Source organism: Mesoplodon bidens (genome assembly GCF_964165515.1).
Source record: "Mesoplodon bidens genome assembly, chromosome: X".
NCBI lineage: Eukaryota > Metazoa > Chordata > Mammalia > Artiodactyla > Ziphiidae > Mesoplodon > Mesoplodon bidens.
Window position 1 is genome coordinate 16,129,114 of NC_138163.1, and position 72,089 is coordinate 16,201,202.

Here is a 72,089-nt window from a genome sequence, read left to right on the forward strand (position 1 = left end):
CTAAGGGGAGGAGAAATATGGGACTATAGCTGGAGGGCGATTTGGTATTAAGAGAGTGTATATTTAAGAGGGTAGATTCTAGAATGCATCTAGCCAATATAAATGACTGAATGAAACTGACGACATAAAAATCCTAAGGGATAATTGCAGAAGAAAAAATATTGAGAAAGCAAGTGGGGTATTCAGAGCACTAGTAGATGGAATCGGTAGCAAATGTGGAAATCTTGGCTTTCCATGAGAATGAGTAATATTTATAGATTCTACAGTGGAGAAGGAAACGATTATGGTATGATTACAAATGCAGGTAAGATGGTCGATTTGGTGGGGAAGATATAAAAGAATTTTCTCTTGACTCTTCAGTTTTCTCAGTGAAGGATGAGATAAGGGCATAAAATAACAAGAGTGAGGGTAGGGTTTTGAGAAATTGAGGGGAAGATAAAGTATTGGATATTCATTTTGTATAATGGAAATGGGTGTATAATATGGAAGGATTGATCATTTAAGATATGTGGTCAAGAATTTAAGGTGTGATCAGTTAGCTTTGCCTTGTAAATTTCTACAGCAACATCCATCACTCGTATATAGGAACAAAGCATGTAGATAGCTAAATTTAACAAGGGTTGTGGTTTTGCCAGGGAAATACTAGGGTGGGAAAGTGAGTAGGGAGATGAAGGTTGATGAAAGTAAGTGATACTCATGATAAATTGGTAAGCAATGAGGAAATGCGAAAAGAGAAATGTGGCTGATGCTGAAAAGTAGTAGAATTCACAGATTGGAGTTCAAAATTGAAGAATTTTTAGAGTTGGGTGTGTGTAGGTGTGTATACCTGCACGTGAGGGAGGTATTTTGCTAGGAAGGATAATCAGTTGTAGCCCAAGAGATGTATGTTATAAAATCAGGATTTCAGATTTGCTGTAATTTTTGAGAATGTCAATGTCTAGTGCATGAGCATTAGAGTGAGTGGCTTAAGTATGATGGAAGAAAAATACCATTGGAATTGAGGGCATGAAAGGTTTGCAAAGCCAAAAGTGCTGGATGAATATCCACATAGATGACAGATGTTGAAGTTGCCAAGATGGTGGCAGTACTAAAAGTGGAGAAGAAGACTCAGGACAGTGTCTAATGAATGAAGGTAAAGAAATAGATGGCGTAGCACATGATATTATCTAATAGCAAGAACTACAAATGAGCTCTGAATTTTGAAAGAGAAAGGAGCAGAAATGGTTTGAAAGTGACAGTGAGTCGACTCCTTGGGGTATGTGAGGAAAACTAACGTTTGCTCAAGAGGACTGCAGGGGAAGTGATTTCCTCAAGGCACAGCCATATTCCAGTCATAAAACAGAGATTAAGGGAACACGGAGAGAACAACTTGAAGCTACTGGGGAGTTTCTTAATGATAGACTATGAGTTACAGAGGGCAGGAAAGAAGCGCTCATGAAGTTGCGGAGAGGGTTGGGTCCAATTCCGTCAAGTGCAGAGCAATACGTGAATGAGGGTCTAGTTAATGATGGATAATCTGCAGGGTGGTGACTTAAGTAAAAGTGATAAGACAAGATGGACCTTGTGACTGCACGGCAGATTGGGAGGTGAGTAAAGCCCTCCAGACTACAGATTGCTTAATCTAGGCTGACCTAGAACTAAGAAGAATCCAGAAACACCACTGAAACCTGTTTCCTCTAAATATCATGTATCCTGTATGATGATCCAGCATTGAAAAGATAGACTAGTAAGGACATCTAAGAGGGTAGGCTTGAAAGGAAACTAGTGTGTTTGCTCAAGAGTATGAGTGTGTATGAAAAATATCAACAGCAAATTCTAATGTCAGAGGGTTGGTACTATAGGCTTATGGAGCCATGCACTATTCTTGGACAACACAAGGTGCCTGCACAGATGTGGCCCAGATGCAAGCACCAGCACTTACTGGGCACCTGCAAAGCCAAAGCTGGGGAAGATGGAAGGCCAAGTGGAAGTGGTATTTTCCCAAGACAGGAATGTATTTACTTAGGCTTCCTAAATGGCAGGTGGACAAAAAATGGAAGAAAGTAAATTAAGCTTCTTTTTGCCTAACATCTCTCCTCAGGAGGAAGTACTTGGAGTTGTATTTCCTACGTAAATTCCACTGCTAAAACTCCAGGGAGCTCATCAGTGGGCAGATGTTCCCACCTAAGTATGGTTACCAGCAAACATTTATTCAAAATCATGGCTGCATCTGGCTCACATTAGAAGGGTTCTCTTTGTCATTGTCTTTTAAAAGAACAATTCCCCATGCTTATAAATCCAGACTCAGAACATCAATTCAACCAACCTCAGGAGCCCTGTGGCTACACCTTCCTGCTGGGAATCAGCATGGTCCCCAGACAATCAATTTCAGGAGTATTACCAAAGTGTTTTCATTTTCAGTGTTTATCCACTGGAATGTCTACGAGTGAAGAATAGACAGGGCAATACAATCCTAAGATTCAATTTCTTTCATCAAATACAAACTGTGTATATGAGCATCAAGGCAAGAGGATGGAGGACTTTAACTGAAATTCCAATAGATATCTAAGTGCAAATCCTGGAACCATCCCATGCTAGCATTGTGAGTTAGGATAGGTACTTAACCACTCTGAGCCTGTTTTCTGATCTCTAAAAAAAAATAGAAGGATAATATCTCATACAGCTGTTGCAAAGATCAACTCAAATAATTCATGTACAGAATATAGCACAACAACCTACAGAATGGGAGAAAATATTTGTAAATCGTGTATCTGATAAGGGATTTTTATTCAGAATATATAAAGAACTCTTACATGCCTGTGATAAGAAGGTAAATAACCCAACTTTTAAAATGGGCAGAAGATCTAAATAGACATTTCTGCATGGAAGATATACAAATGGCCAGCAAGCACATTAGAGACGCTTGACATCATTATTCATCAGGAAAACACAAATGAAAACCACAGAATGATACCCTTTCATACCCATGCGGATGGCTAGAATCCAAAAGTCAGATAATCATAACTGTTGGTGGGGATTTAGAGAAATCAGAACCAACATACACTGTTAGTGAGAATGTAAAATGGTATACCTGCTTTGGAAAAGTTTGGTAGTTTCTCAGAGGGTGAAACAGTGCTACTGTATGACCCACTTGTAGGTATATTCCCAAGATAAATGCAAATATATGTCCATACAAAAACTTGTACATAAATATTCATAGCAGCAATATTCATAATACCCAAAGATGGAAACAACCCAAATGCCCATCAACTGACCACTGGACAAACAAAATGTGGCAAATCCATACAACAGAATACTATTCAGACATCAAAAAGAATGAAGAACTAATATATGCTACAATATGGCTGAACCTTAAAAACATTATGCTAAGTGAAAGAAGTCAGTCACAAAAGACCACATATTATGTGATTCTATTCATATGAAATGCTCAGAACAGGCAAATCTATAGATACAAAATAGATCAATAATTGCTTAAGGCTGAGGCAGAAGTTGTTGGGAGCATAGGGGATTCACAGCTGCAAGATACGAGGGTTTCTTTTTGAGGTGTTGAAAACGTTCTATAATAGACTGGAGGGAACTTCAAGACGTCGGAAGAGTAAGACGTGGAGATCACCTTCCTCCCCACAGAAGCATCAGAAATATATCTACACGTGGAACTGCTCCTATAGAACACCCACTGAACGATGGCAGAAGACCTCAGACCTCCCAAAAGGCAAGAAACTCCCCACGTAGCTGGGTAGGGCCAAAGAAAAAAAGAAAAAGCAGAGACAAAAGAATAGGAACGGGACCTGCACCAGTGGGAGGGAGCCTGAAGGAGGAAAGGTTTCCACACACTAGAAGCCCCTTCACTGGCGGAGACTACAGGTGGCAGACGGGGGCAGCTTCGGAGCCACGGAGGAGAGCGCAGCAACAGGGGTGCGGAGGTCAAAACGGAGAGATTCCCGCACGGAGGATCGGTGCCAACCAGTACTCACCAGCCCGAGAGGCTTGTCTGCTTACATGCCGGGACGGGTGGGGGCTGGGAGCTGAGGCTTGGGCTTCGGTCTGAGCGCAGGGAGAGGACTGGCAGTGTGAACACAGCCTGAAGGGGTTAGTACGCCACGTCTAGCCAGGAGGGAGTCCAGGAAAAGTCTGGAGCTGCCGCAAAGGCAAGAGACTTTTTCTTCCCTCTGTGTTTCCTGGTGCACGAGCAGAGGGTATTCAGAGCGCCGCCTAAAGGAGCTCCAGAGACGGGCGCGAGGCGTGGCTAGGAATGCAGACACCAGAGATGGGCATGAGATGCTAAGGCTGCTGCTGCCGCCACCAAGAAGCCTGTGTGCGAGCACAGGTCACTATCCACACCTCCCTTCAGGGAGCCTGTGCAGCCCGCCACTGCCAGTGTCCCGTGATCCAGGGACGACTTCCCCGGGAGAACGCACGGCGTGCCTCGGGCTGGTGCAACGTCACGCCGGCCTCTGTCACTGCAGGCTCACCCTCCCTCCGTACCCCTCTCTCCCCCCGGCCTGTGTGAGCCAGAGCCCCCAAAGCAGCGGCTCTTATAACCCCGTCCTGTCTGAGCGAAGAACAGACGCTCTCAGGAGACCTACATGCAGAGGCGGGGTCAAATCCAAAGCTGAACCCGGGAGCTGTGCGAAAAAAGAAGAGAAAGGGAAATCTCGCCCAGCAGCCTTAGGAGCAGCGGATTAAATCTCCACAATCAACTTGATGTACCCTGCATCGGTGGAACACCTGAATAGACAACGAATCATCCCAAATGGAGGAGGTGGACTTTGGGAGCAACGCTATTTATATATTTTTTCCCTTTTTCTCTTTTTGTGAGTGTGTATGCGTATGCTTCTGTTTGTGATTTTGTCTGTATAGTTCGGCACTTACCGTTTGTCCTAGGGTTCTGTCTGTCCGTTTTTTTTTTTTTTTAGTATAGTTTTCAGTGCTTGTTATCATTGGTGAATTTGTTTCTTCGTCTGGTTTTTCTCTTCTTTCTCGTTTTTTTATTACTTAAAAAATTTTAATAATAAATTTTTGTTCTTTATTTTAATAACTTTTTAATTATTTAATTTAATTTAATTTTACATGTTTCTCTCTTTCTCTCTTTCTTTCTTTCTTTCTTTCTTTCTTTCTTTCTTTCTTTCTCCCTTTTACTCTGAGCCGTGTGCGTGACAGACTCTTGGTGTTCCAGCCAAGCGTCAGGGCTGTTCCTCTGATGTGGCAGAGGCAAGTTCAGGGTATTGGTCCACCACAGACCTCCCAGCTCCACGTAATATCAAACGGTGAAAATCTCCCAGAGATCTCCATCTCAACACCAAGACCCAGCTCCACTAAATGACCAGCAAGCTACGGTACTGGATGCCTTATGCCAAACAACTACCAAGAAAGGAACACAACTCCACCCATTAGCAGAGAGGCTGCCTAAAATCATAGTAAGGTCACAGACACCCCAAAACACACCACCAGACTTGGACCTGCCTACCAAAAAGAAAAGCTCCAGCCTCATTGACCAGAACACAGGCACTAGTCCCCTCCACCAGGAAGCCTAAACAACACACTGAACCAACCTTAGCCACTGGGGACAGACACCAAAAACAACGGGAACTACAAACTTGCAGCCTGTGAAAAGGAGACCCCAAACACAGTAAGATAAGCAAAATGAAAAGACAGAAAACCACACAGCAGATGAAGGAGCAAGGTAAAAACCCAGCAGACCTAACAAATGAAGAGGAAATAGGCAGTCTACCTGAAAAAGAATTCAGAATAATGATAGTAAAGATGATCCAAAATCTTGCAAATAGAATGGAGAAAATACAAGAAAAGTTTCACAAGGACCTAGGAGAACTAAAGAGCAAACAAACAATCATGAACAACACAATAAATGAAATTACGCATTCTCTAGAAGGGATCAATAGCAGAATAAATGAGGCAGAAGAACGGATAAGTGACCTGGAAGATAAAATAGTGGGAATAACTAGTGGAGAGCAGAATAAAGAAAAAAGAATGAAAAGAATTGAGGACAGTCTCAGAGACCTCTGGGACACGATTAAACGTACCAACATTCAAATTATAGGGGTTCCCAAAGAAAAAGAGAAAAAGAAAGGGACTGAGAAAATATTTGAAGAGATTATAGTTGAAAACTTCCCTAATATGGGAAAGGGAATAGTTAATCAAGTCCAGGAAGCACAGAGAGTCCCATACAGGATAAATCCAAGGAGAAACACGCCAAGACACATAGTAGTCAAACTATCAAAAAGTAAATACAAAGAAAAAATATTAAAAGCAGCAAGGGAAAAACAACAAATAACATAGAAAGGAATCCCCATAAGGTTAACAGCTGATCTTTGAGCAGAAATTCTGCAAACCAGAAGGGAGGGGCAGGACATATTTAACGTGATGAAAGGGAAAAACCTACAACCAAGATTACTCTACCCAGCAAGGATCTCATTCAGATTTGACAGAGAAATTAAAACCTTTACAGACAAGCAAAAGCTAAGAGAATTCAGCAGAACCAAACCAGCTTTACAGCAAATGCTAAACCAACTTCTCCAGGCAGGAAACACAAGAGAAGGAAAAGACTTACAATAACAAATGCAAAACAATTAAGAAAATGGTAATAGGAGCATACATATCAATAATTACCTTAAATGTAAATGGATTAAATGCTCCCACCAAAAGACACAGACTGGCTGAATGGATACAAAAACAAGACCCGTATATATGCTGTCAACAAGAGACCCACTTCAGACCTAGGGAAACATACAGACTGAAAGTGAGGGGGTGGGAAAAGATATTCCATGCAAATGAAAATCAAATGAAAGCTGGAGTAGCAATTCTCATATCAGACAAAATAGACTTTAAAATAATGACTTACAAGGGACAAAGCAGGACACTACATAATGATCAAGGGATCGATCCAAGAAGAAGATATAACACTTGTAAATATTTATGCACCCAACATAGGAGCACCTCAATACATAAGACAAATACTAACAGCCATAAAAGGGGAAATCGACAGTAACACAATCATAGTAGGCGACTTTAACACCCCACTTTCAACAATGGACAGATCATCCAAAATGAAAAATAATAAGGAAACACAAGCTTTAAATGATACATTAAACAAGATGGACTTAATTGATATTTATAGGACGTTCCATCCAAAAACGTCCAGAGATAAACCCATGTACACATGGTCACCTTATCTTGATAAAGGAGGCTAGAGTATACAATGGAGGAAAGACAGCCTCTTCAATAAGTGGTGCTGGGAAAACTGGACAGCTACATGGAAAAGAATGAAATTAGAACACTCCCTAATGCCATACACAAAAATAAACTCAAAATGGATTAAAGACCTTAATGTAAGGCCAGACACACTAAAACTCTTAGAGGAAATAAAAGAAGAACACTCTTTTGAGATAAATCACAGTAAGATCTTGTTTGACCCACCTCCTAAAGAAATGGAAACAAAACTAAAAATAAAAAAATGGGACCGAGTGAAACTTAAAAGCTTTTGCACAGCAAAGGAAACCATAAACAAGATGAAAAGACAACCCTCAGAATGGGAGAAAATATTTGCAAACGAAGCAACTGACAAAGGATTAGTCTCCAAAATTTACAAGCAGCTCATGCAGCTCAATATCAAAAACACAAACCACCCAATCCAAAAATGGGCAGAAGACCTAAATAGACATTTTTCCAAAGAAGATACAAAGATTGCCAAGAAACACATGAAAGAATGCTCAACGTCGTTAATCATTAGAGAAATGCAAGTCAAAACTACAATGCGGTATCATCTCACACCGGTCAGAATGGCCATCATCAAAAAATCTACAAACAATAAATGGACAACCTGGAAGAAATGGACAAATTCTTAGAGAAGGTGTGGAGAAAAGGGAACCCTCATACACTGTTTGTGGGAATGTAAATTGATACATTCACTAAGGCGAACAGTATGGAGGTTCCCTAAAAAACTAAAAATAGAACGACCATATGACCCAGCAATCCCACTATGGGGCATATATCCTGAGAAAACCATAATTCAAAAAGAGTCATGTACCACAATGTTCATTGCAGCTCTATTTACAATAGCCAGGACTTGGAAGGAACCTAAGTGTCCATCAACAGATGAATGGATAAAGAAGATGTGGCACATGTATACAATGGACTATTACTCAGCCATAAAAAGGAACGAAACTGAGTTATTTGTAGTGAGGTGGATGGACCCAGAGTCTGTCATACAGAGTGAAGTAAGTCAGAAAGAGAAAAACAAATACCGTATGCTAACACATATATATGGAATCTTTAAAAAAAAAATGGTCATGAGGAACCTAGGGGCAAGACGGGAAAAAAGACGCAGACCTGGGCTTCCCTGGTGGCATACTGGTTGAGAATCAGCCTGCCGATGCAGGGGACACGGGTTCGTGCCCCGGTCTGGGAGGATCCCACATGCCGCGGAGCGGCTGGGCCCGTGAGCCATGGCCACTGAGCCTGCACGTCCGGAACCTGTGCTCCACAACGGGAGAGGCCACAACAGTGAGAGGCCCGCGTACCGAAAAAAAAAAGAAAGTCGCAGACTTACTAGAGAATGGACTTGAGGACACGGGGAGGGGGAAGGGTAAGCTGGGACAAAGTGAGAGAGTGGCATGGACATATATACACTACGAAATGTAAAACAGATAGCTAGTGGGAAGCAGCCACATAGCACAGGGAGACCAGCTCAGTGCTTTTTGACCACCTAGAGGGGTGGGATTGGGAGGGTGGGAGGGAGGGAGATGCAAGAGGGAGGGGATATGGGTATATACGTATATGTATAGCTGATTCAATTTGTTATAGAGCAGAAACTAATACACCATTGTAAAGCAATCATACTCCAGTAAAGATGTTAAAAAAAAAAGTGTGTTTGTTTAAAATAAATAAATAAATAACTTTCCTAACTGCTTAGGAAAGATATTTCTCCTTCCTATGAAATGAAAAATGATCTATAAGGGCACTTAGTATTGACTATAAATTCCAGTTCTGTCAGTGATGGTATCTGGCGCATGAGGGGCACCCAAGTTAGGGAGCTTTTGGTTAATTTCCCTGGGCCATATAGAGCAAAGTGTTCTCTCAAATACTCTCTGGAAATTCGGAGCCTCAAATATGTTTGCCACCTTCCCCCAAGTCATCACATTTATTAATATCCTTGTGTTATATTTCTAGAAGCAGGAGCTTCTAGCAGATCTTTTCCCTTTGTGAAAGGATGTATTTCTGTGTGAGGTGGATCTAGGCCACCTTAGTCTGTCCTCTAATGTTCACCTCAGTAGCACTCTACCTTGTTGATAATATCTTTGAGGCCAACTTCCTGTAATGTTTTTCTTTTTCTATTCTTTTTTTTACCTTAGGAGCACTGTATAATAAAAACTCCATTAAAGATGCAAAACCAAAGTGAGCCATGAAGCAAGACACGATGGGGCCTATCAGCATTCCTAAGCGTGTTCAAGGCGAAAGCATTTCAGAGTGAGTTAAACAACAGTCATTATAGCTATCTTTGTTGACCTCTGAATCTATATGCCAGTCACTGTGTTTGACATACATTAATTCTCATAAAACTTCTGTCATGTTGACATTATTATCTCCCTTTTACAAATGGGGAAAGAGGTTCACATAAATTAAATGACTTTCTCAGGGCAACAGCTAGTAAGTTTCAGGGCTGGATTTGTATCCAAAATAAAGTGGGCTTTGTTTGGTTTTTTGACTCTATTTTCTTCTTAGTAGTACTGCATACATTTATTATTTATATGTATTAAAAAGGATAAAATAAGTTTGGACTCCTCTCTCACACAACATGAAGTTCTGTATGATCTAAAGATAAAAATGTTGAAGTAAAATATATATATTATGGAAAACGTATGCATAATCTAGGAGTCAAGAAAAATTTCTGTGCAAGCTGGAAATCCTAGACACTCTAGAGAAATGACTGACATATTTGAGTGCTTAAAACTTAAAATGTAATCATATGGCAAACGTAAAGGCAAATAAAACCAGAAGACAAATAATACAGGAACATATATTTGTAAGACACATGACAGATAAAGGGTTCAATATCCAACATATAAAAAATTTCCCACACATTAATAAGAAAAGACAAACACCCTAATTGAAAGTGGTTAAAAAGGGTAAAAAGGGCTGTTCAAGGAGGCAGAAAACCCCCTTGCCAATAAACAAGTGAAATTACTCAACTTTACTAGCAATCAGGCGTATTGAAATTAAATTAACAAGGAAATATCACTTTAAGACCATTAAACATGTTATCACACATTGCTGGAGTTTTGTGGAGGTTAATATGTTATCTCATACATTTGCCGAGGGAAATGTGCAGTATATTAAAGCCATTTGGAAGTCAATCTGGCAACCCCTATTAAAATTAAGAATTTACATAAACTTTAACTTAGCAATTCCATTTCCGGGGCCTCCTTCCATTGAAGATAAAAGCACGGGTATATAACAGTGAATATGAACAAGATAAAATTTACGTATATATTGAGATTAATTGCAACGTTTTTTCTAGTAGCCAAAAAACTGGAATCAACTTGAATGTCCTCAATAGAGGAATGGTTTAATAAGTTGTCTTTCACTCAAACCATTGCATTTTACATAACTAGTTTAAAAAGTGTGTTAAGTCTATACCAGACGATGTGGAAAACATTTCTCTGAAATGTTTCTAAGTGAGAAAAACTACGTGCAGTAAAGAGTAAAATAGTGCCCCTATATGTTTTTATGCATACATATGTATGTTACCTTATTTATGAACATAGACAAAGATATGCAAAGATTCACACCAGGCTTTTAACACTGCTTATCCAGTGGAGGAGTGGCTAATGAAGTGTAAAAATCCTATAGATGTACAGGCTTTCTCAATATTTATGTATATGTATGAATATATATATATATAATTCTCAACATTTATATATAATTGCTTTATGTAAATGCACATGTAAATTACATATGTGTAAAGCCATGTACAAAGAGATAGTTGCTGAAAGTGTGCATATCATAGAGAGTGTTTTGAGTTTTTAGTGTTTAGGGTTCTTTTTTTTTTAACTTTCTTTCTTGTACTTTGAGTTTTTTCAAAATAAAAATTTTACATGATTTTAAGTTTAACATTTTCTAAAGCCAACATTATAGAGCAGGTTAAGGAAATGACCCAGTATCTACAGAATGATTTGATTGTTCAGTCCTCCAGCAGTTCATCAAACTACATTGAGCAGCAACCGTGACATTGTGTCAGGTGTGTTAAAGTGGTTGGGATTACAGAGATGAATGAAATATGCTCCTTCTTGTTGTATATTACAACAAGACAAACATATAAATGAACCATTCTAATACAATATGGCTATTGCTTTAATATAAGAATTTGTAGGACCATAGGGGCAATGAACTCTGCAGGCATTGGTGGTAGAGAGGCTTCAGAGGGAAAGAACCATTTGAGCTTAGCCTTAAAGACTGAGGATGCTTTCATCACTCACCAGCCTTAGGTGGGGAAGGGAAAGCAATCCCTTCAAAGAGGAAGGAATCAACATCTAGTCCTATTTCATTCATCAAGAATGTGGAGGAGGAAGTAAACAGTTTATTATTTATAGTCTCAAATGATGGTAATGTGTGGAAGATGGGCAAATGGAACAAGAGACTTTGGAAGAGTCCTGATCAGGAACTAATAAAATGAGAACCTGCTTTGAAACATGCAAGCAGGTTTTTCTGAGGGAAGAAGAACTCTAAGCTGCGTTTAATGAAAGGAAGCAACTGTCAAAGCAATCTGACTAAGTTCAGTACATTAGGTTTGCAGTTGGGGAAGAAATATGGGTTGCTGTTCATTTAGGACCTGTGGAAGAGGTTGGAGAAAAGGGGATAGGTATTCAAGCAATGATTCATTAGGTAGAAAGAAGAGAATGTTAGAAATCAGACACTACTGCCACTTACTGAATAAATTCATCATAAGCCATATACAGACACATTATAAAGTATCTAAAGGTACCAGAATGCTTGACCATTGAGGTAAGGTGCCCCAAAATACTGTGTCTTCAAGGAAAACACAAGGGTTCAGTACTCATGGGTTAGCAGCAGTTAACATAAGACACACTAGCTTTTGGGGAGTGGGGGAGAAAGAAGCAAGGATTATGCATGTATGTATTTATATCATAGATGATAACAACAGAAGCCATTTAATCAAATGCTTATTATTGGCCTAATATAATGTCAGGTGTTTTACATAAATTACCTCATTTAATCCCAGCATGGCTCTAAGATCTAGATACATGTTACTATCATTCCCTTTTTACAGATGAGGAAACTAAGTCTTACAGGAGTTAAACAACGTACTCAAGGTCAAATAGCTTTTAGGTGGTGAAGCTGTAAATTGAGATCGGACTTTAAATCCTATGCTCCCAACTGCTCAACTAGACACTAAGTTATATTCCCCCTGCTAAACCCTAGTCCCAGCCATCATCATATCACACCTGTATTGTCCCAACAGCCTGTCACCCCTCTGGTCCTACACAGTTCACAACATCCAGTGAACTTTCTAAAACATACATCAGACGACATCACTTTCCTTTATCAAACCATCCAGTGGCCCTCCACTGCACATAAGATAAAATCCAAGTTCTTACCCTGCAGGTCCCTATGTGACCACTTCTCTGCCAGCCTCTCCAGTCTCGGTCATCAATCTCCGCTCTGCCCCTCTCTGACTGCACTCCAGTCACTCACCCTTCTGCTCTTCCTCAACACACTGTTCTCGTTCTGGCCTCACGGCATTGCTACTTGCTAGTCTACCTAAAATGCTCTTCTTCAAAGTCTTCACACAGCTGACTCGACCTCATTATTCAGATCTTGATTCAAATATCAGTTGTTTAGAGAAGGTTCCCCACACCAGCAACAAGAACGACCCCATTGCTCATGAAAACAGAAGTTACTTGAGGACAGGAACTATTGATTTCATGTTCTTCACTCTAATTCCAGAACCAAGAGTAATATCTGACACCTACTAGGCACTCAGGACATATTTGTTTCCTGAAATACTGGTATCTTTTTAAAGTGTCATACTCATATGCCTATGAGTATATCTACATATATATATATTTATGGATACGTGAGCTTGTTGTCACCTCACAGAAGTGGAATGTACATCCCTCACCCAAAATTTGGTTTGAATGTCAAGACTAATGATGCCACACATATACCAAGAAGGTATGAAAAGGATTATTACTCACATAATGAGTTATGCATCAAAAATGCAGTTAGACCAAAAAAAGAAAAAAGAAAAAACTGGTAACTGTGAAGTGTTGGGTAATTAGATGGTTGTGATTCTTTCATTCTATAGATATAGGAATAGATATAGAAATAATCGAAACATCAAGTTCTACACCTTAAGTATATACAATTTTTATTTATCCATTATACCTCAATAAAACTGAAAAAATGGGATCAGTCTCAGTGACAACTTACCCATGGTGTTTGTCTGATAACTAAAACATTGCGTGGTTTATTTAATTTAATATGGACTTGTTTATGTAAGCCATTATGGCACCTGCAGCATGAGACCAATAAGAAAGGTGAACGTTCCATTGAATATCTAGTACTATCAAGAGCTAGTACTATATATTCTGAGAAGTGAAATGAGTGCCTTAGTCTCTCTATCAATGTGCAGAACTTCAAAGAAGGTAAAGAGTGCTATGGTGAGACATTGTATTGTGGCTTTAATATGTGCAGAAGATGTGTGACCTTGATTTATATTTTGGGTATCCTTGAGGCAAGAGATTCTATGAGTTCTTTACCCCAAATGAGGCAACCTTGGAGAAGGAATTGTTTTCATTGGCCAGAACAGATGGTCAGACCGCTGGCAGTGGCCCAAAGATCTATAAAAATGTGAAGATGAGGCCAATTGTTGGCTAAGACATGGCCAAGTGCTCAGATAACTGGCTAAAGTTTGGCCAACTGAGCTGATCCTGTGTCCTGTCCTTTATCAGGAACATTCTGATTAAGAGATGAAAAGCAGCAAGAGTCAAGCAAGCTCCATTAAGTGTGACAGTGGCAATGCCATTGGTTAAGTGAATGAACCCCCTTTGGTATTCACTGTGTTGAGCCTAAGGGGCTCCCCAGGTATCCAAGTATTCTAAGAGATGACCTCCTCTAGCACTGTGGCATCCGGCAAGGGACACAGCACAGGGGACGTTACCCTCTCCTGAAAGTAGGGTATGCAGAGAGCCCAGGTTCAGCTCCATCCTGTAGCAAGGAGGCCTCACTAGCTCTGCTGGGCTTGCAGGGTGCTGTTTCCATGATCAAAGGCCTAACGGGCAGCTGTATACTGAGGGTCACAGGTTCAGGACCTGAGATAGTCTATATTTCCAGGAAAGTCCAGTATGCACCCACCAATTGCTACACTAATGGCATACAGCATTGGGCCAAGGAAGGTAGTTCCTTGTATCAGAAGCCCATGCAACTAACGGCCATCACTGATGGTAGAGGGACTCCAAGATATATGAGAGAAGGTTGCTCAAGCTCCCACAGTGAAGGAATCCCGGGGAGCCGTAACAGGAATGCCTGTTCTATGGCCATTCAGGCAGATTCTAGTATCTTTTTACAGGGGGTCTCATTCAAGTTGGGTCTCTTTGCAAGTTACAGAACAAAAAAAAAGCTTTGTAAATGAGGAGTGTTGCCTCCAGAATCTAAACATGTCGAAAACATGTTGCGCTTGTTTTAACAATGTGGGACCTAAGAAGACTAAAACTGTTTCTTGACACTGTCAGGACTGGAGCAGCCCTCAACTTACTAAATAATTTTCAGGAGCTTAACTGAAGTGGTGGGGCCCTGTACTATGTGTCTCATGTGAATCTCCTCAAAGGAGGATGTCATTAGTGTGATGTCATAACTGTGTACCCGAAAAAAGTTAGAGCTGGTTAAAATATTGCCTGTGAAGACTATGTGAGATGGCAGGCGTGGAGACTGAGCCCATTGAGTACCCAGGTGAAGGTGTATTGTGTCCCTTTAAAGGTGAAGGTTAACTGCAGCTGAGAGGTTGTTGAACTAGGCACTGAATAGAACATGCTAGCCAAATACTTTGCTCTAACTGCAAAGTATTTACCAGTTACTTATTTATTATTGGGTGGAATCAGTCATTTCTATAGGTGGGGCCATGACGCCAAGGGTACGAATTCACACTGAGGCACCGGTCCTGTTTTGCCGGGTTTAAGAACAAGTAAAACTTGGCTGTTAAATGCAGCAGAAGTGGGGATAACCACACCTTCTCTAACTAGGTCTTATATAATGGGTTTCAATCTGTGAAAACCGTGCTTTCATTTAGATTGAACCTTTTCTTAAACACTGAGGTGAAAGGTTTTATTTTAACTAGGGGGAAAGGTCCATAGGTTCCCATAGTTTTCAAGCTGATCATAAGGGCCAGAGACTTAACTTTATTACTTATTGGGTCAGGTTCTCCACGTGCACTAGAGGATATTTTAGGGTAATGGATGTCTTGGCTATGGAAAAGTTAGGCACGGAAATAATTCGGATGGTTCAGGTTAGGCATATCTGTTTCTATTTTATGTTCACCTACTCCCTGGCTGGGAGTGGATGAACATAAAGTGTGGCCAGATGTGGACCAGAAGGGGAAGGGGAATTAATGAGGCTTCAAAACTGTCTATTGTCAAACATCAAAAGTGGAATCAGATTATGACACACACTGCCACCACCCATACAGCACCCCTCTCCCCATCTGGGACCTCCCAAACACACACGGAAACACCAAGTCCATTTCCTCCTCAACAGCAGGATAAAGTGTTCAGGAAGAAATCTGTCTTCAGAGCTCAGTGTTCACCCAGTCCTTATTCCCGGTGTCTGGCTAACTATGGACTGTCTGGTCTGTGCCCCAAACTGGCAGGATACTACCTCCCTCCCTTCTCACACGGCTGCCCCTTCCTGCCTTCCTTCAGTCCCCATCACCGAAGAACAGACAGAGATACACACACATCTTTCTACAACAGCTTGCACATCAATAGCTGAGGGCTTTTTTATTTGGCTCTACACAGGTGACCATGTCTCCAGTGCTTTCTCTGGAGAGACAACAGAGACAGCAAGGTCTCAGTCACCTGATAGACCCAGGGCAGCACTTTATGAACTGCTGGAAGAGCCCTCTGGGACGTTTTCATCCTCCTCTGGCTCTTTAGTCATTGTTGTACTCCGCCAGTAATAGAATGCTAGCATCTTTGACTTCTTCTGTGTAGAACCTCTTCCCGAATTCTGACGACGGACTGATTTTCTTAACTCGACCACCTCCTGAATCTGGTCGGAAAACAAAGTGATACAGAAAGATATTGATTTGGGGAAAGAGGATGGGAAGGAGAACTTTGAGAGAATGGGTGTGGATTGAGAAGGGGTTTGTGCCAGGGAAGGGCTGGGTAAGTCTTGGGTGGGGGATGAAGAGGAGGCACGTGAGTCGGGTAATCTGACCTCTTCCATCTTAGAGCCCTGGAGTGGAGAATTCACCCTCTCCCTTCTGCGTTGGCCCCCCGGTGTTTGTTGCTCTGACCTCTCGGTGTTTGTCCGTGCATCACGGTTAGGCTCCTGGGGGACTGTAGTTTCCTCTGCCATGTCAGTAGCAACAGTGTGCTCTACTCCAAGGCTCCTGGCCTCTCTATATATACCCTGCCAGGACAATGAAGAGCCACACCCATCAGCTTTGATTGGTCAGCCAATGGTAGCGCTGGGGTGGCTGTGACATCACAAAGCACTACCCTTGAAGATACGTGGGGGGAGGGGAGGGGTGCAGAGGAGTCTACGTGCTCTGGTTAGAGAAAGGGAGTGCTTCCTCAACACCCAGTAAAGAGCCTTCCCAAATTGACCTTCCACTCTTCCTCATCTTCTCTGGTTCAATCCTTGTGGTGCACATGTTAGGGAGAAGGTGTTCCCTCCAAACCATTCCACATGGCCACCCCCATTCAGTGTTTAATTCTGTTGTCTCCCAGATCTCATCACCTGGTATTGTGTGGTTTTTAAAAACTTTTTATTTTAGAACAGTTTTAGGTTTACAGAGTAATTGTGAATATCATATTCATACACTCCACAACAAATTTCCCTTCTTAACATTGTACATTAGTATGGTACAATTGTTCAACTTAGTGAACCAACACTGAAACAGTATTATTAACTAAAGTCTGTACTTCATCAGAATTCCTTTTTTTTTTAAATGTTGAGCCTTCTTTTAATTAATTTATTTATATTTTTGGCTGTGTTGGGTCTTCGTTTCTGTGTGTGGGCTTTCCCTAGTTGTGGCAAGCAGGGGCCACTCGTCATCGTGATGGGCGGGCCTCTCACTGTCGCAGCCTCTCTTGTTGTGGAGCACAGGCTCCAGATGCGCAGGCTCAGCGGCTGTGGCTCACGGGCCTAGTTGCTCTGCGGCATGTGGATCTTCCAAGATCAGGGCTCGAACCCGTGTCCCCTGCATCATCAGGAAGATTCTCAACCTCTGTGCCACCGTGGAAGCCCCAGATTGCCTTATTTTTTACCTAATATTCTTCTTCTGTCCCAGGATCCCAACCAAGATTCTACATTCAATTTAGTCATTCCTTGTTATAACTTCTTAGGCTCCTCTTGGCTCTGACAGTTTTTTAGACTTCTTGTTTTTGAAGACTTTGACAGTTTGGGGTCTTGTGTTTTGTCTTTTACATTAGGTCTGCAGATGTTATTGCTCTTATAGGTAAAAGTTTTTATAAGTTTCTTCTTCCAGAGAACCTCAAATCAAGTCAGTACCATCAGTGTTATGGACTTCCCCGTGGCAATGCTTGAACTAATCTCTTGGCTTTGTCACAGAGGTGACACAAATGTTTTTCTCTAGAGGTCTGAGGATCAGGATCATTTTTATTTATGACAGAGGCACAGGGGCAGCAGCAGAAGCATTTTGTAAGGTACTAGTGAGTCATTTACTTTTAGAAGTATGACCTCAGCATCCCACATAGTTAACGGCTCTTCCTCCACACGAGTGACCATCCAATGGACCTGTATATTGAACAGACTGTCAGTCTTTCTCCTGAGCTCTATATAGAAAGGGGGCCAACATGTGGTTGAGACACAACCAGTGTTCACATGGTAAGAGTCATTTCTTTGAGGTTAGTATCAGTCGCACCTTAGTTTGGAATTGAAACACGTGATTCAACCTGAGAATCACAAATAGGTCCAGGTTGAGACACAGGATTCAGGACTGCTTTAAGGAAGGTCCCAATCCAAGAATCCTTTCACTATATGCCAAGTGGCTAAACTGACTTATGTTGGTCAAAGCTTTAGCAGACACTCAGTAGGACTAACAAATGCAGCACAAAGAAGCAAGTTCAAAGCACAAGCTAGCCAGCAGGCAGTAGCCCAAGTGCCTGTTCACCAGCATAGAGCAGAGCCAGTTAGAAAGCCAAAGCAAGAGAAGAAAGACCCCCGGTGGTAAGGGATAGCACCTTGATGTCCTGCTCACAGGACCAGTTGTTGTAATCACACCACAGAGACAGGATGGACCCTTCAACCCAAATTCGGTTTGGATGTCGAGACTGATAACACATACACCTAGAGAGTATGAAAATCCTTACTACATAAGGAGGCTTTCTGGGGAGAGCAGGGCAGGCTCTCAAGCAGGTTCAAGAATGGCTTGAGAGAGCAGAAGAAGGAGACTGGCTTGGCTTTTATGGTGGTGTGGGGATGACGCTGGAGTGTTCCCACACACAGGTCAGGTTTTGCACAGCCTGAACTTCCTCCTGGCCCACAGAAGAGAGAGTACCTGAGCTTTCTTATCCGATCTAGGGAAGCAGGGGAAGAGGCAGTGGTAGGGCTCTTTTATAAAATAATGTTGTGTAAATGCAAGGTGTTTAGCACAGTTTAGAATTCTCATAACCATTATAACCACACTTATATTGTTTTCAGTTAAACTACGTTTCACTAGATTAGTATTTCCCAAATTATGGTCCTTTAAATATTATTTAAGGTGGCTTAGAATTATCTTGGTTCATCACAGAGAAACTGTGTAGAAAGAGAAAAGACTGCTAGCCTCAGGAGGTCTGACACACTGGTCACAAAAGAGCAGACTTCATTGTACTATCTGCTGAATTATGAGGGGTTTCTAACATGTTTCCCATCCTGGGTGACTACTGTAGCACCCAAAGACTGTAATAATAATTACCGAAACTAACATTTATTGACAACTAACTCTATGTAGGAATTATGCTAAATACCCATATACATATTTAATCCTCATCACAACCCTATTGAGATAAGTGGCAAAAGAGTGGTTTCTGTCATTTCTGCCAGGACATCTCCATTCCAATTGCAGAAGCAGAAAAGAGCATATAGGAGGGCACATGGGAATATTTATGGGCCAGGCTCAAAAGGGGTATGCATTACTCCTGCTCACATTTCCTTGGGAAAAACTCACATAGCCACATCTAACTACAAGAGAAAATGAGAAATGTAGTCTACCTGGTAGAAGAGGAGAACTTAAATGTTGGAGATAAGCTAGCAATCTCTGTCTCCACCATCTTGTTCATCACTCTCCCCAGTATTTACAGTAGAGCCTGGCACATAGTAGGTGGCCATGAATATTTCTGTTGAATGAATGGGTTTCAACTTTTTTGGTCAGTTATGGGGATCAAAAGCATATAGAACTTGGTTAAGCAATGGTGTCCTAGATATGACACAAAAAGCACAAGCAACAAAGAAAGAGTAAATTGGACTATATCAAAATTTTAAAATGTTTTCTTCTGCAAAAAAATACCATGAAGAAAGCAAAAAGGCACACCAAAGAGAGATCCTGGCAAATCATATATTTAATAAAAGTGTAGTATCCAGAATACAGAAAGAACTCTTACAACTCAACAACAAAAATACAAACAACCCAACTGAAAATCAGGTAAAGGACTTAAATAGACATTGTGCTAATGAAGATATACAAATAGCCAACAAACATATGAAAATATGCTCAATACCATTAGTCGTTAGGGAAATGCAAATCAAAACCACGATGAGATGCCACTTCAAACCCACTAGGAAGGCTATAACTTTTTTAAAAAGAAAATAACAAGTATTGACAAGGATGTAGAGAAAGTGAAACACTCATACACGTCTGGTGGGAACATAAAATGATACAGGTTCTGTGGAAAACATTTTGGCAGTTACTCAACAAGTTAAACATACACTTGCCATATTACCCAGTAACTCTACTCCTAGGTATATAATGAAAAGAGTTGAAAAGGAGGGAACAACAGCAACAACAACAACAAAAAAAAAACAGGTGAATTGAGCAACACAAAAGCAAAGGGCAGATAATGTTTCAAGAAGTAAAAAATGGTCAACTTTATTAAATAATTTTACAGGTAATATAGGGACAGACAAATGACGATTGAACTTGTTAGTAGAGAGGTCATTGGTACATTTGATAAGAAGGAAATTGAAAGAGTGGAAAATATTTTAATATAAACCTGGATGTGTATTAAGGAGAAAATGTGAGATCAGAAAGTGAGGGGTGGATAGACAATTTCTTTTGCGAGTTTTGGTGCTAAGGGGAGGAGAAATATGGGACTATAGCTGGAGGGGGATTTGGTATTAAGAGAGTGTATTTTTAAGAGGGTAGATTCTAGAATGCATCTAGCCAATATAAATGACTGAATGAAACTGACGACATAAAAATCCAAAGGGATAATTGCAGAAGAAAAAATATTGAGAAAGCAAGAGGGGTATTCAGAGCACTAGTAGATGGGATCGGTAGCAAATGTGGAAATCTTGGCTTTCCATGAGAATGAGTAATATTTACAGATTCTACAGTGGAGAAGGAAATGATTATGGTATGATTACAAATGCAGGTAAGATGGTAGACTTGGTGGGGAAGATATAAAAGAATTTTCTCTTGACTCTTCAGTTTTCTCAGTGAAGGATGAGCTAAGGGCATAAAATAAAAAGAGTGAGGGTAGGGTTTTGAGAAATTGAGGGGAAGATAAAGTATTGGATATTCATTTTGTATAATGGAAATGGGTGTATAATATGGAAGGATTGATCATTTAAGATATGTGGTCAAGAATTTAAGGTGAGATCAGTTAGCTTTGTCTTGTAAATTTCTACAGCAACATCCATCACTTGTATATAGGAACAAAGCAGGTAGATAGCTAAATTTAACAGGGGTTGTGGTTTTGCCAGGGAAGTACTAGGGTGGGAAAGTGAGTAGGGAGATGAAGGTTGATGAAAGTAAGTGATACTGATGATAAATTGGTAAGCAATGAAGAAATGCGAAAAGAGAAATGTGGCTGATGCTGAAAAGTAGTAGAATTCACAGATTGGAGTTCAAAATTGAAGAATTTTTAGAGTTGGGTGTGTGAAGGTGTGTATACCTGCACGTGAGCGAGGTATTTTGCTAGGAAGGATAATCAGTTGTAGCCCAAGAGATGTATGTTATAAATTCAGGATTTCAGAGTTGCTGTAATTTTTGAGAATGTCAATGTCTAGTGCATGAGCATTAGAGTGAGTGGCTTAAGTATGATGGAAGAAAAATACCATTGGAATTGAGGGCATGAAAGGTTTGCAAAGCCAAAAATGCTGGATGAATATCCACATAGATGACAGATGTTGAAGTTGCCAAGATGGTGGCAGTACTAAAAGTGGAGAAGAAGACTCAGGAAAGTGTCTAATGAATGAAGGTAAAGAAATAGATGGCGTAGCACATGATATCATCTAATAGCAAGAACTACAAATGAGCTCTGAATTTTGAAAGAGAAAGGAGCAGAAATGGTTTGAATGTGACAGTGAGTCGACTCCTTGGGGTATGTGAGGAAAACTAACGTTTGCTCAAGAGGACTGCAGGGGAAGTGATTTCCTCAAGGCACAGCAATATTCCAGTCATAAAACAGAGATTAAGGGAACACGGAGAGAACAACTTGAAGCTACTGGGGAGTTTCTTAATGATAGACTATGAGTTACAGAGGGCAGGAAAGAAGCGCTCATGAAGTTGGGGAGAGGGTTGGGTCCAATTCCGTCAAGTGCAGAGCAATACGTGAATAAGGGTCTAGTTAATGATGGATAATCTGCAGGGTGGTGACTTAAGTAAAAGTGATAAGACAAGATGGACCTTGTGACTGCACGGCAGATTGGGAGGTGAGTAAAGCCCTCCAGACTACAGATTGCTTAATCTAGGCTGACCTAGAACTAAGAAGAATCCAGAAACACCACTGAAACCTGTTTCCTCTAAATATCATGTATCCTGTATGATGATCCAGCATTTCAAAGATAGACTAGTAAGGACATCTAAGAGGGTAGGCTTGAAAGGAAACTAGTGTGTTTGCTCAAGAGTGTGAGTGTGTATGAAAAATATGAACAGCAAATTCTAATGTCAGAGGGTTGCTACTATAGGCTTATGGAGCCATGCACTATTATTGGACAACCCAAGGTGCCTGCACAGATGTGGCCCAGATGCAAGCACCAACACTTACTGGGCACCTGCAAAGCCAAAGCTGGGGAAGATGGAAGGCCAAGTGGAAGTGGTATTTTCCCAAGACAGGAATGTATTTACTTAGGCTTCCTAAATGGCAGGTGGACAAAAAATGGAAGAAAGTAAATTAAGCTTCTTTTTGCCTAACATCTCTCCTCAGGAGGAAGTACTTGGAGTTGTATTTCCTACGTAAATTCACCTGCTAAAACTCCAGGGAGCTCATCAGTGGGCAGATGTTCCCACCTAAGTATGGTTACAAGCAAACATTTATTCAAAATCATGGCTGCATCTGGCTCACATTAGAAGGGTTCTCTTTGTCATTGTCTTTTAAAAGAACAATTCCCCATGCTTATAAATCCAGACTCAGAACATCAATTCAACCAACCTCAGGAGCCCTGTGGCTACACCTTCCTGCTGGGAATCAGCATGGTCCCCAGACAATCAATTTCAGGAGTATTACCAAAGTGTTTTCATTTTCAGTGTTTATCCACTGGAATGTCTACGAGTGAAGAATAGACAGGGCAATACAATCCTAAGATTCAATTTCTTTCATCAAATACAAACTGTGTATATGAGCATCAAGGCAAGAGGATGGAGGACTTTAACTGAAATTCCAATAGATATCTAAGTGCAAATCCTGGAACCATCCCATGCTAGCATTGTGAGTTAGGATAGGTACTTAACCACTCTGAGCCTGTTTTCTGATCTCTAAAAAAAAAATAGAAGGATAATATCTCATACAGCTGTTGCAAAGATCAACTCAAATAATTCATGTACAGACTATAGCACAACAACCTACAGAATGGGAGAAAATATTTGTAAATCGTGTATCTGATAAGGGATTTTTATTCAGAATATATAAAGAACTCTTACATGCCTGTGATAAGAAGGTAAATAACCCAACTTTTAAAATGGGCAGAAGATCTAAATAGACATTTCTGCAAGGAATATATACAAATGGCCAGCAAGCACATTAGAGACGCTTGACATCATTATTCATCAGGAAAACACAAATGAAAATGACAGAAAGATACCATTTCATACCCATGCGGATGGCTAGAATCCAAAAGTCCGATAATCATAACTGTTGGTGGGGATTTAGAGAAATCAGAACCATCATACACTGTTAGTGAGAATGTAAAATGGTATACCTGCTTTGGAAAAGTTTGGTAGTTTCTCAGAGGGTGAAACAGTGTTACTGTATGACCCACTTGTAGGTATATTCCCAAGATAAATGCAAATATATGTCCATACAAAAAACTTGTACATAAATATTCATAGCAGCAATATTCATAATACCCAAAGATGGAAACAACCCAAATGCCCATCAACTGACCAGTGGACAAACAAAATGTGGCAAATCCATACAACAGAATACTATTCAGACATCAAAAGGAATGAAGAACTAATATATGCTACAATATGGCTGAACCTTAAAAACATTATGCTAAGTGAAAGAAGTCAGTCACAAAAGACCACATATTATGTGATTCTATTCATATGAAATGCTCAGAACAGGCAAATCTATAGCTACAAAATAGATCAATAATTGCTTAAGGCTGAGGCAGAAGTTGTTGGGAGCATAGGGGATTAACAGCTACAAGATACGAGGGTTTCTTTTTGAGGTGTTGAAAACGTTCTAAAATAGACTGGAGGGAACTTCAAGACGTCGGAAGAGTAAGACGTGGAGATCACCTTCCTCCCCACAGAAGCATCAGAAATACATCTACACGTGGAACTGCTCCTATAGAACACCCACTGAACGCTGGCAGAAGACCTCAGACCTCCCAAAAGGCAAGAAACTCCCCAAGTAGCTGGGTAGGGCAAAAGAAAAAAAGAAAAAGCAGAGACAAAAGAATAGGAACGGGACCTGCACCAGTGGGAGGGAGCCTGAAGGAGGAAAGCTTTCCACACACTAGAAGCCCCTTCACTGGCGGAGACTACAGGTGGCGGACGGGGGCAGCTTCGGAGCCACGGAGGAGAGTGCAGCAACAGGGGTGCGGAGGGCAAAGTGGAGAGATTCCCGCACGGAGGATCGGTGCCGACCAGTACTCACCAGCCCGCGAGGCTTGTCTGCTCACCTGCCGGGACGGGTGGGGGCTGGGAGCTGAGGCTTGGGCTTCGGTCTGAGCGCAGGGAGAGGACTGGCAGTGTGAACACAGCCTGAAGGGGTTAGTACGCCACGTCTAGCCAGGAGGGAGTCCAGGAAAAGTCTGGAGCTGCCCCAAAGGCAAGGGACTTTTCCTTCCCTCTGTGTTTCCGGGTGCACGAGCAGAGGGGATTCAGAGCGCCGCCTAAGGGAGCTCCAGAGAGGGGCGCGAGGCGCGGCTAGGAGCGCAGACCCCAGAGATGGGCATGAGATGCTAAGGCTGCTGCTGCCGCCACCAAGAAGCCTGTGTGCGAGCACAGGTCACTATCCACACCTCCCTTCAGTGAGCCTGTGCAGCCCGCCACTGCCAGTGTCCCGTGATCCAGGGACGACTTCCCCGGGAGAACGCACGGTGTGCCTCGGGCTGGTGCCACGTCACGCCGGCCTCTGTCACTGCAGGCTCACCCTGCCTCTGTACCCCTCCCTCCCCCCGGCCTGAGTGAGCCAGAGCCCCCAAAGCAGCGGCTCCTATAACCCCGTCCTGTCTGAGCGAAGAACAGACGCTCTCAGGAGACCTACACGCAGAGGCGGGGTCAAATCCAAAGCTGAACCCCGGGAGCTGTGCGAACAAAGAAGAGAAAGGGAAATCTCGCCCAGCAGCCTCAGGAGCAGCGGATTAAATCTCCACAATCAACTTGATGTACCCTGCATCGGTGGAACACCTGAATAGACAACGAATCATCCCAAATGGAGGAGGTGGACTTTGGGAGCAACGCTATTTATACATTTTTTCCCTTTTTCTCTTTTTGTGAGTGTGTATGCGTATGCTTCTGTGTGTGATTTTGTCTGTATAGTTTGGCAATTACCGTTTGTCCTAGGGTTCTGTCTGTCCGTTTTTTGTTTTTTTTTTTAGTATAGTTTTCAGCGCTTGTTATCATTGGTGAATTTGTTTCTTCTTCTCGTTTTTCTCTTCTTTCTCGTTTTTTAAATAATTAAAAAATTTTAATAATAAATTTTTGTCTTTATTTTAATAACTCTTTAATAATTTAATTTAATTTAATTTTACATTTTTCTTTCTTTCTTTCTTTCTTTCTTTATTTATTTATTTATTTCTCCCTTTTATTCTGAGCCGTGTGCGTGAAAGTCTCTTGGTGCTCCAGCCAAGCATCAGGGCTGTTCCTCTGACGTGGCAGAGGCAAGTTCAGGATATTGGTCCACCACAGACCTCCCAGCTCCACGTAATATCAAACGGTGAAAATCTCCCGGAGATCTCCATCTCAACACCAAGACCAGCACCACTAAATGACCAGCAAGCTACGGTGCTGGATACCTTATGCCAAACAACTACCAAGAAAGGAACACAACTCCACCCAATAGCAGAGAGGCTGCCTAAAATCATAGTAAGGTCACAGACACCCCAAAACACACCACCAGACTTGGACCTGCCTACCAAAAAGAAAAGATCCAGCCTCATTGACCAGAACACAGGCACTAGTCCCCTCCACCAGGAAGCCTACACAACCCACTGAACCAACCTTAGCCACTGGGGACAGACACCAAAAACAACGGGAACTACGAACCTGCAGCCTGTGAAAAGGAGACCCCAAACACAGTAATATAAGCAAAATGAAAAGACAGAAAAACACAGAGCAGATGAAGGAGCAAGGTAAAAACGCACCAGACCTAACAAATGAAGAGGAAATAGGCAGTCTACCTGAAAAATTATAATGATAGTAAAGATGATCCAAAATCTTGGAAATAGAATGGAGAAAATACAAGAAAAGTTTCACAAGGACCTAGAAGAACTAAAGAGCAAACAAACAATCATGAACAACACAATAAATGAAATTACATATCCTCTAGAAGGGATCAATAGCAGAATAAATGAGGCAGAAGAACGGATAAGTGACCTGGAAGATAAAATAGTGGGAATAACTACTGGAGAGCAGAATAAAGAAAAAAGAATGAAAAGAATTGAGGACAGTCTCAGAGACCTCTGGGACACGATTAAACGTACCAACATTCAAATTATAGGGGTTCCCAAAGAAAAAGAGAAAAAGAAATGGACTGAGAAAATATTTGAAGAGATTATAGTTGAAAACTTCCCTAATATGGGAAAGGGAATAGTTAATCAAGTCCAGGAAGCACAGAGAGTCCCATACAGGATAAATCCAAGGAGAAACACGCCAAGACACATAGTAGTCAAACTATCAAAAAGTAAATAAAAGAAAAAATATTAAAAGCAGCAATGGAAAAACAACAAATAACATAGAAGGGAATCCCCATAAGGTTAACAACTGATCTTTGAGCAGAAATTCTGCAAACAGGAAGGGAGGGGCAGGACATATTTAACGTGATGAAAGGGAAAAACCTACAACCAAGATTACTCTACCCAGCAAGGATCTCATTCAGATTTGACAGAGAAATTAAAACCTTTACAGACAAGCAAAAGCTAAGAGAATTCAGCAGAACCAAACCAGCTTTACAGCAAATGCTAAACCAACTTCTCCAGGCAGGAAACACAAGAGAAGGAAAAGACTTACAATAACAAATGCAAAACAATTAAGAAAATGGTAATAGGAGCATACATATCGATAATAACCTTAAATGTAAATGGATTAAATGCTCCCACCAAAAGACAGAGACTGGCTGAATGGATACAAAAACAAGACCCGTATATATGCTGTCAACAAGAGACCCACTTCAGACCTAGGGAAACATACAGACTGAAAGTGAGGGGATGGAAAAAGATATTCCATGCAAATGAAAATCAAAAGAAAGCTGGAGTAGCAATTCTCATATCAGACAAAATAGACTTTAAAATAATGACTTACAAGGGACAAAGCAGGACACTACATAATGATCAAGGGATCGATCCAAGAAGAAGATATAACACTTGTAAATATTTATGCACCCAACATAAGAGCACCTCAATACATAAGACAAATACTAACAGCCATAAAAGGGGAAATCGACAGTAACACAATCATAGTAGGCGACTTTAACACCCCACTTTCAACAATGGACAGATCATCCAAAATGAAAAAAAAATAAGGAAACACAAGCTTTAAATGATACATTAAACAAGATGGACTTAATTGATATTCATAGGACATTCCATCCAAAAACGTCCAGAGATAAACCCATGTACACATGGTCACCTTATCTTGATAAAGGAGGCTAGAGTATACAATGGAGGAAAGACAGCCTCTTCAATAAGTGGTGCTGGGAAAACTGGACAGCTACATGGAAAAGAATGAAATTAGAACACTCCCTAATGCCATACACAAAAATAAACTCAAAATGGATTAAAGACCTTAATGTAAGGCCAGACACACTAAAACTCTTAGAGGAAATGAAAGAAGAACACTCTTTTGAGATAAATCACAGTAAGATCTTGTTTGACCCACCTCCTTAAGAAATGGAAACAAAACTAAAAATAAAAAAATGGGACCGAGTGAAACTTAAAAGCTTTTGCACAGCAAAGGAAACCATAAACAAGATGAAAAGACAACCCTCAGAATGGGAGAAAATATTTGCAAACGAAGCAACTGACAAAGGATTAGTCTCCAAAATTTACAAGCAGCTCATGCAGCTCAATATCAAAAACACAAACCACCCAATCCAAAAATGGGCAGAAGACCTAAATAGACATTTTTCCAAAGAAGATACACAGATTGCCAACAAACACATGAAAGAATGCTCAACGTCGTTAATCATTAGAGAAATGCAAATCAAAACTACAATGCGGTATCATCTCACACCGGTCAGAATGGCCATCATCAAAAAATCTACAAACAATAAATGGACAACCTGGATGAAATGGACAAATTCTTAGAGAAGGTGTGGAGAAAAGGGAACCCTCATACACTGTTGATGGGAATGTAAATTGATACAGTCACTAAGGAGAACAGTATGGAGGTTCACTAAAAAACTAAAAATAGAACTACCATACGACCCAGCAATCCCACTATGGGGCATATATCCTGAGAAAACCATAATTCAAAAAGAGTCATGTACCACAATGTTCATTGCAGCTCTATTTACAATAGCCAGGACTTGGAAGGAACCTAAGTGTCCATCAACAGATGAATGGATAAAGAAGATGTGACACATGTATGCAATGGAATATTACTCAGTCATAAAAAGGAACGAAACTGAGTTATTTGTAGTGAGGTGGATGGACCCAGAGTCTGTCATACAGAGTGAAGTAAGTCAGAAAGAGAAAAACAAATACCGTATCCTAACACATATATATGGAATCTTTAAAAAAATATGATCATGAGGAACCTAGGGGCAAGACGGGAAAAATGACGCAGACCTGGGCTTCCGTGGTGGTGTACTGGTTGAGAATCCGCCTGCCGATGCAGGGGACACGGGTTCGTGCCCCGGTCTGGGAGGATCCCACATGCCACGGAGAGGATGGGCCTGTGAGCCATGGCCACTGAGCCTGCGCGTCCGGAACCTGTGCTCCACAACGGGTGGGGCCACAACAGTGAGTGGCCCGCGTACCGAAAAAAAAAAAAAATGTCGCAGACCTACTAGAGAATGGACTTGAGGACACGGGGAGGGGGAATGGTAAGCTGGGACAAAGTGAGAGAGGGGCATGGACATATATACACTACCAAATGTAAAACAGATAGCTAGTGGGAAGCAGCCACATAGCACAGGGAGATCAGCTCAGTGCTTTTTGACCACCTAGAGGGGTGGGATACGGAGGGTGGGAGGGAGGGAGATGCAAGAGGGAGGGGATATGGGTATATACGTTTATGTATAGCTGATTCACTTTGTTATAGAGCAGAAACTAATACACCATTGTAAAGCAATCATACTCCAGTAAAGATGTTAAAAAAAAAAGTGTGTTTGTTCAAAATAAATAAATAAATAACTTTCCTAACTGCTTAGGAAAGTTATTCCTCCTTCCTATGAAATGAAAAATGATGTATAAGGGCACTTAGTGTTGACTATAAATTCCAGTTCTGTCAGTGATGGTATCTGGCGCATGAGGGGCACCCAAGTTAGGGAGCTTTTGGTTAATTTCCCTGGGCCATATAGAGCAAAGTGTTCTCTCAAATACTCTCTGGAAATTCGGAGCCTCAAATATGTTTGCCACCTTCCCCAAGTCATCATATTTATTAACATCCTTGTCTTATTTTTCTAGAAGCAGGAGTTTCTAGCAGATCTTTTCCCTTTGTGAAAGGATGTATTTCTGTGTGAGGTGGATCTAGGCCGCCTTAGTCTGTCCTCTAATGTTCACCTCAGTAGCACTTTACCTGGTTGATAATATCTTTGAGGCCAACTTCCTGTAATGTTTTTCTTTTTCTTTTCTTTTTTTTACCTTAGGAGCACTGTATAATAAAAACTCCATTAAAGATGCAAAACCAAAGTGAGCCATGAAGCAAGACACGATGGGGCCTATCAGCATTCCTAAGCGTGTTCAAGGCGAAAGCATTTCAGAGGGAGTTAAACAACAGTCATTTTAGCTATCTTTGTTGACCTCTGACTCTATATGCCAGTCACTGTGTTTGACATACATTAATTCTCATAAAACTTCTGTCATGTTGACATTATTATCTCCCTTTTACAAATGGGGAAAGAGGTTCACATAAATTAAATGACTTTCTCAGGGCAACAGCTAGTAAGTTTCAGGGCTGGATTTGTATCCAAAATAAAGTGGGCTTTGCTTGGTTTTTTGACTCTATTTTCTTCTTAGTAGTACTGCATACATTTATTATTTATATGTATTAAAAAGGATAAAATAAGTTTGGACTCCTCTCTCACACAACATGCAGTTCTGTATGATCTAAAGATAAAAATGTTGAAGTAAAATATATATATTATGGAAAACGTATGCATAATCTAGGAGTCAAGAAAAATTTCTGTGCAAGCTGGAAAACCTAGACACTCTGGAGAAATGACTGACATATTTGAGTGCTTAAAACTTAAAATGTAATCATATGGCAAACGTAAAGGTAAATAAAACCAGAAGACAAATAATACAGGAACATATATTTGTAAGACACAAGACAGATAAAGGGTTCAATATCCAACATATAAAAAATTTCCCACACATTAATAAGAAAAGACAAACACCCTAATTGAAAGTGGTTAAAAAGGGTAAAAAGGGCTGTTCAAGGAGGCAGAAAACCCCCTTGCCAATAAACAAGTGAAATTACTCAACTTTAATAGCAATCAGGCGTATTGAAATTAAATTAACAAGGAAATATGACTTTAAGACCCTTAAACATGTTATCACACATTGCTGGAGTTTTGTGGAGGTTAATATGTTATCTCATACATTTGCCGAGGGAAATGTGCAGTATATTAAAGCCATTTGGAAGTCAATCTGGCAACCCCTATTAAAATTAAGAATTTACATATACTTTAACTTAGCAATTCCATTTCCGGGGCCTTCTTCCATAGAAGATAAAAGCACGGGTATATAACAGTGAATATGAACAAGATAAATTTTACATATATATTGAGATTAATTGCATCGTTTTTTCTAGTAGCCAAAAAACTGGAATCAACTTGAATGTCCTCAATAGAAGAATGGTTTAATAAATTGTCTTTCACTCAAACCATTGCATTTTACATAACTAGTTTAAAAAGTGTGTTAAGTCTATACCAGACGATGTGGAAAACATTTCTCTGAAATGTTTCTAAGTGAGAAAAAGTACGTGCAGTAAAGAGTAAAATAGTGCCCCTATATGTTTTTATGCATACATATGTATGTTACCTTATTTATGAACATAGACAAAGCTATGCAAAGATTCACACCAGGCTTTTAACACTGCTTATCCAGTGGAGGAGTGGCTAATGAAGTGTAAAAATCCTATAGATGTACAGGCTTTCTCAATATTTATGTATATGTATGAATATATATATATATAATTCTCAACATTTATATATAATTGCTTTATGTAAATGCACATGTAAATTACATATGTGTAAAGCCATGTACAAAGAGATAGTTGCTGAAAGTGTGCATATCATAGAGAGTGTTTGGAGTTTTTAGTGTTTAGGGTTCTTTTTTTTTAACTTTCTTTCTTGTACTTTGAGTTTTTCAAAATAAAAATTTTACATGATTTTAAGTTTAACATTTTCTAAAGCCAACATTATAGAGCAGGTTAAGGAAATGACCCAGTATCTACAGAATGATTTGATTGTTCAGTCCTCCAGCAGTTCATCAAACTACATTGAGCAGCAACCGTGACTTTGTGTCAGGTGTGTTAAAGTGGTTGGGATTACAGAGATGAATGAAATATGCTCCTTCTTGTTGTATATTACAACAAGACAAACATATAAATGAACTATTCTAATACAATATGGCTATTGCTTTAATATAAGAATTTGTAGGACCATAGGGGCAATGAACTCTGCAGGCATTGGTGGTAGAGAGGCTTCAGAGGGAAAGAACCATTTGAGCTTAGCCTTAAAGACTGAGGATGCTTTCATCACTCACCAGCCTTAGGTGGGGAAGGGAAAGCAAGCCCTTCAAAGAGGAAGGAATCAACATCTAGTCCTATTTCATTCATCAAGAATGTGGAGGAGGAAGTAAACAGTTTATTATTTATAGTCTCAAATGATGTTAATGTGTGGAAGATGGGCAAATGGAACAAGAGACTTTGGAAGAGTCCTGATCAGGAACTAATAAAATGAGAACCTGCTTTGAAACATGCAAGCAGGTTTTTCTGAGGGAAGAAGAACTCTAAGCTGTGTTTAATGAAAGGAAGCAACTGTCAAAGCAATCTGACTAAGTTCAGTACATTAGGTTTGCAGTTGGGGAAGAAATATGGGTTGCTGTTCATTTAGGACCTGTGGAAGAGGTTGGAGAAAAGGGGATAGGTATTCAAGCAATGATTCATTAGGTAGAAAGAAGAGAATGTTAGAAATCAGACACTACTGCCACTTACTGAATAAATTCATCATAAGCCATATACAGACACATTATAAAGTATCTAAAGGTACCAGAATGCTTGACCATTGAGGTAAGGTGCCCCAAAATACTGTGTCTTCAAGGAAAACACAAGGGTTCAGTACTCATGGGTTAGCAGCAGTTAACATAAGACACACTAGCTTTTGGGGAGTGGGGGAGAAAGAAGCAAGGATTATGCATGTATGTATTTATATCATAGATGATAACAACAGAAGCCATTTAATCAAATGCTTATTATTGGCCTAATATAATGTCAGGTGTTTTACATAAATTACCTCATTTAATCCCAGCATGGCTCTAAGATCTAGATACATGTTCCTATCATTCCCTTTTTACAGATGAGGAAACTAAGTCTTACAGGAGTTAAAAAACGTACTCAAGGTCAAATAGCTTTTAGGTGGTGAAGCTGTAAATTGAGATCGGACTTTAAATCCTATGCTCCCAACTGCTCAACTAGACACTAAGTTATATTCCCCCTGCTAAACCCTAGTCCCAGCCATCATCATATCACACCTGTATTGTCCCAACAGCCTGTCACCCCTCTGGTCCTACACAGTTCACAACATCCAGTGAACTTTCTAAAACATACATCAGACGACATCACTTTCCTTTATCAAACCATCCAGTGGCCCTCCACTGCACGTAAGATAAAATCCAAGTTCTTACCCTGCAGGTCCCTATGTGACCACTTCTCTGCCAGCCTCTCCAGTCTCGGTCATCAATCTCTGCCCTGCCCCTCTCTGACTGCACTCCAGTCACTCACCCTTCTGCTCTTCCTCAACACACTCTTCTCGTTCTGGCCTCACGGCATTGCTACTTGCTAGTCTACCTAAAATGCTCTTCTTCAAAGTCTTCACACAGCTGACTCGACCTCATTATTCAGATCTTGATTCAAATATCAGCTCCTTAGAGAAGGTTCCCCACACCAACAACAAGAACGACCCCTTTGCCCATGAAAACAGAAGTTACTTGAGGACAGGAACTATTGATTTCATGTTCTTCACTCTAATTCCAGAACCAAGAGTAATATCTGACACCTACTAGGCACTCAGGACATATTTCTTTCCTGAAATACTGGTATCTTTTTTAAAGTGTCATACTCATATGCCTATGAGTATATATACATATATATATATATATATATATATATATATATATATATATATATATATATATATATATATATTTATGGATATGTGAACTTGTTGTCACCTCACAGAAGTGGAATGTACATCCCTCACCCAAAATTTGGTTTGAATGTCAAGACTAATGATGCCACACATATACCAAGAAGGTATGAAAAGGATTATTACTCACATAATGAGTTATGCATCAAAAATGCAGTTAGACCAAAAAAAGAAAAAAGAAAAAACTGGTAACTGTGAAGTGTTCGGTAATTAGATGGTTGTGATTCTTTCATTCTATAGATATAGGAATAGATATAGAAATAATCGAAACATCAAGTTCTACACCTTAAGTATATACAATTTTTATTTATCCATTATACCTCAATAAAACTGAAAAAATTGGATCAGTCTCAATGACAACTTACCCATGGTGTTTGTCTGATAACTAAAACATTGCGTGGTTTATTTAATTTAATTTGGACTTGTTTATGTAAGCCATTATGGCACCTGCAGCATGAGACCAATAAGAAAGGTGAACGTTCCATTGAATATCTAGTACTATCAAGAGCTAGTACTATATATTCTGAGAAGTGAAATGAGTGCCTTAGTCTCTCTATCAATGTGCAGAACTTCAAAGAAGGTAAAGAGTGCTATGGTGAGACATTGTATTGTGGCTTTAATATGTGCAGAAGATGTGTGACCTTGATTTATATTTTGGGTATCCGTGAGGCAAGAGATTCTATGAGTTCTTTACCCCAAATGAGGCAACCTTGGAGAAGGAATTGTTTGCATTGGCCAGAACAGATGGTCAGACCGCTGGCAGTGGCCCAAAGATCTATAAAAATGTGAAGATGAGGCCAATTGTTGGCTAAGACATGGCCAAGTGCTAAGATAACTGGCTAAAGTTTGGCCAACTGAGCTGATCCTGTGTCCTGTCCTTTATCAGGAACATTCTGATGAAGAGATGAAAAGCAGCAAGAGTCAAGCAAGCTCCATTAAGTGTGACAGTGGCAATGCCATTGGTTAAGTGAATGAACCCCCTTTGGTATTCACTGTGTTGAGCCTAAGGGGCTCCCCAGGTATCCAAGTGTTCTAAGAGATGACCCCCTCTAGCACTGTGGCATCCGGCAAGGGACCCAGCACAGGGGACGTTACCCTCTCCTGAAAGTAGGGTATGCAGAGAGCCCAGGTTCAGCTCCATCCTGTAGCAAGGAGGCCTCACTAGCTGTGCTGGCCTTGCAGGGTGCTGTTTCCATGATCAAAGGCCTAACGGGCAGCTGTATACTGAGGGTCACAGGTTCAGGACCTGAGATAGTCTATATTTCCAGGAAAGTCCAGTATGCACCCACCAATTGCTACACTAATGGCATACAGCATTGGGCCAAGGAAGGTAGTTCCTTGTATCAGAAGCCCATGCAACTAACGGCCATCACTGATGGTAGAGGGACTCCAAGATATATGAGAGAAGGTTGCTAAAGCTCCCACAGTGAAGGAATCCCGGGGGGCCGTAACAGGAATGCCTGTTCTATGGCCATTCAGGCAGATTCTAGTATCTTTTTACAGGGGGTCTCATTCAAGTTGGGCCTATTTGCAAGTTACAGAACAAAAAAAAAGCTTTGTAAATGAGGAGTGTTGCCTCCAGAATCTAAACATGTCAAAAACATGTTGGGCTTGTTTTAACAATGTGGGTCCTAAGAAGACTAAAAGCTGTTTCTTGACACTGTCAGGACTGGAGCAGCCCTCAACTTACTAAATAATTTTCAGGAGCTTAACTGAAGTGGTGGGGCCCTGTACTATGTGTCTCATGTGAATCTCCTCAAAGGAGGATGTCATTAGTGTGATGTCATAACTGTGTACACGAAAATAGTTAGAGCTGGTTAAAATATTGCCTGTGAAGACTATGTGAGATGGCAGGCGTGGAGACTGAGCCCATTGAGTACCCAGGTGAAGGTGTATTGTGTCCCTTTAAAGGTGAAGGTTAACTGCAGCTGAGAGGTTGTTGAACTAGGCACTGAATAGAACATGCTAGCCAAATACTTTGCTCTAACTGCAAAGTATTTACCAGTTACTTATTTATTATTGGGTGGAATCAGTCATTTCAATAGGTGGGGCCATGACGCCAAGGGTATGAATTCACACTGAGGCACCGGTCCTGTTTTGCCGGGTTTAAGAACAAGTAAAACTTGGCTGTTAAATGCAGCAGAAGTGGGGATAACCACACCTTCTCTAAATAGGTCTTATATAATGGGTTTCAATCTGTGAAAACCGTGCTTTCATTTAGATTGAACCTTTTCTTAAACACTGAGGTGAAAGGTTTTATTTTAACTAGGGGGAAAGGTCCATAGGGTCCCATAGTTTTCAAGCTGATTATAAGGGCCAGAGACTTAACTTGATTACTTATTGGGTCAGGTTCTCCACGTGCACTAGAGGATATTTTAGGGTAATGGATGTCTTGGCTATGGAAAAGTTCGGCACGGAAATAATTTGGATGGTTCAGGTTAGGCATATCTGTTTCTATTTTATGTTCACCTACTCCCTGGCTGGGAGTGGATGAACATAAAGTGTGGCCAGATGTGGGCCAGAAGGGGAAGGGGAATTAATGAGGCTTCAAAACTGTCTATTGTCAAACATCAAAAGTGGAATCAGATTATGACACACACTGCCACCACCCATACAGCACCCCTCTCCCCATCTGGGACCTCCCAAACACACACGGAAACACCAAGTCCATTTCCTCCTCAACAGCAGGATAAAGTGTTCAGGAAGAAATCTGTCTTCAGAGCTCAGTCCTCACCCAGTCCTTATTCCCGGTGTCTGGCTAACTATGGACTGTCTGGTCTGGGCCCCAAACTGGCAGGATACTACCTCCCTCCCTTCTCACACGGCTGCCCCTTCCTGCCTTCCTTCAGTCCCCATCACCGAAGAACAGACAGAGATACACACACATCTTTCTACAACAGCTTGCACATCAATAGCTGAGGGCTTTTTTATTTGGCTCTACACAGGTGACCATGTCTCCAGTGCTTTCTCTGGAGAGACAACAGAGACAGCAAGGTCTCAGTCACCTGATAGACCCAGGGCAGCACTTTATGAACTGCTGGAAGAGCCCTCTGGGACGTTTTCATCCTCCTCTGGCTCTTTAGTCATTGTTGTACTCCGCCAGTAATAGAATGCTAGCATCTTTGACTTCTTCTGTGTAGAACCTCTTCCCGAATTCTGACGACGGACTGATTTTCTTAACTCGACCACCTCCTGAATCTGGTCGGAAAACAAAGTGATACAGAAAGATATTGATTTGGGGAAAGAGGATGGGAAGGAGAACTTTGAGAGAATGGGTGTGGATTGAGAAGGGGTTTGTGCCAGGGAAGGGCTGGGTAAGTCTTGGGTGGGGGATGAAGAGGAGGCACGTGAGTCGGGTAATCTGACATCTTCCATCTTATAGCCCTGGAGTGGAGAATTCACCCTCTCCCTTCTGCGTTGGCCCCCCGGTGTTTGTTGCTCTGACCTCTCGGTGTTTGTCCGTGCATCACGGTTAGGCTCCTGGGGGACTGTAGTTTCCTCTGCCATGTGAGTAGCAACAGTGTGCTCTACTCCAAGGCTCCTGGCCTCTCTATATATACCCTGCCAGGACAATGAAGAGCCACACCCATCAGCTTTGATTGGTCAGCCAATGGTAGCGCTGGGGTGGCTGTGACATCACAAAGCACTACCCTTGAAGATACGTGGGGGGAGGGGAGGGGTGCAGAGGAGTCTACGTGCTCTGGTTAGAGAAAGGGAGTGCTTCCTCAACACCCAGTAAAGAGCCTTCCCAAATTGACCTTCCACTCTTCCTCATCTTCTCTGGTTCAATCCTTGTGGTGCACCTGTTAGGGAGAAGGTGTTCCCTCCAAACCATTCCACATGGCCACCCCCATTCAGTGTTTAATTCTGTTGTCTCCCAGATCTCATCACCTGGTATTGTGTGGTTTTTAAAAACTTTTTATTTTAGAACAGTTTTAGGTTTACAGAGTAATTGTGAATATCATATTCATACACTCCACAACAAATTTCCCTTCTTAACATTGTACATTAGTATGGTACAATTGTTCAACTTAGTGAACCAACACTGAAACAGTATTATTAACTAAAGTCTGTACTTCATCAGAATTCCTTTTTTTTTTAAATGTTGAGCCTTCTTTTAATTAATTTACTTTTATTTTTGGCTGTGTTGGGTCTTCGTTTCTGTGCGTGGGCTTTCTCTAGATGTGGCAAGCAGGGGCCACTCTTCATCGTGATGGGCGGGCCTCTCACTGTCGCGGCCTCTCTTGTTGCGGAGCACAGGCTCCAGATGCGCAGGCTCAGCGGCTGTGGCTCACGGGCCTAGTTGCTCTGCGGCATATGGGATCTTCCCAGATCAGGGCTCGAACCCGTGTCCCCTGCATCATCAGGCAGATTCTCAACCTCTGTGCCACCGTGGAAGCCCCAGATTGCCTTATTTTTTACCTAATATTCTTCTTCTGGCCCAGGATCCCAACCAAGATTCTACATTCAATTTAGTCATTCCTTGTTATAACTTCTTAGGCTCCTCTTGGCTGTGACAGTTTTTTAGACTTCTTGTTTTTGAAGACTTTGACAGTTTGGGGTCTTGTGTTTTGTCTTTTACATTAGGTCTGCAGATGTTATTGCTCTTATAGGTAAAAGTTTTTATAAGTTTCTTCTTCCAGAGAACCTCAAATCAAGTCAGTACCATCAGTGTTATGGACTTCCCCGTGGCAATGGTTGAACTAATCTCTTGGCTTTGTCACAGAGGTGACACAAATGTTTTTCTCTAGAGGTCTGAGGATCAGGATCATTTTTATTTATGACAGAGGCACAGGGGCAGCAGCAGAAGCATTTTGTAAGGTACTAGTGAGTCATTTACTTTTAGAAGTATGACCTCAGCATCCCACATAGTTAACGGCTCTTCCTCCACACGAGTGACCATCCAATGGACCTGTATATTGAACAGACTGTCAGTCTTTCTCCTGAGCTCTATATAGAAAGGGGGCCAACATGTGGTTGAGACACAACCAGTGTTCACAAGGTAAGAGTCATTTCTTTGAGGTTAGTATCAGTCGCAACTTAGTTTGGAATTGAAACACGTGATTCAACCTGAGAATCACAAATAGGTCCAGGTTGAGACACAGGATTCAGGACTGCTTTAAGGAAGGTCCCAATCGAAGAATCCTTTCACTATATGCCAAGTGTTTAAACTGACTTATGTTGGTCAAAGCTTTAGCAGACACTCAGTAGGACTAACAAATGCAGCACAAAGAAGCAAGTTCAAAGCACAAGCTAGCCAGCAGGCAGTAGCCCAAGTGCCTGTTCACCAGCATAGAGCAGAGCCAGTTAGAAAGCCAAAGCAAGAGAAGAAAGACCCCCGGTGGTAAGGGATAGCACCTTGATGTCCTGCTCACAGGACCAGTTGTTGTAATCACACCACAGAGACAGGATGGACCCTTCAACCCAAATTCGGTTTGGATGTCGAGACTGATAACACATACACCTAGAGAGTATGAAAAACCTTACTACATAAGGAGGCTTTCTGGGGAGAGCAGGGCAGGCTCTCAAGCAGGTTCAAGAATAGCTTGAGAGAGCAGAAGAAGGAGACTGGCTTGGCTTTTATGGTGGTGAGGGGATGATGCTGGAGTGTTCCCACACACAGGTCAGGTTTTGCACAGCCTGAACTTCCTCCTGGCCCACAGAAGAGAGAGTACCTGAGCTTTCTTATCCGATCTAGGGAAGCAGGGGAAGAGGCAGTGGTAGGGCTCTTTTATAGAATAATGTTGTGTAAATGCAAGGTGTTTAGCACAGTTTAGAATTCTCATAACCATTATAACCACACTTATATTGTTTTCAGTTAAACTACGTTTCACTAGAATAGTATTTCCCAAATTATGGTCCTTTAAATATTATTTAAGGTGGCTTAGAATTATCTTGGTTCATCACAGAGAAACTGTGTAGAAAGAGAAAAGACTGCTAGCCTCAGGAGGTCTGACACACTGGTCACAAAAGAGCAGACTTCATTGTACTATCTGCTGAATTATGAGGGGTTTCTAACATGTTTCCCATCCTGTGTGACTACTGTAGCACCCAAAGACTGTAATAATAATTACCGAAACTAACATTTATTGACTACTAACTCTATGTAGGAATTATGCTAAATACCCATATACATATTTAATCCTCGTCACAACCCTATTGAGATATGTGGCAAAAGAGTGGTTTCTGTCATTTCTGCCAGGACATCTCCATTCCAATTGCAGAAGCAGAAAAGAGCATATAGGAGGGCACATGGGAATATTTATGGGCCAGGCTCAAAAGGGGTATGCATTACTCCTGCTCACATTTCCTTGGGAAAAACTCACATAGCCACATCTAACTACAAGAGAAAATGAGAAATGTAGTCTACCTGGTAGAAGAGGAGAACTTAAATGTTGGAGATAAGCTAGCAATCTCTGTCTCCACCATCTTGTTCATCACTCTCCCCAGTATTTACAGTAGAGCCTGGCACATAGTAGGTGGCCATGAATATTTCTGTTGAATGAATGGGTTTCAACGTTTTTGGTCAGTTATGGGGATCAAAAGCATATAGAACTTGGTTAAGCAATGGTTTCCTAGATATGACACAAAAAGCACAAGCAACAAAGAAAGAGTAAATTGGACTATATCAAAATTTTAAAATGTTTTCTTCTGCAAAAAAATACCATGAAGAAAGCAAAAAGGCACACCAAAGAGAGATCCTGGCAAATCATATATTTAATAAAAGTGTAGTATCCAGAATACAGAAAGAACTCTTACAACTCAACAACAAAAATACAAACAACCCAACTGAAAATCAGGTAAAGGACTTAAATAGACATTGTGCTAATGAAGATATACAAATAGCCAACAAACATATGAAAATATGCTCAATACCATTAGTCGTTAGGGAAATGCAAATCAAAACCACGATGAGATGCCACTTCAAACCCACTAGGAAGGCTATAACTTTTTTAAAAAGAAAATAACAAGTATTGACAAGGATGTAGAGAAAGTGAAACACTCATACACGTCTGGTGGGAACATAAAATGATACAGGTTCTGTGGAAAACATTTTGGCAGTTACTCAACAAGTTAAACATACACTTGCCATATTACCCAGTAACTCTACTCCTAGGTATATAATGAAAAGAGTTGAAAAGGAGGGAACAACAGCAACAACAACAACAAAAAAAAAACAGGTGAATTGAGCAACACAAAAGCAAAGGGCAGATAATGTTTCAAGAAGTAAAAAATGGTCAACTTTATTAAATAATTTTACAGGTAATATAGGGACAGACAAATGACGATTGAACTTGTTAGTAGAGAGGTCATTGGTACATTTGATAAGAAGGAAATTGAAAGAGTGGAAAATATTTTAATATAAACCTGGATGTGTATTAAGGAGAAAATGTGAGATCAGAAAGTGAGGGGCGGATAGACAATTTCTTTTGCGAGTTTTGGTGCTAAGGGGAGGAGAAATATGGGACTATAGCTGGAGGGGGATTTGGTATTAAGAGAGTGTATTTTTAAGAGGGTAGATTCTAGAATGCATCTAGCCAATATAAATGACTGAATGAACCTGAGGACATAAAAATCCAAAGGGATAATTGCAGAAGAAAAAATATTGAGAAAGCAAGAGGGGTATTCAGAGCACTAGTAGATGGGATCGGTAGCAAATGTGGAAATCTTGGCTTTCCATGAGAATGAGTAATATTTATAGATTCTACAGTGGAGAAGGAAATGATTATGGTATGATTACAAATGCAGGTAAGATGGTAGACTTGGTGGGGAAGATATAAAAGAATTTTCTCTTGAATCTTCAGTTTTCTCAGTGAAGGATGAGCTAAGGGCATAAAATAACAAGAGTGAGGGTAGGGTTTTGAGAAATTGAGGGGAAGATAAAGTATTGGATATTCATTTTGTATAATGGAAATGGGTGTATAATATGGAAGGATTGATCATTTAAGATATGTGGTCAAGAATTTAAGGTGAGATCAGTTAGCTTTGTCTTGTAAAGTTCTACAGCAACATCCATCACTTGTATATAGGAACAAAGCAGGTAGATAGCTAAATTTAACAGGGGTTGTGGTTTTGCCAGGGAAGTACTAGGGTGGGAAAGTGAGTAGGGAGATGAAGGTTGATGAAAGTAAGTGATACTGATGATAAATTGGTAAGCAATGAAGAAATGCGAAAAGAGAAATGTGGCTGATGCTGAAAAGTAGTAGAATTCACAGATTGGAGTTCAAAATTGAAGAATTTTTAGAGTTGGGTGTGTGAAGGTGTGTATATCTGCACGTGAGCGAGGTATTTTGCTAGGAAGGATAATCAGTTGTAGCCCAAGAGATGTATGTTATAAAATCAGGATTTCAGAGTTGCTGTAATTTTTGAGAATGTCAATGTCTAGTGCATGAGCATTAGAGTGAGTGGCTTAAGTATGATGGAAGAAAAATACCATTGGAATTGAGGGCATGAAAGGTTTGCAAAGCCAAAAATGCTGGATGAATATCCACATAGATGACAGATGTTGAAGTTGCCAAGATGGTGGCAGTACTAAAAGTGGAGAAGAAGACTCAGGAAAGTGTCTAATGAATGAAGGTAAAGAAATAGATGGCGTAGCACATGATATCATCTAATAGCAAGAACTACAAATGAGCTCTGAATTTTGAAAGAGAAAGGAGCAGAAATGGTTTGAATGTGACAGTGAGTCGACTCCTTGGGGTATGTGAGGAAAACTAACGTTTGCTCAAGAGGACTGCAGGGGAAGTGATTTCCTCAAGGCACAGCCATATTCCAGTCATAAAACAGAGATTAAGGGAACACGGAGAGAACAACTTGAAGCTACTGGGGAGTTTCTTAATGATAGACTATGAGTTACAGAGGGCAGGAAAGAAGCGCTCATGAAGTTGGGGAGAGGGTTGGGTCCAATTCCGTCAAGGGCAGAGCAATACGTGAATAAGGGTCTAGTTAATGATGGATAATCTGCAGGGTGGTGACTTAAGTAAAAGTGATAAGACAAGATGGACCTTGTGACTGCACGGCAGATTGGGAGGTGAGTAAAGCCCTCCAGACTACAGATTGCTTAATCTAGGCTGACCTAGAACTAAGAAGAATCCAGAAACACCACTGAAACCTGTTTCCTCTAAATATCATGTATCCTGTATGATGATCCAGCATTTCAAAGATAGACTAGTAAGGACATCTAAGAGGGTAGGCTTGAAAGGAAACTAGTGTGTTTGCTCAAGAGTGTGAGTGTGTATGAAAAATATCAACAGCAAATTCTAATGTCAGAGGGTTGCTACTATAGGCTTATGGAGCCATGCACTATTCTTGGACAACCCAAGGTGCCTGCACAGATGTGGCCCAGATGCAAGCACCAACACTTACTGGGCACCTGCAAAGCCAAAGCTGGGGAAGATGGAAGGCCAAGTGGAAGTGGTATTTTCCCAAGACAGGAATGTATTTACTTAGGCTTCCTAAATGGCAGGTGGACAAAAAATGGAAGAAAGGAAATTAAGCTTCTTTTTGCCTAACATCTCTCCTCAGGAGGAAGTACTTGGAGTTGTATTTCCTACGTAAATTCCCCTGCTAAAACTCCAGGGAGCTCATCAGTGGGCAGATGTTCCCACCTAAGTATGGTTACCAGCAAACATTTATTCAAAATCATGGCTGCATCTGGCTCACATTAGAAGGGTTCTCTTTGTCATTGTCTTTTAAAAGAACAATTCCCCATGCTTATAAATCCAGACTCAGAACATCAATTCAACCAACCTCAGGAGCCCTGTGGCTACACCTTCCTGCTGGGAATCAGCATGGTCCCCAGACAATCAATTTCAGGCGTATTACCAAAGTGTTTTCATTTTCAGTGTTTATCCACTGGAATGTCTACGAGTGAAGAATAGACAGGGCAATACAATCCTAAGATTCAATTTCTTTCATCAAATACAAACTGTGTATATGAGCATCAGGGCAAGAGGATGGAGGACTTTAACTGAAATTCCAATAGATATCTAAGTGCAAATCCTGGAACCATCCCATGCTAGCATTGTGAGTTAGGATAGGTACTTAACCACTCTGAGCCTGTTTTCTTATCTCTAAAAAAAAATAGAAGGATAATATCTCATACAGCTGTTGCAAAGATCAACTCAAATAATTCATGTACAGACTATAGCACAACAACCTACAGAATGGGAGAAAATATTTGTAAATCGTGTATCTGATAAGGGATTTTTATTCAGAATATATAAAGAACTCTTACATGCCTGTGATAAGAAGGTAAATAACCCAACTTTTAAAATGGGCAGAAGATCTAAATAGACATTTCTGCAAGGAAGATATACAAATGGCCAGCAAGCACATTAGAGACGCTTGACATCATTATTCATCAGGACAACACAAATGAATACCACAGAAAGATACCATTTCATACCGATTCGGATGGCTAGAATCCAAAAGTCAGATAATCATAACTGTTGGTGGGGATTTAGAGAAATCAGAACCAACATACACTGTTAGTGAGAATGTAAAATGGTATACCTGCTTTGGAAAAGTTTGGTAGTTTCTCAGAGGGTGAAACAGTGTTACTGTATGACCCACTTGTAGGTATATTCCCAAGATAAATGCAAGTATATGTCCATACAAAAACTTGTACATAAATATTCATAGCAGCAATATTCATAATACCCAAAGATGGAAACATCCCAAAGGCCCATCAAATGACCAGTGGACAAACAAAATGTGGCAAATCCATACAACAGAATACTATTCAGACATCAAAAGGAATGAAGAACTAATATATGCTACAATATGGCTGAACCTTAAAAACATTATGCTAAGTGAAAGAAGTCAGTCACAAAAGACCACATATTATGTGATTCTATTCATATGAAATGCTCAGAACAGGCAAATCTATTGATACAAAATAGATCAATAATAGCTTAAGGCTGAGGCAGAAGTTGTTGGGAGCATAGGGGATTCACAGCTACAAGATACGAGGGTTTCTTTTTGAGGTGTTGAAAACGTTCTAAAATAGACTGGAGGGAACTTCAAGACGTCGGAAGAGTAAGACGTGGAGATCACCTTCCTCCCCACAGAAGCATCAGAAATACATCTACACGTGGAACTGCTCCTATAGAACACCCACTGAACGCTGGCAGAAGACCTCAGACCTCCCAAAAGGCAAGAAACTCCCCACGTAGCTGGGTAGGGCAAAAGAAAAAAAGAAAAAGCAGAGACAAAAGAATAGGAACGGGACCTGCACCAGTGGGAGGGAGCCTGAAGGAGGAAAGCTTTCCACACACTAGAAGCCCCTTCACTGGCGGAGACTACAGGTGGCGGACGGGGGCAGCTTCGGAGCCACGGAGGAGAGTGCAGCCACAGGGGTGTGGAGGGCAAAGTGGAGAGATTCCAGAACGGAGGATCGATGCCGACCAGTACTCACCAGCCCGCGAGGCTTGTCTGCTCACCTGCCGGGACGGATGGGGGCTGGGAGCTGAGGCTTGGGCTTCGGTCTGAGCGCAGGGAGAGGACTGGCAGTGTGAACACAGCCTGAAGGGGTTAGTACGCCACGTCTAGCCAGGAGGGAGTCCAGGAAAAGTCTGGAGCTGCCGCAAAGGCAAGAGACTTTTCCTTCCCTCTGTGTTTCCTGGTGCACGAGCAGAGAAGATTCAGAGCGCCGCCTAAGGGAGCTCCAGAGAGGGGCGCGAGGCACGGCTAGGAGCGCAGACCCCAGAGATGGGCATGAGATGCTAAGGCTGCTGCTGCCGCCACCAAGAAGCCTGTGTGCGAGCACAGGTCACTATCCACACCTCCCTTCAGTGAGCCTGTGCAGCCCGCCACTGCCAGTGTCCCGTGATCCAGGGACGACTTCCCCGGGAGAACGCACGGTGTGCCTCGGGCTGGTGCAACGTCACGCCGGCCTCTGTCACTGCAGGCTCACCCTGCCTCTGTACCCCTCCCTCCCCCCGGCCTGAGTGAGCCAGAGCCCCCAAAGCAGCGGCTCCTATAACCCCGTCCTGTCTGAGCGAAGAACAGACGCTCTCAGGAGACCTACACGCAGAGGCGGGGTCAAATCCAAAGCTGAACCCCGGGAGCTGTGCGAACAAAGAAGAGAAAGGGAAATCTCGCCCAGCAGCCTCAGGAGCAGCGGATTAAATCTCCACAATCAACTTGATGTACCCTGCATCGGTGGAACACCTGAATAGACAACGAATCATCCCAAATGGAGGAGGTGGACTTTGGGAGCAACGCTATTTATACATTTTTTCCCTTTTTCTCTTTTTGTGAGTGTGTATGCGTATGCTTCGGTGTGTGATTTTGTCTGTATAGTTTGGCAATTACCGTTTGTCCTAGGGTTCTGTCTGTCCGTTTTTTGTTTTTTTTTTTAGTATAGTTTTCAGCGCTTGTTATCATTGGTGAATTTGTTTCTTCTTCTCGTTTTTCTCTTCTTTCTCGTTTTTTTAATTACTTAAAAAATTTTAATAATAAATTTTTGTCTTTATTTTAATAACTCTTTAATAATTTAATTTAATTTAATTTTACATTTTTCTTTCTTTCTTTCTTTCTTTCTTTCTTTATTTATTTATTTATTTATTTCTCCCTTTTATTCTGAGCCGTGTGCGTGACAGTCTCTTGGTGCTCCAGCCAAGCATCAGGGCTGTTCCTCTGACGTGGCAGAGGCAAGTTCAGGATATTGGTCCACCACAGACCTCCCAGCTCCACGTAATATCAAACGGTGAAAATCTCCCAGAGATCTCCATCTCAACACCAAGACCCAGCTCCACTAAATGACCAGCAAGCTACGGTGCTGGATACCTTATGCCAAACAACTACCAAGAAAGGAACACAACTCCACCCATTAGCAGAGAGGCTGCCTAAAGTCATAGTAAGGTCACAGACACCCCAAAACACACCACCAGACTTGGACCTGCCTACCAAAAAGAAAAGATCCAGCCTCATTGACCAGAACACAGGCACTAGTTCCCTCCACCAGGAAGCCTACACAACCCACTGAACCAACCTTAGCCACTGGGGACAGACACCAAAAACAACGGGAACTACGAACCTGCAGCCTGTGAAAAGGAGACCCCAAACACAGTAAGATAAGCAAAATGAAAAGACAGAAAAACACACAGCAGATGAAGGAGCAAGGTAAAAACGCACCAGACCTAACAAATGAAGAGGAAATAGGCAGTCTACCTGAAAAAGTATTCAGAATAATGATAGTAAAGATGATCCAAAATCTTGGAAATAGAATGGAGAATATACAAGAAAAGTTTCACAAGGACCTAGAAGAACTAAAGAGCAAACAAACAATCATGAACAACACAATAAATGAAATTACATATCCTCTAGAAGGGATCAATAGCAGAATAAATGAGGCAGAAGAACGGATAAGTGACCTGGAAGATAAAATAGTGGGAATAACTACTGGAGAGCAGAATAAAGAAAAAAGAATGAAAAGAATTGAGGACAGTCTCAGAGACCTCTGGGACACGATTAAACGTACCAATATTCAAATTATAGGGGTTCCCAAAGAAAAAGAGAAAAAGAAAGGGACTGAGAAAATATTTGAAGAGATTATAGTTGAAAACTTCCCTAATATGGGAAAGGGAATAGTTAATCAAGTCCAGGAAGCACAGAGAGTCCCATACAGGATAAATCCAAGGAGAAACACGCCAAGACACATAATAGTCAAACTATCAAAAAGTAAATACAAAGAAAAAATATTAAAAGCAGCAATGGAAAAACAACAAATAACATAGAAGGGAATCCCCATAAGGTTAACAACTGATCTTTGAGCAGAAATTCTGCAAACCAGAAGGGAGGGGCAGGACATATTTAACGTGATGAAAGGGAAAAACCTACAACCAAGATTACTCTACCCAGCAAGGATCTCATTCAGATTTGACAGAGAAATTAAAACCTTTACAGACAAGCAAAAGCTAAGAGAATTCAGCAGAACCAAACCAGCTTTACAGCAAATGCTAAACCAACTTCTCCAGGCAGGAAACACAAGAGAAGGAAAAGACTTACAATAACAAATGCAAAACAATTAAGAAAATGGTAATAGGAGCATACATATCGATAATTACCTTAAATGTAAATGCATTAAATGCTCCCACCAAAAGACACAGACTGGCTGAATGGATACAAAAACAAGACCCGTATATATGCTGTCAACAAGAGACCCACTTCAGACCTAGGGAAACATACAGACTGAAAGTGAGGGGATGGAAAAAGATATTCCATGCAAATGAAAATCAAAAGAAAGCTGGAGTAGCAATTCTCATATCAGACAAAATAGACTTTAAAATAATGACTTACAAGGGACAAAGCAGGACACTACATAATGATCAAGGGATCGATCCAAGAAGAAGATATAACACTTGTAAATATTTATGCACCCAACATAGGAGCACCTCAATACATAAGACAAATACTAACAGCCATAAAAGGGGAAATCGACAGTAACACAATCATAGTAGGCGACTTTAACACCCCACTTTCAACAATGGACAGATCATCCAAAATGAAAAATAATAAGGAAACACAAGCTTTAAATGATACATTAAACAAGATGGACTTAATTGATATTTATAGGACATTCCATCCAAAAACGTCCAGAGATAAACCCATGTACACATGGTCACCTTATCTTGATAAAGGAGGCTAGAGTATACAATGGAGGAAAGACAGCCTCTTCAATAAGTGGTGCTGGGAAAACTGGACAGCTACATGGAAAAGAATGAAATTAGAACACTCCCTAATGCCATACACAAAAATAAACTCAAAATGGATTAAAGACCTTAATGTAAGGCCAGACACACTAAAACTCTTAGAGGAAATAAAAGAAGAACACTCTTTTGAGATAAATCACAGTAAGATCTTGTTTGACCCACCTCCTAAAGAAATGGAAACAAAACTAAAAATAAACAAATGGGACCGAGTGAAACTTAAAAGCTTTTGCACAGCAAAGGAAACCATAAACAAGATGAAAAGACAACCCTCAGAATGGGAGAAAATATTTGCAAACGAAGCAACTGACAAAGGATTAGTCTCCAAAATTTACAAGCAGCTCATGCAGCTCAATATCAAAAACACAAACCACCCAATCCAAAAATGGGCAGAAGACCTAAATAGACATTTTTCCAAAGAAGATACACAGATTGCCAACAAACACATGAAAGAATGCTCAACGTCGTTAATCATTAGAGAAATGCAAATCTAAACTACAATGCGGTATCATCTCACACCGGTCAGAATGGCCATCATCAAAAAATCTACAAACAATAAATGGACAACCTGGGAGAAATGGACAAATTCTTAGAGAAGGTGTGGAGAAAAGGGAACCCTCATACACTGTTGATGGGAATGTAAATTGATACAGTCACTAAGGAGAACAGTATGGAGGTTCACTAAAAAACTAAAAATAGAACTACCATACGACCCAGCAATCCCACTATGGGGCATATATCCTGAGAAAACCATAATTCAAAAAGAGTCATGTACCACAATGTTCATTGCAGCTCTATTTACAATATCCAGGGCTTGGAAGGAACCTAAGTGTCCATCAACAGATGAATGGATAAAGAAGATGTGGCACATGTATACAATGGAATATTACTCAGCCATAAAAAGGAACGAAACTGAGTTATTTGTAGTGAGGTGGATGGACACAGAGTCTGTCATACAGAGTGAAGTAAGTCAGAAAGAGAAAAACAAATACCGTATCCTAACACATATATATGGAATCTTTAAAAAAATATGGTCATGAGGAACCTAGGGGCAAGACGGGAAAAAAGACGCAGACCTGGGCTTCCCTGGTGGTGTACTGGTTGAGAATCCGCCTGCCGATGCAGGGGACACGGGTTCGTGCCCCGGTCTCGGAGGATCCCACATGCCACAGAGAGGCTGGGACCGTGAGCCATGGCCACTGAGCCTGCGCGTCCGGAACCTGTGCTCCACAACTGGAGAGGCCACAACAGCGAGAGGCCCGCGTACCGAAAAAAAAAAAAGAAATGTCGCAGACTTACTAGAGAATGGACTTGAGGACACGGGGAGGGGGAAGGGTAAGCTGGGACAAAGTGAGAGAGTGGCATGGACATATATACACTACCAAATGTAAAACAGATAGCTAGTGGGAAGCAGCCACATAGCACAGGGAGATCAGCTCAGTGCTTTTTGACCACCAAGAGGGGAGGGATAGGGAGGGTGGGAGGGAGGGAGATGCAAGAGGGAGGGGATATGGGTATATACGTATATGTATAGCTGATTCACTTTGTTATAGAGCAGAAACTATTACACCATTGTAAAGCAATCATACTCCAGTAAAGATGTTAAAAAAAAAGTGTGTTTGTTCAAAATAAATAAATAAATAACTTTCCTAACCGCTTAGGAAAGTTATTTCTCCTTCCTATGAAATGAAAAATGATGTATAAGGGCACTTAGTACTGACTATAAATTCCAGTTCTGTCAGTGTTGGTATCTGGCGCATGAGGGGCACCCATGTTAGGGAGCTTTTGGTTAATTTCCCTGGGCCATATAGAGCAAAGTGTTCTCTCAAATACTCTCTGGAAATTCGGAGCCTCAAATATGTTTGCCACCTTCCCCCAAGTCATCATATTTATTAACATCCTTGTCTTATTTTTCTAGAAGCAGGAGTTTCTAGCAGATCTTTTCCCTTTGTGAAAGGATGTATTTCTGTGTGAGGTGGATCTAGGCCGCCTTAATCTGTCCTCTAATGTTCACCTCAGTAGCACTTTACCTGGTTGATAATATCTTTGAGGCCAACTTCCTGTAATGTTTTTCTTTTTCTTTTCTTTTTTTTACCTTAGGAGCACTGTATAATAAAAACTCCATTAAAGATGCAAAACCAAAGTGAGCCATGAAGCAAGACACGATGGGGCCTATCAGCATTCCTAAGTGTGTTCAAGGCGAAAGCATTTCAGAGGGAGTTAAACAACAGTCATTATAGCTATCTTTGTTGACCTCTGAATCTATATGCCAGTCACTGTGTTTGACATACATTAATTCTCATAAAACTTCTGTCATGTTCACATTATTATCTCCCTTTTACAAATGGGGAAAGAGGTTCACATAAATTAAATGACTTTCTCAGGGCAACAGCTAGTAAGTTTCAGGGCTGGATTTGTATCCAAAATAAAGTGGGCTTTGTTTGGTTTTTTGACTCTATTTTCTTCTTAGTAGTACTGCATACATTTATTATTTATATGTATTAAAAAGGATAAAATAAGTTTGGACTCTTCTCTCACACAACATGAAGTTCTGTATGATCTAAAGATAAAAATGTTGAAGTAAAATATATATATTATGGAAAACGTATGCATAATCTAGGAGTCAAGAAAAATTTCTGTGCAAGCTGGAAAACCTAGACACTCTAGAGAAATGACTGACATATTTGAGTGCTTAAAACTTAAAATGTAATCATATGGCAAACGTAAAGGTAAATAAAACCAGAAGACAAATAATACAGGAACATATATTTGTAAGACACATGACAGATAAAGGGTTCAATATCCAACATATAAAAAATTTCCCACACATTAATAAGAAAAGACAAACACCCTAATTGAAAGTGGTTAAAAAGGGTAAAAAGGGCTGTTCAAGGAGGCAGAAAACCCCCTTGCCAATAAACAAGTGAAATTACTCAACTTTACCAGCAATCAGGCGTATTGAAATTAAATTAACAAGGAAATATCACTTTAAAACCATTAAACATGTTATCACACATTGCTGGAGTTTTGTGGAGGTTAATATGTTATCTCATACATTTGCCGAGGGTAATGTGCAGTATATTAAAGCCATTTGGAAGTCAATCTGGCAACCCCTATTAAAATTAAGAATTTACATAAACTTTAACTTAGCAATTCCATTTCCGGGGCCTTCTTCCATAGAAGATAAAAGCACGGGTATATAACAGTGAATATGAACAAAATAAATTTTACGTATATATTCAGATTAATTGCAACGTTTTTTCTAGTAGCCAAAAAACTGGAATCAACTTGAATGTCCTCAATAGAGGAATGGTTTAATAAGTTGTCTTTCACTCAAACCATTGCATTTTACATAACTAGTTTAAAAAGTGTGTTAAGTCTATACCAGACGATGAGGAAAACATTTCTCTGAAATGTTTCTAAGTGAGAAAAACTACGTGCAGTAAAGAGTAAAATAGTGCCCCTATATGTTTTTATGCATACATATGTATGTTACCTTATTTATGAACATAGACAAAGATATGCAAAGATTCACACCAGGCTTTTAACACTGCTTATCCAGTGGAGGAGTGGCTAATGAAGTGTAAAAATCCTATAGATGTACAGGCTTTCTCAATATTTATGTATATGTATGAATATATATATATATAATTCTCAACATTTATATATAATTGCTTTATGTAAGTGCACATGTAAATTACATATGTGTAAAGCCATGTACAAAGAGATAGTTGCTGAAAGTGTGCATATCATAGAGAGTGTTTTGAGTTTTTAGTGTTTAGGGTTCTTTTTTTTAACTTTCTTTCTTGTACTTTGAGTTTTTCAAAATAAAAATTTTACATGATTTTAAGTTTAACATTTTCTAAAGCCAACATTATAGAGCAGGTTAAGGAAATGATCCAGTATCTACAGAATGATTTGATTGTTCAGTCCTCCAGCAGTTCATCAAACTACATTGAGCAGCAACCGTGACATTGTGTCAGGTGTGTTAAAGTGGTTGGGATTACAGAGATGAATGAAATATGCTCCTTCTTGTTGTATATTACAACAAGACAAACATATAAATGAACCATTCTAATACAATATGGCTATTGCTTTAATATAAGAATTTGTAGGACCATAGGGGCAATGAACTCTGCAGGCATTGGTGGTAGAGAGGCTTCAGAGGGAAAGAACCATTTGAGCTTAGCCTTAAAGACTGAGGATGCTTTCATCACTCACCAGCCTTAGGTGGGGAAGGGAAAGCAATCCCTTCAAAGAGGAAGGAATCAACATCTAGTCCTATTTCATTCATCAAGAATGTGGAGGAGGAAGTAAACAGTTTATTATTTATAGTCTCAAATGATGGTAATGTGTGGAAGATGGGCAAATGGAACAAGAGACTTTGGAAGAGTCCTGATCAGGAACTAATAAAATGAGAACCTGCTTTGAAACATGCAAGCAGGTTTTTCTGAGGGAAGAAGAACTCTAAGCTGCGTTTAATGAAAGGAAGCAACTGTCAAAGCAATCTGACTAAGTTCAGTACATTAGGTTTGCAGTTGGGGAAGAAATATGGGTTGCTGTTCATTTAGGACCTGTGGAAGAGGTTGGAGAAAAGGGGATAGGTATTCAAGCAATGATTCATTAGGTAGAAAGAAGAGAATGTTAGAAATCAGACACTACTGCCACTTACTGAATAAATTCATCATAAGCCATATACAGACACATTATAAAGTATCTCAAGGTACCAGAATGCTTGACCATTGAGGTAAGGTGCCCCAAAATACTGTGTCTTCAAGGAAAACACAAGGGTTCAGTACTCATGGGTTAGCAGCAGTTAACATAAGACACACTAGCTTTTGGGGAGTGGGGGAGAAAGAAGCAAGGATTATGCATGTATGTATTTATATCATAGATGATAACAACAGAAGCCATTTAATCAAATGCTTATTATTGGCCTAATATAATGTCAGGTGTTTTACATAAATTACCTCATTTAATCCCAGCATGGCTCTAAGATCTAGATACATGTTACTATCATTCCCTTTTTACAGATGAGGAAACTAAGTCTTACAGGAGTTAAAAAACGTACTCAAGTTCAAATAGCTTTTAGGTGGTGAAGCTGTAAATTGAGATCGGACTTTAAATCCTATGCTCCCAACTGCTCAACTAGACACTAAGTTATATTCCCCCAGCTAAACCCTAGTCCCAGCCATCATCATATCACACCTGTATTGTCCCAACAGCCTGTCAGCCCTCTGGTCCTACACAGTTCACAACATCCAGTGAACTTTCTAAAACATACATCAGACGACATCACTTTCCTTTATCAAACCATCCAGTGGCCCTCCACTGCACGTAAGATAAAATCCAAGTTCTTACCCTGCAGGTCCCTATGTGACCACTTCTCTGCCAGCCTCTCCAGTCTCGGTCATCAATCTCCGCTCTGCCCCTCTCTGACTGCACTCCAGTCACTCACCCTTCTGCTCTTCCTCAACACACTGTTCTCGTTCTGGCCTCATGGCATTGCTACTTGCTAGTCTACCTAAAATGCTCTTCTTCAAAGTCTTCACACAGCTGACTCGACCTCATTATTCAGATCTTGATTCAAATATCAGCTCCTTAGAGAAGGTTCCCCACACCAACAACAAGAACGACCCCTTTGCCCATGAAAACAGAAGTTACTTGAGGACAGGAACTATTGATTTCATGTTCTTCACGCTAATTCCAGAACCAAGAGTAATATCTGACACCTACTAGGCACTCAGGACATATTTCTTTCCTGAAATACTGGTATCTTTTTTAAAGTGTCATACTTATATGCCTATGAGTATATCTATATATATATATATATATATATATATATATATATATATATATATTATGGATATGTGAGCTTGTTGTCACCTCACAGAAGTGGAATGTTCATCCCTCACCCAAAATTTGGTTTGAATGTCAAGACTAATGATGCCACACATATACCAAGAAGGTATGAAAAGGATTATTACTCACATAATGAGTTATGCATCAAAAATGCAGTTAGACCAAAAAAAGAAAAAAGAAAAAACTGCTAACTGTGAAGTGTTGGGTAATTAGATGGTTGTGATTCTTTCATTCTATAGATATAGGAACAGATATAGAAATAATCTAAACTTCAAGTTCTACACCTTAAGAATATACAATTTTTATTTATCCATTATACCTCAATAAAACTGAAAAAATGGGATCAGTCTCAATGACAACTTACCCATGGTGTTTGTCTGATAACTAAAACATTGTGTGGTTTATTTAATTTAATTTGGACTTGTTTATGTAAGCCATTATGGCACCTGCAGCATGAGACCAATAAGAAAGGTGAACGTTCCATTGAATATCTAGTACTATCAAGAGCTAGTACTATATATTCTGAGAAGTGAAATGAGTGCCTTAGTCTCTCTATCAATGTGCAGAACTTCAAAGAAGGTAAAGAGTGCTATGGTGAGACATTGTATTGTGGCTTTAATATGTGCAGAAGATGTGTGACCTTGATTTATATTTTGGGTATCCGTGAGGCAAGAGATTCTATGAGTTCTTTACCCCAAATGAGGCAATCTTGGAGAAGGAATTGTTTGCATTGGCCAGAACAGATGGTCAGACCGCTGGCAGTGGCCCAAAGATCTATAAAAATGTGAAGATGAGGGCAATTGTTGGCTAAGACATGGCCAAGTGCTCAGATAACTGGCTAAAGTTTGGCCAACTGAGCTGATCCTGTGTCCTGTCCTTTATCAGGAACATTCTGATTAAGAGATGAAAAGCAGCAAGAGTCAAGCAAGCTCCATTAAGTGTGACAGTGGCAATGCCATTGGTTAAGTGAATGAACCCCCTTTGGTATTCACTGTGTTGAGCCTAAGGGGCTCCCCAGGTATCCAAGTGTTCTAAGAGATGACCTCCTCTAGCACTGTGGCATCCGGCAAGGGACCCAGCACAGGGGACGTTACCCTCTCCTGATAGTAGGGTATGCAGAGAGCCCAGGTTCAGCTCCATCCTTTAGCAAGGAGGCCTCACTAGCTGTGCTGGGCTTGCAGGGTGCTGTTTCCATGATCAAAGTCCTAACGGGCAGCTGTATACTGAGGGTCCCATGTTCAGGACCTGAGACAGTCTATATTTCCAGGAAAGTCCAGTATGTACCCACCAATTGCTACACTAATGGCATACAGCAATGGGCCAAGGAAGATAGTTCCTTGTATCAGAAGCCCATGCAACTAACGGCCATCACTGATGGTAGAGGGACTCCAAGATATATGAGAGAAGGTTGCTAAAGCTCCCACAGTGAAGGAATCCCGGGGGGCCGTAACAGGAATGCCTGTTCTATGGCCATTCAGGCAGATTCTAGTATCTTTTTACAGGGGGTCTCATTCAAGTGGGGCCTATTTGCAAGTTACAGAACAAAAAAAAAAGCTTTGTAAATGAGGAGTGTTGCCTCCAGAATCTAAACATGTCGAAAACATGTTGGGCTTGTTTTAACAATGTGGGTCCTAAGAAGACTAAAAGCTGTTTCTTGACACTGTCAGGACTGGAGCAGCCCTCAACTTACTAAATAATTTTCATGAGCTTAACTGAAGTGGTGGGGCCCTGTACTATGTGTCTCATGTGAATCTCCTCAAAGGAGGATGTCATTAGTGTGATGTCATAACTGTGTACCCGAAAAAAGTTAGAGCTGGTTAAAATATTGCCTGTGAAGACTATGTGAGATGGCAGGCGTGGAGACTGAGCCCATTGAGTACCCAGGTGAAGGTGTATTGTGTCCCTTTAAAGGTGAAGGTTAACTGCAGCTGAGAGGTTGTTGAACTAGGCACTGAATAGAACATGCTAGGCAAATACTTTGCTCTAACTGCAAAGTATTTACCAGTTACTTATTTATTATTGGGTGGAATCAGTCATTTCAATAGGTGGGGCCATGACGCCAAGGGTACGAATTCACACTGAGGCACCGGTCCTGTTTTGCCGGGTTTAAGAACAAGTAAAACTTGGCTGTTAAATGCAGCAGAAGTGGGGATAACCACACCTTCTCTAACTAGGTCTTATATAATGGGTTTCAATCTGTGAAAACCGTGCTTTCATTTAGATTGAACCTTTTCTTAAACACTGAAGTGAAAGGTATTATTTTAACTAGGGGGAAAGGTCCATAGGGTCCCATAGTTTTCAAGCTGATTATAAGGGCCAGAGACTTAACTTGATTACTTATTGGGTCAGGTTCTCCACGTGCACTAGAGGATATTTTAGGGTAATGGATGTCTTGGCTATGGAAAAGTTAGGCACGGAAAGAATTCGGATGGTTCAGGTTAGGCATATCTGTTTCTATTTTATGTTCACCTACTCCCTGGCTGGGAGTGGATGAACATAAAGTGTGGCCAGATGTGGGCCAGAAGGGGAAGGGGAATTAATGAGGCTTCAAAACTGTCCATTGTCAAACATCAAAAGTGGAATCAGATGATGACACACACTGCCACCACCCATACAGCACCCCTCTCCCCATCTGGGACCTCCCAAACACACACGGAAACACCAAGTCCATTTCCTCCTCAGCAGCAGGATAAAGTGTTCAGGAAGAAATCTGTCTTCAGAGCTCAGTCCTCACCCAGTCCTTATTCCCGGTGTCTGGCTAACTATGGACTGGCTGGTCTGGGCCCCAAACTGGCAGGATACTACCTCCCTCCCTTCTCACACGCCTGCCCCTTCCTGCCTTCCTTCAGTCCCCATCACCGAAGAACAGACAGAGATACACACACATCTTTCTACAACAGCTTGTACATCAATAGCTGAGGGCTTTTTTATTTGGTCTCTACACAGGTGACCATGTCTCCAGTGCTTTCTCTGGAGAGACAACAGAGACAGCAAGGTCTCAGTCACCTGATAGACCCAGGGCAGCACTTTATGAACTGCTGGAAGAGCCCTCTGGGACGTTTTCATCCTCCTCTGGCTCTTTAGTCATTGTTGTACTCCGCCAGTAATAGAATGCTAGCATCTTTGACTTCTTCTGTGTAGAACCTCTTCCCGAATTCTGACGACGGACTGATTTTCTTAACTCGACCACCTCCTGAATCTGGTCGGAAAACAAAGTGATACAGAAAGATATTGATTTGGGGAAAGAGGATGGGAAGGAGAACTTTGAGAGAATGGGTGTGGATTGAGAAGGGGTTTGTGCCAGGGAAGAGCTGGGTAAGTCTTGGGTGGGGGATGAAGAGGAGGCACGTGAGTCGGGTAATCTGACCTCTTCCATCTTATAGCCCTGGAGTGGAGAATTCACCCTCTCCCTTCTGCGTTGGCCCCCCGGTGTTTGTTGCTCTGACCTCTCGGTGTTTGTCCGTGCATCACGGTTAGGCTCCTGGGGGACTGTACTTTCCTCTGCCATGTCAGTAGCAACAGTGTGCTCTACTCCAAGGCTCCTGGCCTCCCTATATATACCCTGCCAGGACAATGAAGAGCCACACCCATCAGCTTTGATTGGTCAGCCAATGGTAGCGCTGGGGTGGCTGTGACATCACAAAGCACTACCCTTGAAGATACGTGGGGGGAGGGGAGGGGTGCAGAGGAGTCTACGTGCTCTGGGTAGAGAAAGGGAGTGCTTCCTCAACACCCAGTAAAGAGCCTTCCCAAATTGACCTTCCACTCTTCCTCATCTTCTCTGGTTCAATCCTTGTGGTGCATATGTTAGGGAGAAGGTGTTCCCTCCAAACCATTCCACATGGCCAACCCCATTCAGTGTTAAATTCTGTTGTCTCCCAGATCTCATCACCTGGTATTGTGTGGTTTTTAAAAACTTTTTATTTTAGAACAGTTTTATGTTTACAGAGTAATTGTGAAGATCATATTCATACACTCCACAACAAATTTCCCTTCTTAACATTGTACATTAGTATGGTACAATTGTTCAACTTAGTGAACCAACACTGAAACAGTATTATTAACTAAAGTCTGTACTTCATCAGAATTCCTTTTTTTTTAAATGTTGAGCCTTCTTTTAATTAATTTATTTTTATTTTTGGCTGTGTTGGGTCTTCGTTTCTGTGTGTGGGCTTTCCCTAGATGTGGCAATCAGGGGCCACTCTTCATCGTGATGGGCGGGCCTCTCACTGTCGCGGCCTCTCTTGTTGCGGAGCACAGGCTCCAGATGCGCAGGCTTAGCGGCTGTGGCTCTCGGGACTAGTTGCTCTGCGGCATATGGGATCTTCCCAGATCAGGGCTCGAACCCGTGTCCCCTGCATCATCAGGCAGATTCTCAACCTCTGTGCCACCGTGGAAGCCCCAGATTGCCTTATTTTTTACCTAATATTCTTCTTCTGTCCCAGGATCCCAACCAAGATTCTACATTCAATTTAGTCATTCCTTGTTATAACTTCTTAGTCTCCTCTTGGCTGTGACAGTTTTTTAGACTTCTTGTTTTTGAAGACTTTGACAGTTTGGGATCTTGTGTTTTGTCTTTTACATTAGGTCTGCAGATGTTATTGCTCTTATAGGTAAAAGTTTTTATAAGTTTCTTCTTCCAGAGAACCTCAAATCAAGTCAGTACCATCAGTGTTATGGACTTCCCCGTGGCAATGGTTGAACTAATCCCTTGGCTTTGTCACAGAGGTGACACAAATGTTTTTCTCTAGAGGTCTGAGGATCAGGATCATTTTTATTTATGACAGAGGCACAGGGGCAGCAGCAGAAGCATTTTGTAAGGTACTAGTGAGTCATTTACTTTTAGAAGTATGACCTCAGCATCCCACATAGTTAACGGCTCTTCCTCCACACGAGTGACCATCCAATGGACCTGTATATTGAACAGACTGTCAGTCTTTCTCCTGAGCTCTATATAGAAAGGGGGCCAACATGTGGTTGAGACACAACCAGTGTTCACAAGGTAACAGTCATTTCTTTGAGGTTAGTATCAGTCGCAACTTAATTTGGAATTGAAACACGTGATTCAACCTGAGAATCACAAATAGGTCCAGGTTGAGACACAGGATTCAGGACTGCTTTAAGGAAGGTCCCAATCCAAGAATCCTTTCACTATATGCCAAGTGGCTAAACTGACTTATGTTGGTCAAAGCTTTAGCAGAAACTCAGTAGGACTAACAAATGCAGCACAAAGAAGCATGTTCAAAGCACAAGCTAGCCAGCAGGCAGTAGCCCAAGTGCCTGTTCACCAGCATAGAGCAGAGCCAGTTAGAAAGCCAAAGCAAGAGAAGAAAGACCCCCGGTGGTAAGGGATAGCACTTGATGTCCTGCTCACAGGACCAGTTGTTGTAATCACACCACAGAGACAGGATGGACCCTTCAACCCAAATTCGGTTTGGATGTCGAGACTGATAACACATACACCTAGAGAGTATGAAAAACCTTACTACATAAGGAGGCTTTCTGGGGAGAGAAGGGCAGGCTCTCAAGCAGGTTCAAGAATGGCTTGAGAGAGCAGAAGAAGGAGACTGGCTTGGCTTTTATGGTGGTGAGGGGATGACGCTGGAGTGTTCCCACACACAGGTCTGGTTTTGCAAAGCCTGAACTTCCTCCTGGCCCACAGAAGAGAGAGTACCTGAGCTTTCTTATCCGATCTAGGGAAGCAGGGGAAGAGGCAGTGGTAGGGCTCTTTTATAGAATAATGTTGTGTAAATGCAAAGTGTTTAGCACAGTTTAGAATTCTCATAACCATTATAACCACACTTATATTGTTTTCAGTTAAACTACGTTTCACTAGATTAGTATTTCCCAAATTATGGTCCTTTAAATATTATTTAAGGTGGCTTAGAATTATCTTGGTTCATCACAGAGAAACTGTGTAGAAAGAGAAAAGACTGCTAGCATCAGGAGTTCTGACACACTGGTCACAAAAGAGCAGACTTCATTGTACTATCTGCTGAATTATGAGGGGTTTCTAACATGTTTCCCATCCTGGGTGACTACTGTAGCACCCAAAGACTGTAATAATAATTACCGAAACTAACATTTATTGACTACTTACTCTATGTAGGAATTATGCTAAATACCCATATACATATTTAATCCTCATCACAACCCTATTGAGATAAGTGGCAAAAGAGTGGTTTCTGTCATTTCTGCCAGGACATCTCCATTCCAATTGCAGAAGCAGAAAAGAGCATATAGGAGGGCACATGGGAATATTTATGGGCCAGGCTCAAAAGGGGTATGCATTACTCCTGCTCACATTTCCTTGGGAAAAACTCACATAGCCACATCTAACTACAAGAGAAAATGAGAAATGTAGTCTACCTGGTAGAAGAGGAGAACTTAAATGTTGGAGATAAGCTAGCAATCTCTGTCTCCACCATCTTGTTCTTCTCTCTCCCCAGTATTTACAGTAGAGCCTGGCACATAGTAGGTGGCCATGAATATTTCTGTTGAATGAATGGGTTTCAACATTTTTGGTCAGTTATGGGGATCAAAAGCATATAGAACTTGGTTAAGCAAAGGTTTCCGAGATATGACACAAAAAGCACAAGCAACAAAGAAAGAGTAAATTGGACTATATCAAAATTTTAAAATGTTTTCTTCTGCAAAAAAATACCATGAAGAAAGCAAAAAGGCACACCAAAGAGAGATCCTGGCAAATCATATATTTAATAAAAGTGTAGTATCCAGAATACAGAAAGAACTCTTACAACTCAACAACAAAAATACAAACAACCCAACTGAAAATCAGGTAAAGGACTTAAATAGACATTGTGCTAATGAAGATATACAAATAGCCAACAAACATATGAAAATATGCTCAATACCATTAGTCGTTAGGGAAATGCAAATCAAAACCACGATGAGATGCCACTTCAAACCCACTAGGAAGGCTATAACTTTTTTAAAAAGAAAATAACAAGCATTGACAAGGATGTAGAGAAAGTGAAACACTCATACACGTCTGGTGGGAACATAAAATGATACAGGTTCTGTGGAAAACATTTTGGCAGTTACTCAACAAGTTAAACATACACTTGCCATATTACCCAGTAACTCTACTCCTAGGTATATAATGAAAATAGTTGAAAAGGAGGGAACAACAGCAACAACAACAACAAAAAAAAACAGGTGAATTGAGCAACACAAAAGCAAAGGGCAGATAATGTTTCAAGAAGTAAAAAATGGACAACTTTATTAAATACTTTTACAGGTAATATAGGGACAGACAAATTACGGTTGAACTTGTTAGTAGAGAGGTCATTGGTACATTTGATAAGAAGGAAATTGAAAGAGTGGAAAATATTTTAATATAAACCTGGATGTGTATTAAGGAGAAAATTTGAGATCAGAAAGTGAGGGGCGGATAGACAATTTCTTTTGCGAGTTTTGGTGCTAAGGGGAGGAGAAATATGGGACTATAGCTGGAGGGGGATTTGGTATTAAGAGAGTGTATTTTTAAGAGGGTAGATTCTAGAATGCATCTAGCCAATATAAATGACTGAATGAACCTGACGACATAAAAATCCAAAGGGATAATTGCAGAAGAAAAAATATTGAGAAAGCAAGAGGGGTATTCAGAGCACTAGTAGATGGGATCGGTAGCAAATGTGGAAATCTTGGCTTTCCATGAGAATGAGTAATATTTATAGATTCTACAGTGGAGAAGGAAACGATTATGGTATGATAACAAATGCAGGTAAGATGGTAGATTTGGTGGGGAAATATAAAAGAATTTTCTCTTGACTCTTCAGTTTTCTCAGTGAAGGATGAGATAAGGGCATAAAATAACAAGAGTGAGGGTAGGGTTTTGAGAAATTGAAGGGAAGATAAAGTATTGGATATTCATTTTGTGTAATGGAAATGGGTGTATAATATGGAAGGATTGATCATTTAAGATATGTGGTCAAGAATTTAAGTTGTGATCAGTTAGCTTTGTCTTGTAAATTTCTACAGCAACATCCATCACTTGTATATAGGAACAAAGCAGGTAGATAGCTAAATTTAACAAGGGTTGTGGTTTTGCCAGGGAAGTACTAGGGTGGGAAAGTGAGTAGGGAGATGAAGGTTGATGAAAGTAAGTGATACTCATGATAAATTGGTAAGCAATGAGGAAATGCGAAAAGAGAAATGTGGCTGATGCTGAAAAGTAGTAGAATTCACAGATTGGAGTTCAAAATTGAAGAATATTTAGAGTTGGGTGTGTGAAGGTGTGTATACCTGCACGTGAGGGAGGTATTTTGCTAGGAAGGATAATCAGTTGTAGCCCAAGAGATGTATGTTATAAAATCAGGATTTCAGAGTTGCTGTAATTTTTGAGAATGTCAATTTCTAGTGCATGAGCATTAGAGTGAGTGGCTTAAGTATGATGGAAGAAAAATACCATTGGAATTGAGGGCATGAAAGGTTTGCAAAGCCAAAAATGCTGGATGAATATCCACATAGATGACAGATGTTGAAGTTGCCAAGATGGTGGCAGTACTAAAAGTGGAGAAGAAGACTCAGGAAAGTGTCTAATGAATGAAGGTAAAGAAATAGATGGCGTAGCACATGATATTATCTAATAGCAAGAACTACAAATGAGCTCTGAATTTTGAAAGAGAAAGGAGCAGAAATGGTTTGAAAGTGACAGTGAGTCGACTCCTTGGGGTATGTGAGGAAAACTAACGTTTGCTCAAGAGGACTGCAGGGGAAGTGATTTCCTCAAGGCACAGCCATATTCCAGTCATAAAACAGAGATTAAGGGAACACGGAGAGAACAACTTGAAGCTACTGGGGAGTTTCTTAATGATAGACTATGAGTTACAGAGGGCAGGAAAGAAGCGCTCATGAAGTTGGGGAGAGGGTTGGGTCCAATTCCGTCAAGTGCAGAGCAATACGTGAATAAGGGTCTAGTTAATGATGGATAATCTGCAGGGTGGTGACTTAAGTAAAAGTGATAAGACAAGATGGACCTTGTGACTGCACGGCAGATTGGGAGGTGAGTAAAGCCCTCCAGACTACAGATTGCTTAATCTAGGCTGACCTAGAACTAAGAAGAATCCAGAAACACCACTGAAACCTGTTTCCTCTAAATATCATGTATCCTGTATGATGATCCAGCATTGCAAAGATAGACTAGTAAGGACATCTAAGAGGGTAGGCTTGAAAGGAAACTAGTGTGTTTGCTCAAGAGTGTGAGTGTGTATGAAAAATATCAACAGCAAATTCTAATGTCAGAGGGTTGCTACTATAGGCTTATGGAGCCATGCACTATTCTTGGACAACCCAAGGTGCCTGCACAGATGTGGCCCAGATGCAAGCACCAACACTTACTGGGCACCTGCAAAGCCAAAGCTGGGGAAGATGGAAGGCCAAGTGGAAGTGGTATTTTCCCAAGACAGGAATGTATTTACTTAGGCTTCCTAAATGGCAGGTGGACAAAAAATGGAAGAAAGGAAATTAAGCTTCTTTGTGCCTAACATCTCTCCTCAGGAGGAAGTACTTGGAGTTGTATTTCCTACGTAAATTCCCCTGCTAAAACTCCAGGGAGCTCATCAGTGGGCAGATGTTCCCACCTAAGTATGGTTACCAGCAAACATTTATTCAAAATCATGGCTGCATCTGGCTCACATTAGAAGGGTTCTCTTTGTCATTGTCTTTTAAAAGAACAATTCCCCATGCTTATAAATCCAGACTCAGAACATCAATTCAACCAACCTCAGGAGCCCTGTGGCTACACCATCCTGCTGGGAATCAGCATGGTCCCCAGACAATCAATTTCAGGAGTATTACCAAAGTGTTTTCATTTTCAGTGTTTATCCACTGGAATGTCTACGAGTGAAGAATAGACAGGGCAATACAATCCTAAGATTCAATTTCTTTCATCAAATACAAACTGTGTATATGAGCATCAAGGCAAGAGGATGGAGGACTTTAACTGAAATTCCAATAGATATCTAAGTGCAAATCCTGGAACCATCCCATGCTAGCATTGTGAGTTAGGATAGGTACTTAACCACTCTGAGCCTGTTTTCTGATCTCTAAAAAAAAAATAGAAGGATAATATCTCATACAGCTTTTGCAAAGATCAACTCAAATAATTCATGTACAGAATATAGCACAACAACCTACAGAATGGGAGAAAATATTTGTAAATCGTGTATCAGATAAGGGATTTTTATTCAGAATATATAAAGAACTCTTACATGCCTGTGATAAGAAGGTAAATAACCCAACTTTTAAAATGGGCAGAAGATCTAAATAGACATTTCTGCAAGGAAGATATACAAATGGCCAGCAAGCACATTAGAGACGCTTGACATCATTATTCATCAGGAAAACACAAATGAAAAACACAGAAAGATACCCTTTCATACCCATGCGGATGCCTAGAATCCAAAAGTCAGATAATCATAACTGTTGGTGGGGATTTAGAGAAATCAGAACCATCATACACTGTTAGTGAGAATGTAAAATGGTATACCTGCTTTGGAAAAGTTTGGTAGTTTCTCAGAGGGTGAAACAGTGTTACTGTATGACCCACTTGTAGGTATATTCCCAAGATAAATGCAAATATATGTCCATACAAAAACTTGTACATAAATATTCATAGCAGCAATATTCATAATACCCAAAGATGGAAACAACCCAAATGCCCATCAACTGACCAGTGGACAAACAAAATGTGGCAAATCCATACAACAGAATACTATTCAGACATCAAAAGGAATGAAGAACTAATATATGCTACAATATGGCTGAACCTTAAAAACATTATGCTAAGTGAAAGAAGTCAGTCACAAAAGAACACATATTATGTGATTCTATTCATATGAAATGCTCAGAACAGGCAAATCTATAGATACAAAATAGATCAATAGTTGCTTAAGGCTGAGGCAGAAGTTGTTGGGACCATAGGGTATACACAGCTACAAGATACGAGGGTTTCATTTTGAGGTGTTGAAAACGTTCTAAAATAGACTGGAGGGAACTTCAAGACGTCGGAAGAGTAAGACGTGGAGATCACCATCCTCCCCACAGAAGCATCAGAAATACATCTACACGTGGAACTGCTCTTGTAGAACACCCACTGAACGCTGGCAGAAGACCTCAGACCCCCCAAAAGGCAAGAAACTCCCCACGTAGCTGGGTAGGGCAAAAGAAAAAAAGAAAAAGCAGAGACAAAAGAATAGGAACGGGACCTGCACCAGTGGGAGGGAGCCTGAAGGAGGAAAGCTTTCCACACACTAGAAGCCCCTTCACTGGCGGAGACTACAGGTGGCGGACGGGGGCAGCTTCGGAGCCACGGAGGAGAGCGCAGCAACAGGGGTGCGGAGGGCAAAGCGGAGAGATTCCCGCATGGAGGATCGGTGCCGACCAGTACTCACCAGCCCGAGAGGCTTTTCTGCTCACCTGACGGGACGGGTGGGGGCTGGGAGCTGAGGCTTGGGCTTCGGTCTGAGCGCAGGGAGAGGCCTGGCAGTGTGAACACAGCCTGAAGGGGTTAGTACGCCACGTCTAGCCAGGAGGGAATCCAGGAAAAGTCTGGAGCTGCCGCAAAGGCAAGAGACTTTTTCTTCCCTCTGTGTTTCCTGGTGCACGAGGAGAGGGGATTCAGAGCGCCGCCTAAAGGAGCTCCAGAGACGGGCGCGAGGCGCGGCTAGGAGCGCAGACCCCAGAGATGGGCATGAGATGCTAAGGCTGCTGCTGCCGCCACCAAGAAGCCTGTGTGCGAGCACAGGTCACTATCCACACCTCCCTTCAGGGAGCCTGTGCAGCCCGCCACTGCCAGTGTCCCGTGATCCAGGGACGACTTCCCCGGGAGAACGCACGGCGTGCCTCGGGCTGGTGCAACGTCACGCCGGCCTCTGTCACTGCAGGCTCACCCTGCCTCCGTACCCCTCCCTCCCCCCGGCCTGAGTGAGCCAGAGCCCCCAAAGCAGCGGCTCCTATAACCCCGTCCTTTCTGAGCGAAGAACAGACGCTCTCAGGAGACCTACACGCAGAGGCGTGGTCAAATCCAAAGCTGAACCCCGGGAGCTGTGCGAACAAAGAAGAGAAAGGGAAATCTCGCCCAGCAGCCTTAGGAGCAGCGGATTAAATCTCCACAATCAACTTGATGTACCCTACATCGGTGGAACACCTGAATAGACAACGAATCATCCCAAATGGAGGAGGTGGACTTTGGGAGCAACGCTATTTATACATTTTTTCCCTTTTTCTCTTTTTGTGAGTGTGTATGCATATGTTTCTGTGTGTGATTTTGTCTGTATAGTTTGGCACTTACCATTTGTCCTAGGGTTCTGTCTGTCCGTTTTTTGTTTTTTTTTTTAGTATAGTTTTCAGCGCTTGTTATCATTGGTGAATGTGTTTCTTCGTCTGGTTTTTTTCTACTTTCTCGTCTTTTTTAATTACTTAAAAAATTTTAATAATAAATTTTTGTTCTTTATTTTAATAACTCTTAAATAATTTAATTTAATTTAATTTTACATTTTTCTTTCTTTCTTTCTTTCTTTCTTTCTTTCTTTCTTTCTTTCTTTCTTTCTTTCTTTCTTTCTTTATTTCTTTCTTTCTTTCTCCCTTTTACTGTGAGCCGTGTGCTTGACAGACTCTTGGTGCTCCAGCCAAGCGTCAGGGCTGTTCCTCTGATGTGTCAGAGGCAAGTTCAGGATATTGGTCCACCACAGACCTCCCAGCTCCACGTAATATCAAACGGTGAAAATCTCCCAGAGATCTCCATCTCAACACCAAGACCAAGCTCCACTAAATGACAAGCAAGCTACGGTGCTGGATACCTTATGCCAAACAACAACCAAGAAAGGAACACAACTCCACCCTTTAGCAGAGAGGCTGCCTAAAATCATAGTAAGGTCACAGACACCCCAAAACACAACACCAGACATGGACCTGCCTACCAATAAGAAAACATCCAGCCTCATTGACCAGAACACAGGCACTAGTCCCCTCCACCAGGAAGCCTACACAACCCACTGAACCAACCTTAGCCACTGGGGACAGACAGCAAAAACAACGGGAACTACGAACCTGCAGCCTGTGAAAAGGAGACCCCAAACACAGTAAGATAAGCAAAATGGAAAGACAGAAAAACACACAGCAGATGAAGGAGCAAGGTAAAAACGCACCAGACCTAACAAATGAAGAGGAAATAGGCAGTCTACCTGAAAAAGAATTCAGAATAATGATAGTAAAGATGATCCAAAATCTTGGAAATAGAATGGAGAAAATACAAGAAAAGTTTCACAAGGACCTAGGAGAACTGAAGAGCAAACAAACAATCATGAACAACACAATAAATGAAATTACACATTCTCTAGAAGGGATCAATAGCAGAATAAATGAGGCAGAAGAACGGATAAGTGACCTGGAAGATAAAATAGTGGGAATAACTACTGGAGAGCAGAATAAAGAAAAAAGAATGAAAAGAATTGAGGACAGTCTCAGAGACCTCTGGGACACGATTAAACGTACCAACATTCAAATTATAGGGGTTCCCAAAGAAAAAGAGAAAAAGAAAGGGACTGAGAAAATATTTGAAGAGATTATAGTTGAAAACTTCCCTAATATGGGAAAGGGAATAGTTAATCAAGTCCAGGAAGCACAGAGAGTCCCATACAGGATAAATCCAAGGAGAAACACGCCAAGACACATAGTAGTCAAACTATCAAAAAGTAAATACAAAGAAAAAATATTAAAAGCAGCAAGGGAAAAACAACAAATAACATAGAAGGGAATCCCCATAAGGTTAACAACTGATCTTTGAGCAGAAATTCTGCAAACCAGAAGGGAGGGGCAGGACATATTTAACGTGATGAAAGGGAAAAACCTACAACCAAGATTACTCTACCCAGCAAGGATCTCATTCAGATTTGACAGAGAAATTAAAACCTTTACAGACAAGCAAAAGCTAAGAGAATTCAGCAGAACCAAACCAGCTTTACAGCAAAATCTAAAGCAACTTCTCCAGGCAGGAAACACAAGAGAAGGCAAAGACTTACAATAACAAATGCAAAACAATTAAGAAAATGTTAATAGGAGCATACATATCGATAATTACCTTAAATGTAAATGGATTAAATGCTCCCACCAAAAGACACAGACTGGCTGAATGGATACAAAAACAAGACCCGTATATATGCTGTCAACAAGAGACCCACTTCAGACCTAGGGAAACATACAGACTGAAAGTGAGGGGATGGAAAAAGATATTCCATGCAAATGAAAATCAAAAGAAAGCTGGAGTAGCAATTCTCATATCAGACAAAATAGACTTTAAAATAATGACTTACAAGGGACAAAGCAGGACACTACATAATGATCAAGGGATCGATCCAAGAAGAAGATATAACACTTGTAAATATTTATGCACCCAACATAGGAGCACCTCAATACATAAGACAAATACTAACAGCCATAAAAGGGGAAATCGACAGTAACACAATCATAGTAGGAGACTTTAACACCCCACTTTCAACAATGGACAGATCATCCAAAATGAAAAATAATAAGGAAACACAAGCTTTAAATGATACATTAAACAAGATGGACTTAATTGATATTTATAGGACGTTCCATCCAAAAACGTCCAGAGATAAACCCATGTACACATGGTCACCTTATCTTGATAAAGGAGGCTAGAGTATACAATGGAGGAAAGACAGCCTCTTCAATAAGTGGTGCTGGGAAAACTGGAGAGCTACATGGAAAAGAATGAAATTAGAACACTCCCTAATGCCATACACAAAAATAAACTCAAAATGGATTAAAGACCTTAATGTAAGGACAGACACACTAAAACTCTTAGAGGAAATAAAAGAAGAACACTCTTTTGAGATAAATCACAGTAAGATCTTGTTTGACCCACCTCCTAAAGAAATGGAAACAAAACTAAAAATACACAAATGGGACTGAGTGAAACTTAAAAGCTTTTGCACAGCAAAGGAAACCATAAACAAGATGAAAAGACAACCCTCAGAATGGGAGAAAATATTTGCAAACGAAGCAACTGACAAAGGATTAGTCTCCAAAATGTACAAGCAGCTCATGCAGCTCAATATCAAAAAAACAAACCACCCAATCCAAAAATGGGCAGAAGACCTAAATAGACATTTTTCCAAAGAAGATACACAGATTGCCAACAAACACATGAAAGAATGCTCAACGTCATTAATCATTAGAGAAATGCAAATCAAAACTACAATGCGGTATCATCTCACACCGGTCAGAATGGCCATCATCAAAAAATCTACAAACAATAAATGGACAACCTGGAAGAAATGGACAAATTCTTAGAGAAGGTGTGGAGAAAAGGGAACCCTCATACACTGTTGGTGGGAATGTAAATTGATACATTCACTAAGGAGAACAGTATGGAGGTTCCCTAAAAAACTAAAAATAGAACTACCATATGACCCAGCAATCCCACTATGGGGCATATATCCTGAGAAAACCATAATTCCAAAAGAGTCATGTACCACAATGTTCATTGCAGCTCTATTTACAATAGCCAGGACTTGGAAGGAACCTAAGTGTCCATCAACAGATGAATGGATAAAGAAGATGTGGCACATGTATACAATGGACTATTACTCCACTATAAAAAGGAAGGAAACTGAGTTATTTGTAGTGAGGTGGATGGACCCAGAGTCTGTCATACAGAGTGAAGTAAGTCAGAAAGAGAAAAACAAATACCGTATGCTAACACATATATATGGAATCTTTAAAAAAAAATGGTCATGAGGAACCTAGGGGCAAGACGGGAAAAAAGACGCAGACCTGGGCTTCCCTGGTGGCATACTGGTTGAGAATCCGCCTGCCGATGCAGGGGACACGGGTTCGTGCCCCGGTTTGGGAGGATCACACATGCCGCGGAGCGGCTGGGCCCGTGAGCCATGGCCACTGAGCCTGCGCGTCCAGAACCTGTGCTCCACAACGGGAGAGGCCACAAGAGTGAGAGGCCCGCGTACCGAAAAAAAAAAAAAAAAAGTCGCAGACCTACTAGAGAATGGACTTGAGGACACGGGAAGGGGGAAGGGTAAGCTGGGACAAAGTGAGAGAGTGGCATGGACATATATACACTACCAAATATAAAACAGATAGCTAGTGGGAAGCAGCCACATAGAACAGGGAGATCAGCTCAGTGCTTTTTGAGCACCTAGAGGGGTGGGATAGGGAGGGTGGGAGGGAGGGAGGCACAAGAGGGAGGGGATATGGGTATATACGTATATGTATAGCTGATTCACTTTGTTATAGTGCAGAAACTAATACACCATTGAAAAGCAATCATACTCCAGTAAAGATGTTAAAAAAAAAAGTGTGTTTGTTCAAAATAAATAAATAAATAACTTTCCTAACTGCTTAGGAAAGTTATTTCGCCTTCCTATGAAATGAAAAATGATCTATAAGGGCACTTAGTATTGACTATAAATTCCAGTTCTGACAGTGATGGTATCTGGCGCATGAGGGGCACCCAAGTTAGGGAGCTTTTGGTTAATTTCCCTGGGCCATATTGAGCAAAGTGTTCTCTCAAATACTCTCTGGAAATTCGGAGCCTCAAATATGTTTGCCACCTTCCCCCAAGTCATCATATTTATTAACATCCTTGTCTTATTTTTCTAGAAGCAGGAGTTTCTAGCAGATCTTTTCCCTTTGTGAAAGGATGTATTTCTGTGTGAGGTGGATCTAGGCCGCCTTAGTCTGTCCTCTAATGTTCACCTCAGTAGCACTTTACCTGGTTGATAATATCTTTGAGGCCAACTTCCTGTAATGTTTTTCTTTTTCTTTTCTTTTTTTTACCTTAGGAGCACTGTATAATAAAAACTCCATTAAAGATGCAAAACCAAAGTGAGCCATGAAGCAAGACACGATGGGGCCTATCAGCATTCCTAAGCGTGTTCAAGGCGAAAGCATTTCAGAGGGAGTTAAACAACAGTCATTATAGCTATCTTTGTTGACCTCTGAATCTATATGCCAGTCACTGTGTTTGACATACATTAATTCTCATAAAACTTCTGTCATGTTGACATTATTATCTCCCTTTTACAAATGGGGAAAGAGGTTCACATAAATTAAATGACTTTCTCAGGGCAACAGCTAGTAAGTTTCAGGGCTGGATTTGTATCCAAAATAAAGTGGGCTTTGTTTGGTAATTTGACTCTATTTTCTTCTTAGTAGTACGGCATACATTTATTATTTATATGTATTAAAAAGGATAAAATAATTTTGGACTCTTCTCTCACACAAAATGAAGTTCTGTATGATCTAAAGATAAAAATGTTGAAGTAAAATATATATATTATGGAAAACGTAGGCATAATCTAGGAGTCAAGAAAAATTTCTGTGCAAGCTGGAAAACCTAGACACTCTAGAGAAATGACTGACATATTTGAGTGCTTAAAACTTAAAATGTAATCATATGGCAAACGTAAAGGTAAATAAAACCAGAAGACAAATAATACAGGAACATATATTTGTAAGACACATGACAGATAAAGGGTTCAATATCCAACATATAAAAAATTTCCCACACATTAATAAGAAAAGACAAACACCCTAATTGAAAGTGGTTAAAAAGGGTAAAAAGGGCTGTTCAAGGAGGCAGAAAACCCCCTTGCCAATAAACAAGTGAAATTACTCAACTTTACTAGCAATCAGGCGTATTGAAATTAAATTAACAAGGAAATATCACTTTAAAACCATTAAACATGTTATCACACATTGCTGGAGTTTTGTGGAGGTTAATATGTTATCTCATACATTTGCCGAGGGTAATGTGCAGTATATTAAA